Source organism: Thermobia domestica, chromosome 1, assembly GCF_964235325.1.
Source record: "Thermobia domestica chromosome 1, izTheDome1.hap1.1, whole genome shotgun sequence".
NCBI classification, from domain to species: Eukaryota; Metazoa; Arthropoda; class Insecta; order Zygentoma; family Lepismatidae; genus Thermobia; species Thermobia domestica.
The window spans coordinates 253,631,213-253,703,301 of record NC_137454.1 but is presented as its reverse complement, the minus strand read 5'-3'; the positions used below and the strand labels follow the sequence as shown (position 1 = coordinate 253,703,301).

Genomic DNA, 72,089 nt, shown 5'->3' with positions numbered 1-72,089 from the left:
GGGAGTTCCTTAAGTGACATGAATTCCCGCCTATATCTTTGTGCGTTGTGGATTACACGCACAACATTTATTGGATTTATCAAGAAATACTGAACCCACAGGTTCAGCACCCACATAACTGGATTACTTATGAACAAGGGCGCCCATCAAGGGGGCAAGGTGGGGCGCTCGCCCCCTAAGAGGAAATTGTACTGAGGAATACTGAAAACCCAATAGAATTTTTACATTACCTACAGCAAAATTTGAAACTATATTTGAAACGTCGGTTAATTTCCCCCCCTTGGAAACCACAACATGGGCGCCCTTGCTTATGAACTGCACACTAAGAAAAATCCGTTCTGCGGACAGCGGTATATTGTACAAATATACAAAGTCCTCTTGCTTACTACAGAAATCAGTATGGAGCATATGCTACATACGCACTGCCCTTAGATATTACATCATGCCATTGCAGGATGTCTGACATCTAACAGTTTTCTGTATATCACCTATGTTACATTCTGCTGCTATATTCTATTCTACTATGGACATTCTGCGTCGATATGTATGTGAGATCCTGACTGCCTATATTGTTTCATACGGAAAGTACGTATATATGGAACACTTATACGGAAAGTAAGTATTATAAAACATGCGTTTTCAGTTATGCGTTTGCTGTACGTTAAGTAAAAATACTACATGAATTACGCATGTAACCTACCGTTTTGAGTACGCTACCTACATTTTTTTTTCCAGTATGTGCTTTGAAAACTAGCCATATGTCGGATTACTGGGAGAAAGCATTTTTTGTTGAAAATCATTGCTGTTTCCTAAATGTTTTTGAGGTTAATCTACCTAAAGCCAAACATACCACTAACTAAAAAGTTTCAGACAGTATTGCTGAGCATGAGTAGTCGCTAATGCTCTCGCCTTTGGTCCTGGGCTCGATTTCCGGCAGGGTCAGTCGGTCGAAAAGGTGTAACAGCTTTTTCAGTCTAGCTATCCTAAATGAGGTTTTTCCTGGGATTTCCTCATTCCCACCAGGTAAATGCCGGGATGGTATCTAATTTACAGGCCTCAAGCCGCTTCTTTCCTTATCCGTTCCTTATATCCCTCCCCCGTACCGTGATTGTGTGCTCGCCGAGGGTGTCATCCCTCCAATGGCCATGACTTGTATCAATAATTAAATAAATAAATGTTGACGAGCGAGCGCTAGCAAGCGAAGTCGGGTTAGAACGCCGCAATGCACGTTATATTTGTCCATTCTAATTAATAGCAAATAGTAATTGCAAAATTTTCCATTCAGCACACGGCATTTCCAGTCTACTCAGTTCACAAATTACTCACATATCAATTATCTTTCCGCAACATGAACTCATTCCACCTATAAATATTGTGTTTTTATGTAGTTTTGGTCCTCCGTAATCCTACAGAACCCGAGAAATATATTATATACTTCTTTCGTAAATTTTGCAAATTCAAACTCATAAAATAGGACAGCACCATCGTTTTCTACATACAGTAAACGTTTTAACAAAAGAGACACTGACCAAAGCTTAAAACCCACTTTATTTTAAATTATAATTTGTAACATTTATGTATTTTCATTAATTTCGATAGTGTCTGAAGAAGGATATGCTAGATCTCCGAAACAGTTACAAATTATAATTTAAAATAAAGTGGGTTTTAAGCTTTGGTCAGTGTCTCTTTTGTTAAAACAATCAATCCAAAGCCATGAATAGTCTTACTACAGTAAACGTTATATAATTTTTAAAAATTAGTAGTACAGTCCTTTTTCACACACAGTCATTCATTTTAACCATAAATTACTGTTTTTATGTTTATGTATTCTACACCTGCATCCATTTATCCAGCGCCGTAACTTAAATTGTTTTCTTGGGAGGGGGTAAGCATTAATAATATTTGGTGCTTTTAGAAAAAAGTTGTTTCTTTAATCTTGGGCTCCCTCTTTCCATCTTTCTCTTACTCTTTATGGGCCCGGGTCGTTAGTTACACCTTTGATCCCGTTCCATACATGACAAATGAATTAAGGGGGCAATATTGACAAATATCTAAGCCATACAAATAAACATTACTTCTAGGGCCCCTAATAGAAACTTTTTATTGAAATGGGCCCACGACTCATTTTTGTTTTATTTACCTTTTATGTGTTGTTTTGTTTATGTAATATTGGACATATTCGATGCTTCATTTATAATTTCATGTTCGTATCGTATACGGAGTAAGAAAATGTTGCCTTAAAATGGGTCCCCTCGAACGGCGGGGAGCTTCCTTGGGGAAGCATTTGCCCTCTCCCTCCTCAAGTTACGGCCCTGTCACTTATCACATACTAGGCTGGTAGCCAGCCCAAAAATCTAGGGGAAGCTCGGTAGAAGTTTGGGAGGGAGTCCCGATCCAAACGTATTATAGTTAATCATCATATAATAGCTCAGCGTACAAATTTTCGACTAAAAATTTAGAGCTGGCGACCAGTGTTCAGTAGGAATGGTTTCTGCCTGAACTCACAGGGCAGCGCATTTTCTGTTTCGTAAGAAAATAATTGTCACTGAGTGAGAGGAAACACGGAATGTGAAGTCTTTCTTTGTCAAACCAAAGGCCGTTTGGGGGGACATCTCAATTTGTACGTGAGAGATACTGGCGACCATTATTTTTGGATTGGCGAGTGTGTCTGACTTTGAAATTTTGCACCCTGTTATAGTTCATTTGCAAGCGTACTGTGAAAATTTTAGGGGACCAGTACCGTAAAAATTTAGAGGGGCCCGTCCCCCTAGACCCCATGGATAAGGGCCTGTCACATATTAATATAATGTAGACCTATCATTAATTTTTATGTCAATTATATATTGTGGATCTCCAAATTTTTTGTGGTAACAAATCTTTCGAGGAGCACATAATCATATATCGGGTGTGGAAATGCTATGTTTTCATGCAAATATACAAATATCTCTTTAAGTATATTACTTCATTAACAGATAATCATTTTTAAACATATTTTCTTTACTGGTCTGTTAGTCTAGTATAAAATTAATAAGTTGACACCAATTCAGTTGCAAACACTGCTCAACTTACGATCACATTTAGTGACGTCATATTGTGTGGTGCTCTGGTCTTGTCAACTTAAGATCTCCCACCTAGGGATGGTATCGAGACGAGACGAGACGAGACTTTGTACAGTCTCGGTCTCGTCTCGGTTGATTAATAACGGTCTCGGTCTCGGTCTCGTCTCGAGTAAAAAATCACAGTCTCGGTCTCGGTCTCGTCTCGGTCGACAGATGCTTGTCTCGATCTCGGTCTCGGTCTCGAGTACTAAAGCTCGGTCTCGTCTCGAAAGTCTCGAAAGTCTCGAAATAAATAGTGTGAAATTAAAATAGTGAAAGTACTATTCTCGTACAGTCTGTCGTTTCCGCTTATTTTTTCCTTTCATTTTGACTTAGAATTATGATATGGTGTACCTCTTCATAGCTAATTTGCTAGTGCTAATGCTTTCCATGCGCGTATTCCAGGTTCAATGATCAGTGGGTATATCACCCTAAAACCCGAATAGAACCCATATTTCACTTTCAGCAATAGACGTTGTCTTATATAACCTCAGAACTGCCTATACAATTAAACTCTATTAAATTAACTCCAGTGCTATACAGTAGTTTATTTACTTCCTTTGAATCAGAATTGTTCAATACCTCCTAACGGATAACGCAACACATAGCAGCACGAATGTATTTAATCGTACCGAAATTGAAACTTTAGAATTTCTCATTATTCAATACATTCTTCTTTGACTGTAATTTTAAAAACAGAATATAAGGTTTATTATCTTAACAAATAGGGTAAAGTATTACTACAATATACGTATTTTGTTTGAAATTGATGAAATGCTTTATTACCGTTTCACATCTGTGTGTTTAATTGACACTTTATAACACGAACGTCCTGAACCTTGTGGTGGGAGCTACTACACTCATCTTTGTTATGTGAGGTTTCGAGTTGAATCACAAAACAAGTTAGATTCAAAGTCCGATGTTTCGCATAGTTCGCGTCTCATTTTAAGTGCATTCTGTTCTTATACTAGTTCATAAGGTCGTAATGCATTACGTAAGCACATATCCAGTGCCGTAACATAGATTAATCTTATTCTTGAGCTCTCAACGGTGCATGCAATCTTTATTTGAGAAAACTAATCTTGCGTTTATTACGTTGAAATTTTATAATATATACATATTATCTAAGTATATTAGTATACAGATAATTCGAGTTATCTGTATCTATTTTTTCTTACTCGCCAAAACAAGTGATTCTTAACTTTCTAGTTTTCTTTTCTATTAATTTTCGTAGTTTTGCTGCAACATGATGGATTGAATAGTCAAAAATACCTTTTTCGCTCTATGATTTTCATTAAATTTTGGATCCATTTTTACCCTACCTTACCTAGTAAAAGTTATATATTTAGTCTTAGTTGAGGATCCAGTGTTTCGCTTCTGTAAAATTACGAAATTATGACTTGGTTTAGTTTACCTCCGAGGTCCAGATATAATAAAATATCACCATCATCATAATCAACCATTATCAATCCATTGCTGAATGAAGGTCTTTCTAAGTCTTCTCCACAATTATCTAATGGGCAATTCTTTTCCAGGTTACTCCTCCAGTGGCTCTTGATTTCGTCACACCTTCTTGTATGCGGAGGTTTCCTAGGCTGTTTTTGTCTTGTGGTATCCAGTCTATAGAATTGTTGTCGTCCGTCGATCATAATTTCTTCTTGCAATACGTCCAGCACACTTTCCAGCTCATATTAAATTATTTCATTAACACCATTAGTATTCATTTCTATATATTTGGGCTACAAATAGTTCGAATTCGCTACTTTCGGAGTACAGACACAATACTATTTAATCATCGAATCTGACAACACTGACTGAATGATTTAAATCAACACAATGTGAGGACCCCCATTTGGTCTCGCAGCTAGAACTCTTAATTTCGGTTCGCGTGGTGCCGAGTTCGATTTCCGGTAGGGGTAAAGTTGATCGACCGAAGTGGTTCGGATTCCACTATAATCATTAGCTCCACGTCTCCTGTAGCCGCCCTAGCATAACTGTGGGACGTTAAACTAAAACAAAACAAAACAAAAGTGAACACTGTGTATTACTAACTGTAAGTTCTTGAATAATTGCATATAGCTATATGGTATGGATCGAGTATGAGGTGGTCGGTGGTCAAACTAAAGCAAGTGAAATGTAATTAGGGTGCAATTAGAACTTTTAATTAAGCACGATCTTAATCTAAAGTGTACACCAGGCCTAAGGCTTAAGGGGAACAACTAGTGTTACTGAAAATGTATCAGTTACATTTAATCTCAGTTACAATTTGCATTTACATGTATTGCTGGAACGAAGATTTAAACATTAACATTATAAGTAGCCCAAATACTATGAAAAACATCGTCTCTTGAAAGCATTCTTGCACCATAAAACAAATTACGAGTAATTTTAAAATATTTTGCAGTTTATCTACGTCATTTGCACATATTTAGAATAACATTTAGCTATCTATTTAAGTGGGCAACACTGCTTAAAATAATGTAACTGCAACTTGTTGTAATTAAAACCACCAAAAACTGTTGTAATGTTATAGAAGCAAAGGAAAGCAATAATCATTATAAAATTTTCATAAAAATGCGTCATTTTAAGCAGTATAGCAATCACTACCAATGTGTTTGGTATCTCTGAAACGATTTGAAATAACAATTGTTGTAAATGGCGTTATAAGCATTTAAGTCTTTTGGAAGCATCTGCATGATGTGACGTGATATACTGTGATCATATACTGTGTCCGCTGCTATATATATACAGGATGGCCCATTTTAATCTTTCCACGGGGATATCTCGAAAACGGTATATCGATTCCACCGTTCCATCGTATAATGAACCGAACAAAAACTCAAATAGGAAATGCCATGGGGCACACCGAATGGTGTTGTCGCGGCGCCTCCCGGGGCCCCCTTTCATGGGGTACCAGGGCCAAACTTTAAAATCTTAAATGGAAACATGGGGCGAGTAATACCTCGTTCCATAGATATTTAAAAAGTAAAAAGTGTTGTAGCAAAAGATTTTTCACATCTGTCACCGTTTTCAAAATGGCCGCCAAGACATAGAGCCTGTATCAGATAAAACGTCCAGTACCACTAGACCCCTAATATTAGTAGGGGAGCTTAGGGGAAATATCCTGCACTTTGTGTTAAAAAGGTGCCACTCGGATATATTGTTCCCCTGATCCAACTAAGCAGTAATCGAAGTGGCCCCACTCCGACAGGTGGCCAGAATCCAATATGGCGGCTATCAAAGATGGCCGCCTCTGAGAATTCATAGTGTTGGTTTTAGAGGCATATATCCCCTTAACTAATACTCCAATCTTCACGATTCAAAAACTAACCGACGTAGAAGATAACAGGGTCTAATAAATTAACAAAAGTTTTTACCTAACACTGAAATTAACACCTACAGAAATTATTTAATTTGGAACTTTACATTTCTTATGATGAAGTTTACTCATATTTTTAAAAATAACAAGTAAACGGCTGGGATTATCGAAAAAGACGTCGTATAACTTTTTAAAGAGTGTTAAATTATCTTTCGTTTGGTGTATATTTCATTAAGATTGGTTAATAAACAACGAAGTTATGACAATTTAAATATTCGCGTTAAATCGATTGATTTTCCCAAATGTCGAGCGAGAGTTCATTTACAGTAATAAAACATCACTGATAGATGCTGCATTGTACGAAACAAATCATTCTCTTATATGATGTATTCTTCATAAGTCGCACTTTCACCAGAAGCACAAAGTAGCCTGACCAGCAGGCCCGTATCCAGGGGGGTCTAGGGGGCCGGGCCCCTTCCTAAATTTTTGCTGGCCCCCTAAAATTTTCACGGTAGGCTTGCAAATGAACTATAATATGGCTGGATCGCCCCCTCCCCCTAAAATTTTGCTGGCTACGGGCCTACTGGGAAGCCCGGTTATGAATCCAATATGGCGGCCATTAATTATGGTTCATAAAAATTAGTTTCTTTCGAAGTATTGACCCGAGTATCTAGATTTGTAAACGAATATGGACAAAGTAATATCACCTCTTCTATTACTATTCATTTTTATACATAAATCAAGTTTAAGAATATCTTAAGAAATTACGTGTGTAGCGTCACGATAGAAAAGTTTTATTGTTTCTTCTGAATTGAAAGAGAACTGCACAGGAAGACTAAGAAGTAAATTCATGTCTTTAAACCATAGACATTGGCTTTATATGCTTTACAATATTATAAGGAAATTACATAAAGCAATATATGTTGTTATAAATTAGAAAGTAAATAATTTCTTTCGTATTGTAAGAACAGAAACACAACACAAACAATTGGTTCGATAATTTGAAATTCATAATAAATCTTTTGGATTTTCTATGTGTACAAACAGTTTTATGATTTCGACGAACAGTTAATATTACTTTTTGTACACGCTATTCTATAAAGAATCATACATTTAAGTTTATCTATTTATTGGTACGTTTCCAACGTGGTGTAAATTTACTGTTGATCAACTGAATTTTCAAAAATAATAAGTGCTACTACATGAAAGTTCTATTGGTCTAGATCTTCGTTTTCAGTTTCCATCACCTTTCCACATGTTCCCCTACACATAGAACAAAAATGCAACACGGGATGCTTGCACTTCTACAACGACATCTTGGGGCACATGTCTTGCAGGCACATTTCAAAAAGAGTTTCCTACACGTTTCGTATACAACTGGAAAGGAAGTCCATATTGGAGAAAGTTCACTTCCATTGTCAGTCCATCCCCAGTTTACTGGTGAAGGAATATGTGCTATCTTCTTTATTGCCTGGCTCCAGATTTGTCCAGCTTGGTGTGCTGCACGCTTGGTGTGAAGAAGCAAGGCATCAGAAGTTGGGGAAAGTGCAGTAAGAGGTCTGCCCTTTTCCAAAAAGAATTCTCGCCCGGCTTCATTAACTTTAAATTTTTGACTTGTTTTTGAATATAATAGGACAACATATCGTTGCAGTGAATTAAAACAATTTTTGCCTATGTTGATTACAGCGTGTGAAATAGTTAGGAAAGCTGTGGTCACCTCTGGATACGAAAGCCGTGTTTTCCATGCTTATAATTTTCCATGTCCGAGAAAGTATGACACTGTATCACATCCTGTAAACGCGTGGAGGCCTCGTAACGCAGTTGATTTTTTTTCTAATGCTTTTGAAATATGATGAACTGGGAAAAATCAATGATGTTTCTTGGTGCCGAAAGATATCCATAATTCTTCTAAACCGTGTCGCTCAAAGTCGTAGAAAAACGATACAGCAAGTATTACAACATCTGTGTCTACTGTGCGGATAACTATCTTCTTGCGTGCATTTAATGCTGCATCAAAGCAATGTAACATGATCCTACTATCAGCTTCTTCTAAATGATTTCCTGATGATTTGTTTGAAAATGCTGGAAGATTTCTTGAAGTTTCTATGTGATATCTATTGCTGGTTGCTACCTCAAAGTTACTTCCTTCCTTTTCACACTTAGACTTTCCCAGAAAAAGGAACAGTTCTTTATTTGCGTCATTACGAAGGAAATCGTTCCACTTGCTAGGAATTGGTGTAGTTGGTGTTACTTTTGTCCTTACTCCTACAACCCTGCTTTCTCTTGTGGAAGATTTTATGCTCTTTGAAGAGTATCTATCCCATATCAGATCCACTTGCTTTGCATGGAATGTGTCTGCTTCTCTTTGAACATATTTGAAGAAATTACACTGGAAATAACCACAAAATGTTTCTACTAATACTGGTTGCGAAATGTGAACAAAAATTGCTCCATCAAATAACAAAACATCACAAGAATTAGGAAAGTGTTCTTCTTTGATGTTGGCTTCACTCTCTAGAAGCATAACTAAGTCGGACTTTTTGTGGATTGTGAATTATGGCAGAGAGACTGGAATTGATTGACTCTCGTGCTGAAAGAATTCATCCAAGTCAAGTTGTCTTGTTTGACTGACGCGTAATAAGCGAGAGAATAGCTCAACGTCCATCTTAACTAATTTTATTTCATTGCTGTTTTTTTTTTTTTATTCTTTTGAAGGGAAGAATGAAGCAGTAGAGAAAATTTTTTCATGGGCGAAAAGAATGGCTTGGTACATTCTACTAATCTTTCTTGTACAAATTAGACCCTTTTTCTTCTGTTGAATATAGGGATTCAATTATATCACCGCTATACATGATTCTGGAAGCAACATTAACAAGTCCACTATTTTCTTCAAACGGATTTCCCAATTCGACGAAAACTTCTTTCATCTTTTCAACGGACGATTTAAATCTTTCTTGCATCGACGAGTAATCTTCATGGTGCTTCTTATTAGGATCATATTCATTATATGATATTTTGAATTCATTATTAGTTTACTAATTTCTGGTCCCGCTGTCATCCATTTGACAAGAGCATTGTCGTCGTGTAAGAGACCAATCGCTCCGCCATCCCCTTTTATAATTTTGTTATTCTGTTCGTGAGCCGATCTATAGCTATTGCAGAGAAAGATTTTGATGTCTTTCTTGTCACAAAGTTACCCATTTCAAAAGCATAATCTCAGGATGTGTTTCTTCCAACTTCTTCAAATCAAAAATGTGAACGGGAAGCCACCGAGCATAGTTAAGGTGGTCCATTGCGAAAAACAATTCTGCCATTAGTTTTAGTGTTTCAATGTAGAGCTTAAAATTTCCTTGACGTATGGCACATGTAAATTAAGAATAAAATCACGAGACGGAAATATATTATCCAAAACTTAAACGTTGGACACGAAGATTCCTCTTCAGTATACCAGTCACTGAAAGATTGCCCTGATGAAGAATTCTGATATGCATCACGCAGCAAATGATGTAAAACTGCCAGAGTAATCTGATGAGCAAAACAAGTTTTGGTAATGTGAGTTACTTTCAATATACTGTCAGCGGTTCCTGGTGTTGCTACATCTGACTTGTATAAAATTTCTACCCAACCACTTCCATCTAACCATTTGCCTATAAGATGCAGGAAGGCTTGTTCGATGTGCAATCCTCCCAGCATCAGAATTTGATGATCTTCGCCATATAACTCTGGCCAATTCTATTAAATTCGTTTCCCCAAGGCAAATAGTGGTTGATCCATTACAAGAACCGAAACTTGTCCTTTGTGGACTTTCTCTTTAAGTTCTCATAGAACATTCATTTCGTGCCGTATCATGGCAACAGATTTAGAGTCTTCCTTAAACAACGAAAGCAGTTGAGTTGAGTTGATTTTAGTTTAGCGTCCCGTTCAGCAGCGAGGCTATATGAGACGTGGACCTACTGATTAACGTGGAATCCGAACCACATGAGCTCCCGCCGGGAATCGAACCCGGGTCTCCCACGCCAAAGGCGCGTACGCTAACCGCTTAGCCACAGAGGAGCTCACAACGAAAGCAGGTAGCATATACTTTGCATTTGCAGAGTTTCAGTTTTCGAGACATGGTGTACAGACCAAGTGCAAATAATGTCATTTTCTAAGCATGCCTCAAACCAACACTCTCAGTTTTTTTCTTCTGTGAAAAATCCATTTCGCGGAAGAACTTTCTCTACAAACTGCGGATTCTGTTGAGGTAAAACTGGTTCCTTATTAGTGATATAAGCAGGAGATACTAGAGCAGGGATGCAAATAACCACTCGCCCACTCGCCCGGGACGAGTGGTACATCGGTGCGGGCGAGTATTTATCATAACCAAGGTGAGTAAATGATTTCTATTGTGGGATGTAGGCTAGTAGCTTTTTTCTTGGGTGAGTAAAATTTTGTTGCTTATTTGCATCTCTGTACTAGAGCATAATTATCGGGGAGAGCAGGAGCAGTTCTCATTTTTATATTCACTTATCCAGTGAGACATGGTCAAGTCGAATGCCAGGGTTATCTTTAGAAGGATGCTGGAAAATAGAAATGCTCGTACCATGAAAAGAATCCTCTGATGTTGTGCTAGAATGATTGTAGTCAATATTATCTAATGCTGCAACGGTTAAAATACCTCGACGAAGATTGGAAGGACAAACCCATTTCGTCACTTTGATTTATCAAGCACTGAGATAGACTTGAAGATATTTCCTGTACACGTGTAGACAAATTGCCTTGTGAATGCAGTTCATTTATGAGAGATTTTTTCACGAGTTTTAGCATACACGCTCAGCCCAACATAGAGGAAGAGGTGGCTCGCGATTGCTTTATGCCTTGCTGCTTCTGTTTCAATATCGCCTGCTTTCTGATAGAAGTTATAAAATATAAGTTTGCTTGCTATCAGGCGATGAACTTGAAGTTGCTTTACTTGCGTTGCTATCAGGGGTGACAGATGAATATGATGATAAGTAACATTTTAACAGCAGCTATTAGTGAAGGAGGAACAGAATCTTCATGGCAGTGATTCTCAAATTTTCCTGCAAAATGACTCTTGTGGTTTGCCATATCCTTTCGAAGCATCTTAACAACACGACGCAGTGCCATAGCATCTTCATTAATGTCTTTCTGCAGCTCACTTATGTCGGATCCTTCTGAAAGCAAAACATCTCTGCCGGACAGATGAGCTGTTAGCTCTGGCCTGTGACGAAGAATCCTTTCACGAAATCTTGTACTATGAACTTCTATTTCTTCTGATTCAGGCTTCTTCATAATCGTCATTAACCGTGTTTTGTACAATTTAAAAACATCGCTCATTTTGAATCGACTACTTCTTGGTAACACAAGAATTGTGGAGGCGCCTCAAACTTTTCCTTTTTGTGGGATTCCGAACTATTCCCGCCGAAACATTACACGGGATTTACGCCATTGTTACCTTCAATGGAAATACTTCGAGAATAGTGCAGTTGTTATTACTCCAAGTTTTTTAAACACTCAGTTCTATCCGATTCTTTTGACGTATTTCGAAACATGATTTTTATTCATTCCTTCCCATACTTACTCTGTGGGGCAGAAGGATGGGGGAGAGAAAAATGTTTGTTATTACTTTGTCGTACTTGTTTATAAATCTAGATACTTCAATAAATATTTCGAAAAAGACTTATGTTTATGGATGATAACTAATGGCCGCCATATTGGATTCATAAAAACCGGGCTCGGTCAGGCTGTCTTGTGCTCTGGTGAAAATGGGACTTATGAGAACACATCATAAGAGAATGATTTGTTTCGTACAATGCAGTATCCATCACTGATGTTTTATTACGGAAAATGAACTCTCGCTCGACATTTGGGAAAATCAATCGACTCAATGCGAATATTTAAATTGTCATAACTTCGTTGTTTATTAACCAATCTGAATGAAATATACACCAAACGAAAGATAATTTAACACTCTTTAAAAAGTTATACGACGTCTTTTTCGATAATCCCAGCCGTTTACTTGTTATTTTTTAAAATATGAGTAAACTCCATCATAAGAAATGTAAAGTTCCAACTTAAATAATTTTCTGTAGGTGTCAATTTCAGTGTTAGGTAAAAACTTTTGTTAATTTATTAGACCCTGTTATCTTCTACGTCGGTTAGTTTTTGAATCGTGAAGATTGGACTATTAGTTAAGGAGATATATGCCTCTAAAACCAACACTATGAATTCTCAGAGGCGGCCATCTTTGATAGCCGCCATATTGGATTCTGGCCACCTGTCGGAGTGGGCCCACTTCGATTCCTGCTTAGTTGGATCAGGGGAACAACATATCCGAGTGGCACCTTTTTAACACAAAGTGCAGGGTTTTGCCCTTTTTTTGCCTTAAGCTCCCCTACTATATGTAAATAGTTGGAGATAAATGAGTAGAATAAAACTCGTATAAGAAAGCACAGAGGGTATTTATCATTCCACGGCTCGAATACAATGCAACGGAGAAAAAGGTATAATTGACATGATGCAAAAGAGGAAATGATAGAAAATGATCTTTCCGACCTCTGTCTGTAAGTGAAGTGGGAATGAATGGTAAAATATCAAATGAGAACCTCACTTTTTATTTGCAATAGATACGGTTTGTCTGAAACACTTGTGTATACAAATGACTGGTATTATAATGAATAAAAATAAGGTGAAATTCAAGTTTAACAACATTTTACCCGCCCCTTCGCCTCTGATAATTTAACGCATTGCGTGCAAGATTTTTGGGACATATCTGCATCAGTATGTACAGTTTCGTTACTAAGGATCACAACTGAAATTACCGTTGAAAGTTATTCGGAATGTAACTGTGGACATCTCAGTGAAACTCATATTTTATCACATGCAAGAAGACATGGAAGGAAAAGAAGCGAACCAATATCATGCAGACGACTGTTGAACAAAATCAACGTTTGTAAACATTGTTCTAAAATTGCATTGTTCGACAAATTGGTTTTGCATTTCAGTTGATTCATTTTTGCATCAAACTATTGCCTGCAATCAAAATGGAAGGTACCATTTAACAAGAATTTTACATATTTTATCCCATTACAGATACATTTATCTCTTATAAAAACACATTTCAAATAACTATGTTTCGTAGATACAATTTGCAAAAACTAAGGCTCTCATTTGCAATTTCACTGATCCTTCGCGATACACTCACTTACGGAGCGAGGTTGGAGCGATTATTTTCTAGGAGTTAGATTTGTTTCTTTCCATTATGGCACTTTCACTCTAATCATCTATTCGACTGTTGCAACATTCCCGAGCTATAGAATGATAAATACCCTCTGTGGTTTCCTATTCGAATATTTGTTCTGGTGTTTTCATATTAGTGATACTCGACGTTTTACCTGATGCAGGTACCATGTCTTGGTGGTCATTTTGAAAACGGTGACCCATATGAACAATCTTTTGCAACAGCACTCTTTAGTTTTTAAAGATATGTCGAACGAGGTATCATTCACCCCATGTTTCCATTTACAATTTTGAAGTTTCGCCCTGGGCCTCCATGAAGGGTGGCCCTGGGAGTCTCCGCGACAATATCAATCGATGTGCCACATGGCATTTTCTGTTTGAGTTTCTGTTCGGTTCATTTATGTTCAACCGTTTTCATATTAGCGGTACTGCACGTTTTACTGTATCTGATAGAAGCGACATGTCTTGGCGGCCATTTTGAATACAATGCCCGATATGAAAGATCTTTTGCCACAATGCTTTTTAGTTTTTCAAGATCTATCGAACGAGGTACCACTCACTCCTTGCTTCCATTTAAAATTAAAGTTGGGCCCCGGGAACCCATGCAGGGCGGAGCTGGGTGGCACCGCGACCATATTATATATATGTATATATATATATATATATATATATATATATATATATATATATATATATATATAGAGAGAGAGAGAGAGAGAGAGAGAGAGAGAAAGAGAGAGAATTCTATTCGCATCAGCAGTAGGGATGCGCTCGAGACGAGTCGAAACAGAATTTTCCTGACAAAATTCGAGTCGAGACACAGCTCTTCCAATAGAAAAAATATATATTTTTCGAGTCGAGACATCACTTTTACAGCACATTTTCGAGACGAGACAGTCTCAAATCTTGTCTCGTGCGCACCTCTAATCAGCAGTGGATTTTGTTTCGGGAGAGGCTTGAGGAACGAGTGAGAAACATTTGCGCTGTACGTGCAATGCAAAAAATTATCACAAATTTATTTCGGGAGGGGTTTGAGCCCGATAACCACCCCCTGAATACGCCCATGTACATCAGTCAACCGTTCTTATATTATCTAACACAGCAACGAAACAAATTTTGAGTGAAGGAAATTTTAGTATTTATCTATATCAATATTCGAGACGAGACCGAGACTTTCGAGACTGACCTAAGACTCGTCTCGGTCTCGTCTCGATTTATAGAGGTCTGTCTCGGTCTTGGTCTCGTCTCGGTATTTAAAAGTCAGTCTCGGTCTCGGTCTCGTCTCGGTATATAAAAGTCCGTCTCGGTCTCGGTACCATCCCTACTCCCACCACATACGTGTCGTGTAATACGAGGAACGCACATAGAACATTTGTAATGATGTGTAAGAAACTTGAAAAGGTGCTTTTTCAGATGATGTATCAATCATTATTTTGTATGTAATACTTTGTGAAATACATTCATACAAAACCCGACCAATCATTTGTAATAACCGGGATTTAGGGGGGTGCAGAGGTGCACGTGCACCCCCCTCGTTTTAAATGTACCCTACCTAAAGTGAGAAGCTAGCAATGAAAACAAGAACACTTTCAGAAAATTTCTGCTGTCATGGTTCCGTTTGGGCTAAAAACAAAGGGAAGTTTTGCAAATCGATAGTTTAAGTCAATTTTCTAAAAGTTGAAAGAAAAGGATTCACCGAGAACAGACACTTAACATTTCCAGGACATTTCCTCATTCACACCACAGATGCCTAAAGGCATTTTAAAAATCCCAATTCAATTCAAATGTACTGGAAATTATTGATGCACCCCACTCAGAAAATCCTAGGTCCGACCCTGCACACACGCACACACGCACCCCCCATATATATATATATATATATATATATATATATATATATATATATATATATATATATATATATATAACTCTTACTCTAAATCTTTCAAACAATCACATTGATCCTTGGCATTACAGCTTAAGAATATAAATCATTTTCTCCTTATCCGGCCTATCAGAAATTCAATGAGGCAGTTTCAAATATTGACAGCCAGAAAAAGATAAAATATTGAAACTACTAAGAAGTAAATCGTACAGTGTTCGTGAAGAGCCATTAATTCCAGATTAGCTTGTTTAAGATTAACTTTATTATTATTATTATTTATTATATATAATAAAATCAACCATTCTCAATCCACTGCTGAATGTTTCTTTAACCATTTTCCTCAGCTAATTATCCTGGCCAACTATTCTTTTCCACGTTACTCCGCACTGCGCTTTGACTTTGTTACACTACTCTATATGAGGTAGTTCCCTAGGTTATTTCTTGACTCTTGGTGTCCAGTTAAAGATCGTCTTGGTCCACCAATCATTATTTCTTCTTGCAATATATCCGACCCACTATCATTTTAACGCCTTTATTTTCACGATAATATTCGTCGCACCTGTCATCTTTTTGATGCATATGATTCTTCATTAGATTTGCGGGTGATTCTTAACATACATCTCTCCATGTTTTGTTGTATAGTTTGCAGAGGGTGAATGTCTGATTTTGTTAATGTCGATATTTATTACCCATATATCAAAACATTCAGGATACATTCACTGAAAACCTCGAGCTTTAAATACATTTGCACTTTACATTTCAATATGAAGCTGTTTCTTCTGATTGCACTCCACTTTACTTAATGCATCTATTAATTTCTTCTTTAATGTTCCCATCCATGGACACTTTCTGTTTCAGATAGAGATAGATTTGACTCCAAGCCTTGATTTCCTGAACATCAATTTTGTCTTTTCCGTACTCATCTTCCACCCGACACCCTTAATCTCTTTTCTCATATCTTGGAAGTTCTATATTGTTATTTCGAGGACAGTGATATCGTGAACGAAACGAAGATATGCCAAGTGTTTTCCGTTCATTTCTATTCCTTTATTCTCGCAGTTCCAATACCGAAACACGTACTTAAGTACGTTTGTAAATAGTTTCAAAGCAATAGTGAAATTGGGGGCATCAAATAAAGTTATTTAAATGGTATTACCTAGCCCAACCTGTTTATTATCTTTGATTCCATTTGCTACTTTTCTGCTTACCTTCACGGTCCCCCTGAGGTATGTCGAGAACTGTTATAATCGTTTCACAGCCCGAATATTATATTCCAAATAAATATAATTATTATTATTTATATATTATTCTGTCGTTAGTAAATAAATTAAATAAGAATAAAATATTGAATATTTTGTACTACAAAATATTGGGGTAACGCGTCCTTCTCGTCCCCCTAAAGCGGAATCTTTTTTAATTCTAAGTACAAGGAGGCATGAAAAAAATTCAAATTATCCAAACATATTCGTTGTTAAATACAAAATCAATCGAATGAAACTATTATACGTAGATAAAAAATAAAAGTATACAGTAGATTTTAAAGGGAGTGTAATGCAAGGGAGTGTTAAGGAAGTAAACGTAATTTAGTCGCACATAAATTACGCCACACATATAATGGAAATCACAATTAAGCAATACCACATACCACATAGACTAGTAGCAATCTCAATTATCTGCTTTTAAAGATGTTTTTGATCTTTAGTTTGATTTGATTGTTATTAGAGGCCAACAAAATCTTAAAATTTATTTTGTAAAATACATTAATAGTAACATTTGGTTGACATTTAATAGACAATTTTCAACGATTTTGGAAGTTTCAGACGAGGTTAGCGCACACTATTTCTTTAGTTCATCAGGTAAGGTAGATTATGTTTTTGTGTCACTCTTCCCTATGGCTGCCTGTGGATAACCATTGAAATTGCGTTTTCAGTTAGTAAATCTGTCCAACACTAAAACGTCTTGTACTATCGGTATATTACTTCGAATTATTCAAACAAGAAGTTCAACAGTTCGATTTACACACGATTTTTACGATTGTTTTAACACAGTTTTCAAGAGAAATAGACTCTTGTTCGAATTATCGAATATTTCGGATTACACTGGTCGACATGGGTTTTGATGTCTGGAAACTAATTGCTATTTTGAACAACTATTTTGATACTGATCCCAAAACTATGTTTCTTTTGTTCCCATCACCCACAGTTTTTTTTATTTTTACCCGGTAGATGGCAGGGCGCATAATATTACAATAATGGCTAACTTAGACATTCAAAGTTTTGTTGTAAATTCTTAAAAGTAACAGAAAGAAATACGTAATTTTTTGCTGTTATAGCTAGTCTCATTAACTGATGTAATAAAGTGCAATTTTTTCATGTATCACATTTCTTAATGTAAGAAATCACGGTAAGTGTCACGTAAACAATTTATGTATACACAGCTCTAGGATACGCTGTTTTGATCAAGTTTCTCTGCGGTTTGTTGCTTTGAAACAGTGAAACAATGTCATCTAGAAAGTGTGTGAACTCTCCAGACATTTTTGGTTACATTTGCGGATGTTATGTAGTGAAGAGACAAAGACAACGTGTAACAAAATTTGTGAAGGATGCATACAATGCATATTTTGGAATGAAATTAGGTGACCAGGACAAAAAGTGGGCCCCACATACAGTTTGCAAGACTTGTGTGGAGGCTTTGCGATTGTGGACATGTGGCAAGAAGAAAGCCCTGCCGTTTGGAATCCCAATGGTGTGGCGTGAACCAAAAAATCATGTTGAAGACTGCTATTTCTGTGCTGTTAACGTTAGTGGTTTTAGTGCTAAGAAGAAAAGTAAGGTGAACTATCCAAACAACATACAATCAGCTATCAGACCTGTAGCTCATGGGCCAGATATACCTGTACCATGTGTACCTACTATTGTCGAAAGTTCTTCTAGTGACAGTGAAGTTGAGGTAGAATTAGAACAGCGTGATGATGATGCATTGTATCCTAGTACGAGTACTAGCACTCCAAAGCCACTTACACAACATGAACTTAATGATCTTGTGAGAGATTTAAATTTACCAAAAGAGAGTGCCCAACTTCTTGGTTCCCGGTTGAAGAAAAATTGTCTCTTGTCTCCTAAAATGGATTCATGGTACAGGCACCGAGAGAAAGAACTTCTACCATACTTCACTGAAGAAGAAAATTTAGTGCATTGCAACAACATAAGAAAAGTGATAGAATTCTATGGTATTGCATACAATGCAATAGAATGGAGATTCCTTATCGATGTATCGAAGGCCAGCTTGAAAGGTGTTTCGTTGAGCAACGGTAATGCATTACCATCGATTCCCATAGCATATTCTGTGTTCTTGAAGGAAACGTGTGAAACGTTAAGACTTATGCTCGTAAAAGTGAAATATGAAGAACATGGCTGGTCAGTATGTGGCGATTTTAAAGTGATAGGTCTCCAATCCGGGAACACAAAATTTCCCTGCTTTTTGTGTAAATGGAACAGTCGGGACAGGGAGAATCATTGGAAAGTGAAAATGTGGCCACGTAGAAAGTCTCTCTCTCCAGGAAAGAAGAAAGTGACAACAGCAATTGGTGTCATCGTCTAAAATACTACTCCTTCCATTGCACATTAAGTTAGGAATCATGAAACAGTTCTTTAAAGCATTAAACACGAATGGGGAATGTTTTAAATACATTGCAAGTAAATTTCGAGCAATCAATTATGGGAAACTGAAAGAAGGCATTTTTGTTGGCCCTCAAATAAGAAAGTTGATGCTTGACCATGAATTTGAGCAAATAAGGACAGAAACTGAAAGGGAGGCCTGGGTTAGTTTCAAACTGGTAGTTGCCTATTTTCTGGGAAATGAAAAACATAAGAACTATGAACATTACGTGAAAAACCTTTTGGAAAATTTATGTAAACTTGGAAGCAAAATGAGCCTAAAGTTACATTTCCTCAACTCCGATCTTGATTTCTTTCCATGTAATCTCGGAGACTACAGTGAGGAGCATGGGGAGAGATTTCATAAAGACATAGCAGAAATTGAAAGGAAATACCAGGGGAGATGGAACGTTAACATGATGGTTGATTATTGCTGGATGTTGAAAAGGGATGTTCCCGTGCCGAGCGTCAGCGATGTCAGGAAATCGAAGCGAATGAAGTTTGATGCTAAGTGACGTAATGTATTTGTGATTTTGTATGTAGGTGTAAATAGAAATGTACATTTACATTAACATTAACATTAATTTTACAATCTTGTGGCATGTCGCATACATTTAAGAACTGTACAAAAATTGTGAGAAATGTCTGAACTTAATATGTAATACGTTCCGTTAAGTGCCTTATAGGATTAGTAATAAAGCAATACACCTGCTGATGCTAATATGTTTTAACGATTTTTGAAAAAATGTGACGTGATAGAGAGAAACTGGTTTTATTTTTGAAATCAGCAATAAAAATCCATTCGAAGTTACCTATTCCTTTCAAAACATCGCTCAACTTTTGAAAAATTGTCGACCAGTGTTATCCAAGTTCGAATTAACGAAAATCCGCGTATATTATAACTATGTTATCTATAACTTTAATACAGGCTTCGACCCCACTTGGTTTAAGAACTTGAATACTCGTCGAAATATTCAACGCATCTATAGTCTACATTGAAAATAAAATGAAGTCATTAGTTTAACGTCTGACGATTATACTTTTTAGGCTAAAAGAGGCGGATGATTAACAGAAATGAATGGCTTAAAATAATTGGTGAAATAAAGATGTGAGAGGAAACAGGCGAATCCTGAAAAACCTTACGGACACGATGTTGCCCGCAATAAATTTACTTGTCCTAGAATCGATTCCTCTTACTGAAATTCATCAGTACAGCTTCTCTCCGGGAACCACTGCCATTACCTACAGCTGCTTGAATCCTACTTTTGGCACATCTCAGCGATTTGCCTCTGCCGTTAACCCTAGCTGATAGAATTCCACTTCGATCACATTGCAGCACTGACCAGAAACGTACCAGAACCTAGAAAGCTTCTTATTTATAATATAATGGTGGTTCGAATGTTGTTTAAGTAAGATATTTATCTTTTAATTTCCAAATTGGAACTATTTATACAATACTGAATCGGGCTTCTTTAGATATTTTAAGCATGAAATAAATACTTTAGGAAATAGAAGAATGCTATGTTTTAGAGAAATAACCTACTGCGTTTAAAAATACGAAGAAACTATTCGTAATTCTACCACAGGAAGGCTATAGTTATCTTCTCCAGCGAAAGAATGCAATGCAACACATTCATAATTAACCTATTTATATGAGCGGGTCGGGCGAACATTATGGTATGCCACATTTTTTAACTTTCTAGTAAACTGGAAAAGAAGATTGACCATTTCCATTCAATCCATACAAACTTCCCTGCCATCTGCAGGTGCATTTCGGAAATCAATCTACCTATTTACTCTTCTGTGGTTCGATCACAATCCATTCCACCAAATAACTCAATTTCATCATAAGTGAGCTTGCAATTCATAAAGTGAAAAAAAAAAACTTTTTCAGGTCAGCCGTCCTCAGTGAGGTTTCCCTGTTTTTTTTTTTTTTTTTTTTTTTTTTAGGCTCAGGCCCGTCTTTCAGAACCGGTATCTGAAAATTAAAACCGGCACGGGTTATCATCATTGCCTTTTATTTCTTTAATTTATTTTATTTTGCATTTTGAAATAGGTGAGGGAATTGGGGAGGGAAAGGAAACCACAAACAAGAAACAAGAGACAAGAAAACGAAACAAAAACGAAACAAAACAAAGAATGAACAAAGAATAAACTATGCAAAACTCAACAATTGACTGTTGTAATTTCCAAAGTGCTATAACCATTGAGCTTGACCCTAACATATTCTAATATTAAACTATGCAATACGCAACTATCTACTAATACTATTTCCAGGGTATTTGACCATTGATCTTGATACTAACATGTTCTGATACTAAATTGTTTGCTAATCAAATCAAGATTATCTAAACTCTTTCTGATCTGCGTTGTCATTTCCTACCTCTGTTTGGTATTTTTATTTATTTGATTTTGATCTTGTTAGTATTTGGTTAGTTACTTCTAACTGTTTAGCTACTTCTATTTTTGGTATATTTATGTCTGTACGTAATATTAGTATTATTATTATTATTACCATTCTTCTTCTTCTTCTTCTTCTTCTTCTTCTTATTATTATTATTATTATTATTATTATTATTATTATTATTATTATTATTATTATTGGAGTTATTTAAACTTTGTTTCTTTACTTAGCTTGGTTGAGTCCATATTTATTAACTATGATTATTATGTTTTATTTTTTTTAAATATGCTTTATTTATTTATTCTATTTCTTTTTAATTTAATTTAATATACTTTATTTTTGAATTTAATGTTTATTTAGTGTTTATTTTTTACTATGTTATTTCCTTTACTTTGATGGACTTCTTCTATCTTCAGGTTTCCCCTGTATGAGCTTGGTTTTCACCTGCTATTTCAAGTTTCTCTCCTGTGATCATATTTAATTCTTTCACTAATTATACACTGGTTTTTCCCTGTATATTTGGCCCGTTTCACACACTAAAAGCACTAAGAACACTAAGTTGACACATAAACCGCATTCACCAAAACACACTAAGCCACACTAGTCTTCACTAATCCATACCGCATTCCTCTTAATAGTCCCTTGAGTCTTCGTTTATTGAATGTTCTCGTGGTTGCAATAGATTTCCTCCCAATATCACAGGTTTGAGGTCCAGGGCCCACTCAGAGTACTTAGTGTGGATCCTGGTCCGAGGTATCCTTCCACCTGTGCCAATATAGGGATCAATCTCCATTAACATACCGTTATTGAGTCATTCACGAAGTAAACTTGTCTCCTATGAGGACATAGTCACAGCCAACACGCACACGGACACACAGATGGACCCGCCACCCGAAGGAAAGACACTTCCAAAAACACACTCTAGTGCGTCCGGAGTTCCGTTCCAAGTCACCTATGCCTGGAGACGCACTAGCACAACCACACTCATCCTCCCCGGCAGATACGGAGTTCCAGTATCTTCCACGAGACGTTCTGAGGTCTCCGGTCCTGAGGAGAAACTGGATTCCATTCATCCTTCCACGTTCATTCTTTCTTGTTTTTCTTATGTGTTTTTATCTATAGAATTGTTCTTTTTTTAGTTTCGAGTAAAGGTCTGTTATTTTCTTCAGGATATTGTAATCTTTCTCGCTTCTCATTATATCAGCTATCGTCTTCTGTCTTATGTCCACTCTTTCCTTAAATAACTCTTCGAGAAAGGGGCACCAGAGTATATGATGCTCTGGTGTCCCCGTTTCACCACATTCGCAAATTGAATTGTCTTTGACCTGTATTTTTTGTAGGTAGGTTTCATATGGACCATGTCCTGTTAGAAAATGAATGAGTCCTGGGGCTGGGTCAAGAAACTTTATTTGTTCTCTGATTTCTACCGTTGGTATAATATTTCTAAGTCTTTGTGACTTAGCAGAGTGCGTCCATTCAATATTCCACATTTTTTTGATTCTTTCTTCAATCTCTTGGGCGCTTTCAAAAACATCACCCAACAGTGCCCTTACCTCTTCTCTATTATTCCTTTTCATCCAATAATTTGCCGCTCTCTGTACTGCTATTAAGTTCAAAGGCTTGACATCAAGTAACAAACACAGGGCATTGTTGGGGGTGGTGCTATATGCACCACTTAATCTCATCAGAAGGTTTCTTTGTGGTCTGATAAAGTTTTCTTTTATTCTCTTGTTTTGAATCAGTCTGTGCACCCATATGCTAGATCCGTAAGTCATTGTAGCACATAGCAGGGTTTCGTGATACAATTTTAATATTTTGTTAGGCAATTTATATTTATTTTTACCTAGGGTTATCAATTTATTTGTCACCTTATTTCCTCTCGTAACGGTTTCTTGAATGTGTTTACCATAGTTCAGGTTTTCATCGATTGTTACCCCTAGGTATCTAAATTCTTTAACTCTGTCTATTTTATGATTGCCTAGTTTTATTTGTGGGCCTCTATTCAATTTTCTACCGAAAAGCATGTATTTTGTTTTTTTGACTGATAATTTTAGTTTATTTTCTTGACACCAATTGTTTAGGTCTTCAACTATTGCATTTGTTTTCATTTCTATTTCTCTTCTTGAATTGGCTGATAATATTATCGCAATATCATCTGCAAAGGCTATTATTTTGTCTATTAGATTGTTAGCATTTAATTTTTCTAGGCAGGGTTGTATCAAAATGTCCCACATTAAGGGTCCTAATATTGAGCCCTGTGGGCAGCCTTTTTCATTACGAATTTGCAACTCCTCTTGCTCTATTTGTACTGAGATCCATCTGTTCCGAAAATAGTGTTTAATGATATTTATCAAATAGGTTGGCATTTCTAGTTTAACTAATTTATCGACCAATGATGGGACCCATAGGTTGTCGAATGCTCCCTCTATGTCTACGTAGAGCGACAGGACATATTTACTTTCTGAATTACTCATTCGAATTTGTTCTATGTACTTATTCAGAGCGTCTTCTGTTGATCTGCCCGCTCTGAAGCCAAACTGTAGCGTATCTTCACTCATATTCCTATGTTTGTTGATCCTATTTGCTATAATCTTTTCGTATATTTTACGTATGTTTTTTAGCAGGCAAATTGGGCGATATGAGCTTACATCAGTTGGGTCCCTGTCTTCGTTTTTTAGCAGGATTATTAATTTTGACATTTTCCATGAGTCCGGAAATTCTTGCCGTTGTAGTAGTACATTGCAAAGTCTTGTCAGGTACGGGGTCCATATTTCTCTATTTTTCGTGAAGACTTCATTTGGTATTTCATCCAATCCTGGTGATTTTCCTGTTTTTAGTTTCCTAATGATGTTTTCGATTTCTTCATTTGTTGCCATGTCTTCCTTATTTACCGGTTCTACTTGTGTCGGCTCTTCGAATTTTCTTCTTATTCGTTTCTGATCTTCTGTTTCATCTTCCATTATATCCTTCGGGAAAAACTTTCGTGTTAAATTTTCAATGGTTTCCTTTCTAGTTACTGTATAAGATCCGTCATTTTTTCTTAACGTGCAAAGTATTAAGGGGTTTATTTTCTTCATTATTAATTTGTATGGAAATCCCCACTGATCAAGCTGTATGTTTTTGGTTAGGAATAGTTCCCAGCTTCTTTTCTTTGCTTCTATGATTTCTGTTTCATACTCTTCTTTGGCATTCCTATAAGCTAAGAGTCTTCTTTCTTTCAAATTTGGAATTGCTGTGGCTTGGTAACTTTTTCTTTTTGCTCGCACGATTTTTCTTAATCTTTCCAGTTTAGGTGACCAAAAATCGCCATATCCTACTCTCTGCGTGGTTTTAGGAGTGGATGCCTCTATTGCCAATTTAGTAGCCTGTTCAATTTTTTGTACTAATTCGTCACTGCTTTTGTCTACGTCCAATTGTGGTAAGGTAAGCTTCTTTTTAAAATTTTCCCAATTTATCTTTTTAATGTTTAACCTTTCTTTATTCTTACTTGGTGTATTTAATTCCATGTTAAATGTTATTATTTCGTGATCGCTTGTTGTTTCTCGATCCCATGTATGCCAATCTGTAATGTTATCAATTAAATTTGGTGTACAGAGTGTTATATCAATATAAGATTCTCCTCGAGAGCCCACAAACGTTGGTTTGTTTCCAGTATTTACGATTACTAATCCATTCTGGGCTATGAAATCTTCCATAATTTCTCCTCTTGTATCTGTAGAGGGTGATCCCCAAGCAGTACTCTTAGCATTCGAGTCTAGAACAAACAATATTTTCTTTTCAGGATTCTGCCAAATGATTTGTTGAAGTTTACCTATAAATATTTCAATGTCTTTGCTATACTGGAAATATGAATTGACTATCCAAAAGGTGTCTGTTCCTTTCGTTATTTCTATACAGATTATCCAATTGTCACAATATTGTGAAAGTTTTAAAGCTTCAATGTTCCTGTTCATTATTACTGTGGCTGCTTGGGGTTCTTCACCTCCGTATATGATTTTACTTGTTACAGGAAAAGTTGTTAACTTGTTGTTATGCAGATATGGCTCCTGTATGGCTAAGATATCTATGTTGTTTTTTTCTGTAAATCTTCGTAATTCCATTGTTGCTATTTTCGATTTGTGCGAATTGTTTTGTGCTATTCTAATTGTTGTTAACGTGTTATGCATATTTGGTATAAACATAGGCATCCATCCCCGTTTTACTGTAGTCGAAACAAATCCTACCATGCGCATTTACCAGTTGTTTATAGACATTCTCTAGATCCCAGTGGATGCCTCTTCTTTCGTATACCTCATCTATTAGATCTAGCAACTCCCATCCATTAGCTGGCAGATCAAACGTTCTTAGTTCCAATCTATCTATTTCTTCTAAGACCGGATATGTAATCGTTCTTCCTTTTTCGTGGATGTCTCTTACTAGTTGTCTAAATGCTACGTTCAGTATGTTTTTATCTTCAAGCTTGGCTAATCTGTATAGATGGTTCATATTGGGGTACAACATTTTGGGCTCATTAAATATTGTTTTCTCTTCTTCTTCAGTAGAGGTTATCGTGTTGTCTTGTATCCTTTTCTCTTTTGGTGGAAACAGATATTTCTGTTCTCCCGGTGTGAATGAGATTAATGTTTTCTTCTTTGTATTTCCTTTCTCAGTTGGTGTGATGTCTGTATTCTTTATTCTATTTTCAGGTTCCATTTCCATGTTAATCATCCTAATTGACCCTTTTAATTCTTTTTCTTCTTTTATGTCAGTTTGAATATATTTGTCCTTGGTTGAAATAGTTTGTTTTCTCTTTCTGTTTAAAAAATCTTCTAATCTTCGTTTATCCCTTTTTTTCTTACTGGGCGGTTTCTTGCGTTTCTTATTTTTTAGTTGTGCTCTTTTATCCATAATTTATCTTGCTTATTATCCGTTCTCGTGCCATCCTGTACGATACACATTCTTCTGTGTTGGGTGTTTGACATTCCTTATGTCTCAACCTGCACGGTACGCATATGTTTTTATTCCTATCTTCACACTCGTCGCTATTGTGTCTTTTTGAGCCACAGTATCTGCACACTTTTCCATCCTTAGCATCACAGTGCTTCATTACATGGCCAAAATCCTGACAAACGTAGCACTGTGGTACTACGATGAAATCTTTGACTTTGTGTGACTCGTAGTCCACGTATACTCTATCTTTGCTTATTAATACCTTCCTTATACCTGGCGTTACTTCAATCACCAGATGGCATTTCTTTTGTCCTTTCTTGCCTGCTCTAAATCTGGCTTTGATCTTCTTTGCCTCTTCCATTTCTTCCTCTTCAAAATTCTGTTCTATTATGGCAGCAACAATTTCCTCGTCTTTGACATCTGATCCCTGGGTTTATCGTCATTCACACAAAGCAAATGCCGGGATGGTATCTCACATTGGTCTTATGCCACTTCCTTCCTTCCCCATCCCTTTCTTCCTCCCCAGTTCCGCGGGGAGTGTGATCGCCGATAGATGTCATCCCTCATATATGACGGACTAACATGCCTAGAGATGGTATCGAGACGAGACGAGACGATACTTTGTACACTCTCGGTCGATAAATGACGGTCTTGGTCTCGTCTCGAGTCAAAAATCGCCGTTTCGGTCTCGTCTCGGTCAGCAGATGTTTGTCTCTATCTCGGTCTCGAGGACCAAATCTCGGTCTCGTATCGAAAAAGTAGTATGAAATTAAAATTGTGAAAGTAGGCTATTATTATCGTACAGTCTGTCGTTTCTTATTTTTCTGCCTTCATTTTTGACTTAGAATTATGGTATGGGGTACCTCTTCATAGCTAATTTGCTAGCGCTAATGCTTTCCATGCGTGTTCCAGGTTCAGTCGTCAGTGGGTATATCATACCTGGGATAAAAACCTAATAGTAACCCATATTTCACTTTCAGCAATAAACTTTGTCTCATATAACCTCAGTGCTGCCTACACAATTAAACTCTATTAAGTTAACTCCAGTACTATACAGTAGTTTATTTCCTTCCTTTGAATCGAGCTCCTCCGTAGCCTTTGGCGTGGGAGACCCGGGTTCGATTCCCGGCGGGAGCTCATGTGGTTCGGATTCCACGTTAATCAGTAGGTCCACGTCTCATATAGCCCCGCTGCTGAAAGGGACGCTAAACTAAAATCAACTCAACTCAACCTTCCTTTGAATCAGAATTGTTCAATACCTCCGAACTGATAATGCAACACATAGCAGCACGAATGTATTTAATCGTAGCAAAATTGAAATTTTACAATTTGTCATTTATTATCCAATATATTCTGCTTTGACTGTCATTTTAAAACAGAATATAACGTTCATTATCTTAACAAACAGGGTAAATTATTACCACAATATATTTTGTTTCAAATTGATCAAATGCTTTATTACCGTTTCACAAGTCCGTGTTTAATTGACACTTTATAACACGAACTTCCTAAATCTTGTGGTGGGAGCTACGACACTCATCTTTGCTATGTGTGATCTCGGGTTGACTCACCAAACAAGTTAGATTCAAAGTCCGATGTTTCCATAGTTCGCGTCTCACTGTAAGTACATTCTGTTTCTTGTACAAGTTTATAAGGTCGTAATGCATTACATAAGCACATATCAGTGCCGTGACATAGATTAAACTTATTCCTAAACTCTCAGCGGTGCATGTGATCTTTATTCGAGGAAACTAATCGTGCGTTCATTACGTTGAAATTTTATATTGATTGAAAATTATTTGCGAATAGGTCAAATGCAGGCACGTAGCCAAGGGGGGGGGTCCGGGTGGTCCGGATCCCCCCCTTCGAGACCAGAAATTAAAAAAAATTAGGGAAGGATGAAACAAAATGAAATGAGAAAAGGAAGGATTAACGTTAAAAATAAACTAGAGGAAGCTTTTGGTTACTATTTCTTATGAGGAAATTTGTATTACTTGCAATACATGGTTGCGAGGTGAGCGATATATCCTGGAAGAGTCAGGGAATTTGAAATTTCTAGAAAAGTTGCGGAATTCTCAGAATTTCTGCTACTAGTCAGGGATATTTCAAGCTTCCGAAAGCATAGTACCGTTGTGTAACAGCGTGGACATTTTTAATCATAATTTTTCGTCATTGCATCCTTGCAATATCAAACATGTTATTTCAAAAAAAAAAAAAAAAAATCTACTGCTCCTTTAACCTGTCATTTGGAACAGACAGTAGTTGACCTAATAATAAAAACAAAAAATTATGTGGAAAGAAAGTTCTGTTAACATTTGATTCAACAGATAAAGGAACACAGATATTGCAAAATATTTTACAAGACATTATTGAGTATGTACTTTTTATAATAATTGAGATCATAATGAAAGGAAAATTGTTATATTTAAATAAACAGAGGAAGGATGTAAATATTGTATAATCTTTTTCAATACGTTTTTTTTTTTATTATTTTACTCGAGATTTCTTCATAGTTTATTAAAATATTTACCAACATATCCTCACAAACCAATATATGTTGATAGTAAAGTGGTTTACATTGATCGAGCTCCTGGGCCTTCAGAATTTCTTGTTAATCCCCCCGTTACGAAATCCTGGCTAAACGAACCAATATATGTTCCAGTAAAATTGTTTAGAATGATCGAGCTCCTGGTGTGATGACCACAGTATTTCATGCCACGGATCCTCCCCCCCTCACGAAATTCTGGCTACGTGCCTGTCATATCTATTTTCTCTCTCGCACCAAAACAAGAGATTCTTAACTTTCTAGTTTTCTTTTGTATTAACTTTCGTAGTTTTGCTGTAACATGAAGGATGGAATAGTCATTTTTTTTTCGCTGTACGACTTCCGTTAAATTTTGGATCCATTTTTACCGTACCTCACCTAGTAAAAGTTTATATATATGTATACATATGAACTTTAGAGACAGACTATGCTAAATCACTTTTTCTTCGAAATTCAGTTAAGAATATTTTTCTTAATAGACTATGTTCTTTCTAGTGATATTAGTTTGTAACTACTTAGTATAGTTTGAAAAACAATACTTTAAGTTTTAGTTAAGGAACCGGTTTTCGCTTCTCCTGTAAAATTACGAAATAATGACTTGCTTTAATCTACCTCTGTGGCCCAGATATAATAAAATCATCACCCTCATCATAATTAATCATTATCAATCCAATGCTGGATGAAGGTCTTTCCAAGTCTTCTCCACAACTATCTATCTTGGGCAATTCTTTTCCAGGTTACTCCCCAGTGGTTCTCGATTTTGTCACATCTTCTTGTATGCGGACGTTTTCTAGGCTGATTTTGTCTCGTGGTATCCAGTTTAGAATTGTTTTCGTTCATCGCTCTTAATTACTTCTTGCAATACGTCCAGCATATTTTGCAGCTCATGTTAAAATTATTTCATTAGTACCGGTTATTAGTTGCCAAATAATTCATTTCTATATATTTGGGCTACAAATAGGTCAAATCCGCTGCTTTCGGACCACAGAAACTCTACTTTTTGATCTTCGGATCTTGCTACACTGACTGAATGATTTAAATCAACACAATGTAAGGACCCCCATGTAGTCTAGCGGCTAGCATACGTAACTTCGGTTCACGTGGTCCCGAGTTCGATTCCCGGTTGAACGACCGAAGTGGTTCGGATTCCACTATAATCAGTAGCTCTGCGTCTGCTTTAGCCGCCCTAGCATAACCATGGGACGTTAAACTAAAACAAACCAAACAAAAAATGAACACAATATGTATTACTTACTGTAAGTCGTTGAACAATTGCATATAGCTATATGGATCGAGTTTGAGGTGGTCGGTGGTCCAACTAAAGCAAGTGAAATGTAATTAGGGTGTAATTAGAACTTTTAATTAAGCACAATTTTACTCTAAAGTGTACACTAGGCCTAAGACTTAGGGGAAACAACTAGTGTTACTGAAAATTTATCAGTTACGTTTAATTTCAGTTACAATTTGCATTTACATGTATTGCTGGAACGAAAACTTTGACATTAACATTATACGGCTATGAAAAAGGTCATGTTTTGAAAACATTTTTGCATCATAAAACAAATTACAAGTAATTTTAAAATATTTTGCAGTTTAGCTACGTTATTTGCACTATATTTAGAATAATATTTAGCAATTTATTTAAGTGGGCAACTCTGGTTAAATAACGTAACTGCGACTTGTATTTAAAACCACCAAAAACTATTATGTGATGTTATAGAAGCAAAGTAAAGCAACAATCATTATAAAAAATTAACACAAATAGGTCATTTTAAGCAGTATAGCAATCACTACCCATGTGTTTTGTATCTCTGAAACGGTTTGAAATAACAATTGTTGTAAATGGCATTGTGATCATTTAGGTTAGTCTTAGGGAAGTATCTACATGATGAGACGTGATATGTCAGCAGGTTTCCGAAGTAAAGCCTTTAGAAAAATTTTAATTTTCCATTTCTTGTAACTTTGTTCCTTTATTCATTCGAAACCATGATCATAGTATTTGGCCTAAAATACAATTGATGCACATTGCACCGTCCACGCCATTTGAATTATAAGCAATCTCCAAAATGTTGATGTTACTGATACTCTATTGTCCTTTGTTACATTGAATAATGTATGTGGTTTTATTTAATATCTAAATTAGAAATATGTAATAAATTACCTAGTGCAATTTGACAGGGGCACTGTGGCTCAGTGGTAGAGCGTTCACCTCCGGTGCTTGGGGTCCCTGGTTCGATCCGAGCTCGTGCTGTGTGGTGGACAAACACCGTGCTCGTGGGTTTTCTCGGGTTTCTCCCGTTTCCTCCCACTTTCTGCATTCCACCATTTCACTCATCTCTCATCATCACCGTCTCCTTTAGCCTAACCGGCATAACCGTGGGACATAAAACTTAAAGATTTCATTTTTACAATTTGAGAAAATACAATTTTATGTTGTTTATCTAATGGTATTGCAGAGTATCTAGAACAATTTCCCTTTCAATATTTCACACAACTTTGTACAAAATTTCAGCATTTTAATATATATGATATATATCGGGGATCCAAGGGGAGCCCCCTTGACGCTCAGGTATACACTCGATAAAATGGGCTTCAACCCTACTTTCTTTACACTGGATAAAGTGGCAAACTATGGTTTAGCCCCTCCCTTGATCATATCCTGGATACGCGGCTGTGTATGTGTATCGGGTGAATGTGGAAGATTTGCACAAACTGGGGTAAGTGGTTCGTGACATCAAAACTAGTTAAATGTGGCTATGAACAAAAGCAAAATGGTACATTAGGCGATTGTGCAGAAATAAATAGTTTGTGCACATCTTTCTGTTCCATTCAAATTGTCAGGATTCGATTGTCGATTCCAAGTTGGCACCCCTGTCACTTGTACACGATGCAGAAATCGAAAACATCCAAGAGAAATTTTCTGCCTTTTGATGTCAGGAATCACTTCTCGGAGTTTATGCACACCATTCTCCACACACACACACACACACACATACATATATATATATATATATATATATATATATATAGATAGATAGATAGATAGATAGATAGATAGATAGATAGATAGATAGATACATACATACATACATACATACATACATACATACATACATACATACATACATAGAGGATTGGATCCAGTATTTTGTGAGAGGGGTGCACCATAACTACCAAAATAACCAGTCTTCTTGAAACTCTTCAAAGTGCCATGTGACAATATTCTTTACACCTGACAACGCTGATACATAGAACGGAAGAGTGGAGTATTTTAAAGAGAGTCGCTAGTGATATGCAGGAAAAATTGTTCTCCTCTCTTCCTGGTTTCTGTTTCTTCCATACTTGACAAATGTTATATTGCTTTGCTTGCTGAATCCTTTTCCTTGGACCTTAGGAAAATATACTTAAACTATTGCTTTTACAAAACTCCTCTTTCTTTTAAGCCCCAAACGGAAACATGTCAGGAGAAAGTTTCGGAAAGTATTGCTATTTCACTACTAGCTTCTCATTCATTTTAGGTAGTGTATATTTACAACGAAGGGGGGTGCAAGTGATCCTGCCCTATGTATATATATATATCGAAATTAATAATAATAAATGCTTTTTTACCATGAGCAAAAGGGTCTTAAATCACTTATCATTTTGAAAATTACTTTTCAGTATAGAAAGCATACTTTACACACATTGGAAAATGAGAATGCAAAATCATCTAAATTCTAGCCTTATACACGAGTCTTATAGTTCTAAGACATCGTAAAAGTTCTTTGTTACCTTACAATGTTATAAAAGGTAGACCATAAAAAGAGAATAGTGCATCATAAAAGAAATAATGTTTGTGTATTGGCAATAGATATCGCAAGGAATAGTCTGCGGTTAGTTAAAATGGAATAGAAGCACAGACCATTGCTAAAAGGAATGATTGGAGATTTAATAGAAGGGTCCAGTACGAAAAGGACCAATAATTGTATATCTAATACGATGATGGCATTATTATAACAAGACATACGTACATTCACTTTCGATTATTTTTTCTTTAACACAGAGTTTATTTTTCTTCTCTACATTAATATATATATATATATATATATATATATATATATATATATATATATATATATATATATTTATACTACTACTACTTTAATATTAATATATATTAAAGTAGTCTCACATATAAAATATTTTTATATTTTTGCTTCTTCGTTCTGATTCGAACTGTTCTGGAACTTCGGGAAAACGCTAGCGAATGTCAAATGTTATGCACAAAATTACAAGAAATTTTCTGTTGACGACCCGATGCGATAAAAGTAATTGATTTCTTCAGATACAGGATTAAGCAGTTAGGTAAATATCAATGAGATTTATTGATTTTTTTTTCCGAACCGACTTCGATTAATCTGAAGTAATTAATTTCTATTCTATTTTTTTTTTTTATTATTTCACCATAGTTACCGTGTCAATGAAAACAGTTTTTTTTATCAAATGAAATAATAAACATTAAATTATAGATCACAGTCTGTCTGACAGGGCTTCGAATACCGCTCAGAACGTGGTCATTACGAATTATCCTTTCACCATTCACTTCCTTATTCATGATAATCATCATTCATTATCCTTATTTCTCTAATCATCATCTTCAGACTAAAGGAGAGCCTACATTCCTTCTTTAGCCTACATTTTGTATAATTTACACTCCTTATTCAAACATTGTTATTATTATTATTATTATTATTATTATTATTATTATTATTATTATTATTATTATTATTATTATTATTATTATTGTTATTAATAATAATAATAATAATAATAGAAATAATTAGAAAACACGCCAAAATCTCGTACTTTACAGGAATTTAGTAAATTAGAATAAGAGGGTATACCTTATGAAAATGTTAGGACTACAGCACTGACTCGAAGACCTTAATTTAAGTCTCAGATGGAACAAGATTAGAGTTTTAATTTGGTTTGATTTGATTTTAGCGTTTCATTTAGCAGCAAGGCTATTGGGCCTATAGCTTAAAGTGGGATCCGAACCATATGAGCTACCGCCGGAAATCGAACCCTGGTCTTCCACGCAAAAGGCCCATACGCTACCCACATAGCTACGAGGGAACTCAGGAACAAGATTAGAGCAAAACTAGTAAGATAACGGTAGATTCGAAAATTGAGATATGGTTTCTACGGCTATAATATTATGTTCGTGGATTTTTGTTGTTTTTATTTAAAGTATTCATATCATGATTATGCATGCCTTCAATAACAAATTCTAATATATTGCTTTATTAAATATTTTTTATTGTGTATTTCATAGCCGGACTGTCGTCTTCTCAGGGAAGAAAAATCCGGAGAATCCCTGGTTGTATCCTTCGTTGTCTTTTAAATCTGTAGAAGCAAAAGCGACTATGAATAATAACGCAACATCAAAACCTGTGCTTTTTCATTGCGTTCACAGTGCAAGTGTTTGATGTTAACAACTTGACACACTTTCCATAAAACACCTGCTTTGCACGTCAGATACGAAAGCATGATTTGTTTCCAACACGTTATGTCATCACATTTACACGTCGCACGTACTTTTCACTTCGTCACGTTTGCATCCAGAAAAGAATATCAATTTTCCCTTTTGTTTCATAAAGTAACGAAATACTTATTTGCTAACTGGCATTTTTGCAAACTTTTAATAAACATGCGTTCCAACGACAAAAGAGCTATTGAAATGCAGTGACCGATTTTAAAACTCCATGTTAATTTCGGAATACAATCAAATGCTATTATCCAATAAGGTTGTCACCTTTCCAAAGCAAACTTAGGGAAACTTCATGCAATTATGGGGGAAGAAATGTATCAGCAGTTAGAAATAATGTAATATAAGAATTCTCGTGAAGGGAATCATATTTATCTAATTGATAGGAGAAAAGTAAGGCAAATCATAAGGGTTTTATAGTGAACAAAATAATATGGAAAATTTAAATAGTATGTAATCATATAGGCTTCATATCATGTGATATATAATAAAACTATGGCAAATTTAAAGAGTATGTGGTCTATGTACCTATGTAATAAGCTTAAATATATTAAGTACGGTACCTGCCTGCCTGCTTGCGAGGTCTCCTCTTATTTTGAAAGCTCTATACCATAATGTGGAAACTAAATCCGAATAATAATAATAATAATAATAATAATAATAATAATAATAATAATAATAATAATAATAATAATAATAATAATAATAATAATAATAATAATAATAATCCCTAACTTCATCAATAAACATGAAAGTCGAGCCATTTTAAAGTACAGGTAGCGCCAAGACGGGACGTAGGACATTTTCTAGAAAATCAGGACTGTCCCCACTAACTAAGGACAAATGGTAACCCTATTACTATCTAACGAAGTGTTTGAATTAAAAAATAAAAAATGATTTTCACTAAGCCTTTTTCATGTAGTTACACGTCTACATTATTTATTTTTAGAAGGTTTCAGGCTTTATAGACAAGAGCTTTAAAAAGAATACAGTGATAGGGCCTCCACTCCATGCATTGTTGACTCTCTATTTCTTGACCAATCAGTACCAGGGTCGATATGGGTATGTAGAGAACCAGTAGGCTATATAGACCACGAATACGTTGGTTTCGGTGTCACAAAGTGAGGTGTGTTCGAACAGGAGTCGTAAAACCGATCGACGGTCCCGACAGTGTTTAGTCCTTTCTCGGGTCACCTTGCACCACTGGAGAGGCTTCCGGTGGAGATCTTTGGGTCTATCATCATCTGACTCCGTTGCGTAATTCTATGCTGCACACTACCCATGAAACCACAGAGATCCAGCAGGATCTTCAGAAGAAGTGACGAGAACCGGCCCAGAATCACAGATTGTTTACTTGCAGGGGCGCGTATCTCCGGTGACCGACGGACCCTCGGGCATTTTGGGTATGGAGATAACGCAAAGACACGCTAGTTTCTAAATATGCGAATCCAGGTGTCACATTTGAAGTTACTCCAGTGTCAGAGCTCAAAACGACCGGACATTGCTGATTGCTCTCGGCTATTTCGACCCATGCCTCAACTGGCCTTGATTTGATTCCAGTTGGAATCCTTTTTTTTTTTTTTTTTTTTTTTTGGCTTAGTTGTGATATCCAGTAAGCCCGCAGCTAGGAGTATGTTATGGGGAAGGCACAGTTTAATTTCTTCCTTGACACACATACACACATATAAACCAAGCTCAGCTGACGCATGGGTCGAAATAGAAGAGAGCGATCAGCAGTGTCCCGTTGTTAGTTTGGTGTCTGAGATTAGCACGCGAATACGCAACTTTTGAGCCCTATTAGAATTCGATACTCGGAATTTGATCTTTTCGCTCCACCCTAATGGTCATCCATGAGCCCAGTAGTGCGTGTGGAAAGCACCATGGCGACTCCTAGCTATTCCAAGATCATTGTTGATTATATAAACCCATTCATGTTACCCATGTTTCCAGCTGACAATTTCATCTTTCAGCAGAACAAAGTATCTTGTCACAAGGCCAAGATTGTGCTCCAGTTGTTCGAGAAGCATAATGGTGAATTTGTAGTGACCCCCGAATTCACCCAATCTTAACCCAGTTGAACATGTTTGGTATATTATGGAACGTCAGATCTTAAACCATTGCTCTCATCCACAGAACTTACAGGAATTAAAGGCCTCATGTATCCTCCTGCCTCCAGCCATTTACCAAGGCCTCATTGCTTTCATACCAAACCGCATCTCTGCTGTGCGAGTCAAAGGTGATGTACGAGACATTGTAGGTGGTCATAATATTTTGGGAGATGATTATATATCATATCTACAATTGAAGCTTTATGGTACAACGGGGGACACTTCTAAATGGTACACCTTAGCCGTAAATCTCCATATGGCTGTACCATTTAGAAGTGTCCCCCGCTGTACAAAAGTGGACCCACAAGTACTAAATCTATCATCAGGAATTGTTCATTTATTGCAATGCTATATGGTAACCATCACGTCTTTATCTTTCTCGTGTCTATTTATTTATGTCAGAGTAGTAAATGTATTACAATATAAATATATTAATATTTAATCAAATATTACAATACACATTTTCTTCACATAAATTACGCATGTAGCACAATAATGAAAAATAAAAAATAAAATGGTTCAATATAGAAAAGTTTTATTGTTTCAGTGTTCTAAAGATATACTTGTCGTATGCTTAAACATTTATTACATAATTAAATTTAGAAAAATGGCTCTCTTATAGTAACATTTAATAAAAGAATTGATTGCTATTAACATATTCATGTCATGGAATCAACTATCTTCTCCTCGATCCATTTCCGATAGCAACTCACACACATATACACCCCTGGTTTATTGGGTCTTCCACAGCCATGGCCCCAGCTGGTAATTCCATACAAAGTAAATCTACCTACAATATAAAATTATTTTTTAAAAAACATTCATCCAATACAAAATGTATATTAATGATTGAGAGAGTTTAAGTTCACAGCATTACTAAAATTACTAATTATCTTCTATTAGCTTGGTGCAAATGAACTGTCTTCTTTGCTGTCTGGTGGGAACTAATTCACAAACTCAGTACAGGTCCAGCAAATTTCCTGAGATACCCAGACGGCCATGAGAAACTGGTCCGGAAAGTCCTAAAGAAACTATCTACTACATTTTGTCAAATTTGAATTGTTTTTCACGCAGGTTTACTGGATTATCATTTTGTTATCACATTAAATGTATGTGTAAGCTTGCAACACAGGGTTGGTTTTATCCATTTCATTTTCTGGTAAAGGGATGCACAGACCTGATGAAACAATCCATTAACAAATAAATCCGACTTATGAAAATCTATCCTCTCTAGCTGAGACTTTAGACTTAACCCTTTAATTGGCAACCATTGATAGCATTACCATTAAAATATTTAGTTTGCTTTTATGGTTGAACCGTGTCTTCCTGATCATAATTTTGTAATTTTAAAAGTATTTTTGTACTTTGGTTAGAAAATACAGGATGTTTATTTTAAAGCAACATTCCATAAAATAAGTCTTATGTGTAGCTACTGAGTAGCATTGCCCTATTATGGTCAAATATCATAAGAATATTCTCAATAATTAGCAGCAGTTTCCTTGAAATATTTTCCTATAGAGCAAGGAACTACAATTTTTTTTTTTAAAAAAAGTGAAAAAAGAACTTTCGCGGAACGTAGGAGATAGAGCTTCTACAATACTAAATTTGACTTTCCCCTGCTGACAAAGTTTAGAAATATCTAAACAAGCAATCCGCAAATCATGTATATGAATATTGTATGAAAACAATAATGCCAATTAAATGATCACTGATGTTATAATTTGTGCGGATAACGCAATAGAATGCGATGTTGCTTGAGAGCAACAGTGCCAAATAAAGGGTTAACTACGTCTTTGCGAAGTCAGTTTTAATTTTATTGACTGCTTTTATATTTTAAAATAACCTATATGTAGAAAAAGTCTTAATACATTCTTACTATGACTTAAGTCATTTTATATAATTCGCGAGTTGAGTTGGTTTTCAATTTAACGTCCCGTTCAGCAGCGAGGCTATATTAGACTTGGACCTACAGATTAACGTGGAATCCAAACCACATGAGTTCCCGCCGGGAATCAAAGGCGCGTGTGCCAACCGCTCAGCCACGAAGGAGCTCTTATATAATTCATACGTAACTGTAGAACATAATAATAATAATAATAATAATAATAATAATAATAATAATAATAATAATAATAATAATACTTTTAGTATTAAGCTGTTATCGTTGGAATTAACTATGCACACAACAGCACTGTGGTAAGTACTACATTGTCGCAGTTCTGTGTGGTGCTGGCGAATTTCAGAACTAAAGTAAGTGAATGGAACAATTGCAAGTCCTAAATGGCACAAATCCTAAACGGAATAAGTTCTGAACAGCATAAATCCTAAATGACGTAAGTTCCAGTCCTAAACTGCAGGAGACCTAGATGGTACTGTACAAGTCCTAAACTGCAGAAAAGTTAAAATTTAGGACTTGTGTCCATATTTTTAGGAGTTATGAACGTTGCTCTCTTGACTTGTTGTTTCCAAAATCTCACTGTTGAAAGAAATTAGCCAAATTAATATATAGATTTTTTTTGTTTGTGTGACAAATTCAATTAAGCAAGGGGAAAGGAGTATATGCCAATGGAGAGATAAGGTTAATGATTAAAAAAAAAAAAAAAAAAAAAAGCTTTTAAGCTAAGATGAAGATTTGATTTTCACCGAAAGTTTAAACAGCAAACTTGTAATTTTACTTGCAAACGAGTAGGTCTATGCATTTGTATATTTTTCAAAAATTTTCTTTCAATGTTGCGAATTTCCCCACCGTGATTAAGTTTCCACAATTCTGACTCTTTAAAAATTGTTTAACATGAGGGTTAAACAAGACAAAATAACACTCTCTTCCAGGGGGTAAAAGTGAGGGGGAACGCAGGGGAACGTCGTCCCACCGCTTCCACAAAATATCAGTGGCGTCCTCCCACTTTCTAAAGAAAGTTACAATGGGCAAAGATAGGCACGGGGATGGCATGGCGTCATGCGTCCCCCTACCTTTTTAGATCCACTTTTATCCCTGCACTTTTCTCAAACAAGTGGAATAAGCATCTCCTCCAATCAACTTGACAACTACTCATCATCACGCACTTACAATACACAAATGAATATAGAAGCCATATAGCTCGAAATGTGTTTCTTTTCAAGGGGGATGGGAGGGAATAAGTCAAAGAAATATGAAGAATACTTTCTATACACACTCACAGACATTATGAATTTCGTGTGACGTAAAATCGAAACTTTTTACCTTATGTTTTAATAACTACAAGCCGGTAATATATGATATATTATTCTCCTTTACAAAATAATTTTGAGGTAAAAGTCAAGTGACAATTGCCATTAAGTTGGACATCTTTATATCCCTTAACATGGAACGCTAAAATTTACAAGAACATGGACAAATTAGTAACGAAACATATTCAAACGAGATCGATCGCTTATAAAGACAAGCGAATTAAAAAATAAATTACATTGAAATATTCATAACCACATTAATAAATTACCACCTGTGCTTATAAATAAATATATCTGTTTAACATCATAAAACTTTAATCAAGGAATTTCTTGCCATCGCGATATCTCAACTAACATGATCTAAAAAGAAAAGGATTTGAAGGAGAAAATTTACAATTCACAAATGTTTGTCCGATTTTTATGTTGTGGGATTTATCTGGTTTCATGTAAAATGCACAAAAGTAGAGCAAAAGTCAGTCGCTTAGATTGATGGCTGATAGGTGGTTAATATTTCTTTGTGGTCAAATAGATATGGTTCGTCCTTACTTTCCGCGTGGTCTTTGCTTCATTCCTTCGTGAGGGCTCAAGGCCTCGGACTTAACCGAAATATTGTTTTGGATACTACTTAAAAGTTATAAACTTAATTTTCTCTCTGAAATTAAAAAAAAATGTTCTAATTACTAAAACTTTTAACCTCCTGTTTAGTGGAAGTAAGAGAGACTTTAAAACCTTTCTATACAGTTGAAAATAGGGGTCCCAGTAAGTAAGGATAGTTCATGGTTCACTTATATTGCATGACTTTTGTATCTCCATACTCCCGGGCATAAACAAAACATGATTTCGAGGTCCTTGTCACCCTCACCCTCACAGCATACAAAGTTTTTTTTTTTAAACTTATAGACAATTCCAAAATTTGCCATTCATTTAAATTTCTCAACTTATTTTCTACATAACTATAGACAAAATTTCTAAGATGTACTATAATAGTTCAGACAGGTTAAGTAATTCTTTCCAGACTTGTACTTCTATTCAAAACTGTGCAATGTTTATAGTTTCTAGCCTGTTGTGCGATTCGCCAAAATTACGTCTATTTTCTCGTGAATCATGATTGATTCCATTTTTCGTTTGTGATTCTTGACTTCGTTCAGTATTTCTGTTTGGGTATCTCAGTGTAAATTGATATTTTTGTGTTTCGGTATATTGATATTATTCGACCAAACCATACCGAGACTCGGTATGTAAATCTCAATACCGTACACTCCTAATAAGCTGTATACAGTGTAATGTGGTTTATGTAGAACACGAAATTCAGTTACGTGTATTCATTTTTTGTTATTTAAGGATACATTTAGAGCTCTTTTGCCGTAATGAATCACAAAGAGCCTAATCTTCTAATTCAGAAACATGGTAGCAGTTATTGAAGTTGTTACGCTGCGACATCTCAAATTTTCAGATTTCTTCCTTGTAGTTTTTTTTTTTTTTTTTTTTTCAGGAAACAGTACCTTTCTTTCCGCGTAATGCTACCGTGTTGTTAATATGTACCTTCTATTTATGTCGCCATGTGATAACATATATTTTGTTTGGAATGTCTTAAGTAGAAGTTATTTCAATTATAGCATAATCAATGACGCCTCTTTGAAGAATTTTCTAATTGAACATGACAACAACTGAAATATGTACAATTATTATTATTTATAGGTAATATTAATATTTACCCTTAACAAGGCACATGAGTGGTCCTCCAGAATCCCCTTTGCAGGCATCTTTTCCGCCTTGAAGATAACCAGCACAAAACATGTTTTCCTTAATTTTAGATCCATACACTTGCGGACTCTTACACACTTCTAACGGGATAAGTGGAATTCGAGTATACATCAAAAATGAAGAGAACACTGGAAAACAACAAGACTTAGTTATTTTGTCATTCATAGTTTCTTCATTAGTTTGATATTATATGTAGCAGTAAAAGTTCCGCATCAATTCTTAGATCCTATATTATACATTTTCCATAAATCATAATAACTATTGAAATATAATACAATATTCCCATGATTATGGAAACAGGGAATTAAATTGAAAATAATATTAGGATTCCACTATATACATGTTCGTGTATATTGATAGTTTGACTACAACCTTCGTTACTGAAAACTTCTTATGGCTATATCTATCTATCTATCTATCTATCTATCTATCTATCTATCTATCTATCTATCTATCTATCTATCTATCTATCTATCTATCTATCTATCTATCTATCTATCTATCTATCTATATCTATATCTATCTATCTATCTATATATATATATATATATATATATATATATATATATATATATATAAGGGTGTTAATGAACCATACCGACAAACTTTAAGAGCTGATTCCTCACATCAAAATAAGAGGAAAAGTTCATATAGACCTATAGCGAAAAGTGCATATTTTCAAAGCTAGGGCTGTCCAAAATCGCGAAAAAGCCCAATTTCGGGAGGCTTTATTTCGAATTCGAGAGTGTGGATGGTGGTCCCTATCAGCGTAAAGAAGTCACATATACGCAATCCAAAAATGCATATTTCATTAATGTTCAATGGATGTACGGATTGTTCCCTGCAGGGTGAAATTCCCAGACATGCCATCAAACAAATTTTGAGATATGCTCTGACTATGATAGGTCCAAAGTAGGCAAACGGTAAGCCTTGATATTAGAGAACACGGCATCCTTTTGCGCGATATCGGAAGTGTTAAGGATCGTCAGCAGCACAGTTTCTCGTACTCGGGAAAATTCACGGTGCGATGTTTTCTTTCACGCTTATAAGTGAAGAAAACATGAAATATACCGTGACGAAATACATCGCATCACATGTTGTTCCGAACACAAAGAAACATGGAGCTGCCGGTTCCTAACACTTCCGCCTTCCCTCCGAAGCATTGGATGCCCATTGTTGTCAAGGCTTATCTCCTGTCTATTTCGGACTCCTCTTGAAATCAAGGTATATCTGAAAATCAATTGACAGCATATCTGAGAATTACACCCTGTATGAAATACCCTCTACACTTATTGACAATTGACGAAATACTCACTTTTGGATTGCGTATGCGTGGCTTCCTTTACGCTGATAAGAATCAACATCCACAGTTTCTGGAATTTGAAATAGGTCCTTTTGAAAATTAACTTTTTCGCGATTTTGGACAGCCCTAGCTCTGAAACTATGCACTTTTCTCCACAGGTCCATATGAACTTTTTCTCTTATTTTGACGTGAGAAATCACATCTTACAGTTTGTCGGTATAGTTCATTAACACCTTACATATAACACTCTACACCCTATATATGTTCCAGGACAGGCATTAGCCGTCGATCGTCCGGAAACTATTAACAAGGTCATGCCTTTTGAAATTGTATTATTGCCTAGCAACCGCAGTGTAGCAAGAGTTTTGTAAAATTTCGTACATCTGCATCACATTCAGTTTAACTCTACGGAAAATTTTCTCTCCAAATGGATCTCTTGGTGAAACACATTACAATCAACAAAGATCTTTGAAAATATTCCCGAAGAAATCAAGGACGTCTGTTTTATTGTCGCTTCTGCAAACAAATTAAAATACGTGTATTACGAAAAACTTCCTGATGTAATAACATTAAAGCAATACATTTTTTGTACCAATTATAATAATTCATATTAATATGTATTTTTTTATATTCCACACAGAAACTAATAAGACATTTCTTAATTATGAACTTACCATCTCGTTTATCTTCAAGTGATCCCCACCCAGAAACAGTGCACTCAACTTGTTCATTATAGGACGCTGCTGAGCTGGGTAGACAAGCTGGTTGAACAAAACGATCAAATATGATCCCTGCTCCATTACGACGCTTTAGTTTCACTAAGGCAATATCGTTACGATATGTTTCCTTGTCATAATTTTCGTGAAAATAAATTTCATCAATTCGAAATTTCTGTCCTGTTCCTTCTTCTTCCTAAGTATATGTATTTAAAACAGTTAAAAATTGACAACATTAACTTACTGTTATACATCGCTAATCTACTGCTATAAATACTGTATATTAAGATATATTGCGTTCTTAGAATATATCAAGGGAGAAAAGAGTTTTTAAATTTAAGCTACCTTATAGACCAGCGTTTCCCAACCTTTTTCAACTTGCGGCACACTACGGGTGTAACTTGAATTCTCGCGGCACACTCATAGATATTATTATTAGTAGTAAGAGTAGTAAATAGAAAATACCGTCGTAATATTTTTCAGTGATTTGATTACTGACCTCCTTCTCACAGAGAAGAAAGCTCGATCACTGGTTTTCCCGCATCGTAAATCATTATACTTATTTTTCATTGTAATTCAAAAATAGAAAACAATTCCAATGAAATATAAGACTCAGGCTTTTAAAAATACACTTTCTTTTTGAATACTGTATCCAACCTTTCACTAAGGAAGATCACTAAATAACAAACGAACAAACAAATCTCTTGTACTTTTAAAACAGATGGAGGTAATTTGTATGAGTGTTTACTTTGTCGAAAGGGTAGAATGAGATTTTAAAATTTCAAGTTACGAAATAACCTATAACAATAAAGAAGCAATAATGGTCATAACAATGATAATAAATACTTTTTTTTGAACATTAAAAATGTCCAGACAAGTAACAGTGTGAAACTTATAATTTATTAACATGGTTAATATAGTCACAATTTTTAAATATTAATAAAATTCTGTTTTCGAAATACAATCTGTGTAGTACTAATGTATTTTTTTTCCATTGTAGAGGTTCATGGTAATGTGAAATACAAATACACATTTTTCCTGTCTTGTAATTTGGTTGCTATGTAATTAATAATTTTGTTTTTATTTCCTCGCGGCACACCAGCGGCCCATTCGCGGCACACAGGTTGAGAAACACTGTTATAGATAGTCGCGACTTCTCCATAGAACAGACGGAACAGCTTGTTTTCCCCTTTTGTATATCTTTAGGTAAGATTTAAATTATTATAAAACCTGCATTTTCTAGGGGAGGGTGAAATCCATTCGCTGCTTTACTGGAAGCAAGCTCCATGTCGTCTGCTCCGCTGCTGTCGGTGGAGAGAGGTATGTTTCCTTTCGAATGAAACCAAGTAGACACGAACATAGCCACGAAGCAGAGGAAGCTGTGCGTTTGACCTGTTCCTATCCTAGTACCAGTGAATTGGGCATAGCGGAATTTAGCGCATCATATAGTTCAGCTTATTTATGTAATTTTAATTTGCTAAAGAATAAAAGAATTTGTTCATCCTTTTGTATAACGACGTATATGATTCCTTTTTAATAACGTCGTGATATTGTATCATTATTTTTATAAAAATTGGGAAGACATGGTTTCCATATTGCTAATTAAACTTGTGCAAAAAGACAACAGAACAGATGAGTGATATTTGTTCCAGGTTCACTAATTCGAAAATTTCGTTTTGCACATAAATAAACCATCCAGTGTATGGGTAGATCAAGTGGTACTGGGTCTTTTTGGTTCACTGGATTTTATGATAATATATGGGTAATTTAAATGGCAGGCCTACTCCTCATCTTGCACAATTTAAAACGAAATTAAAATCTTACACTAAGTATTTTCTAAATAGTCACCATAATTCTACGAAACGATTAACTAGGTGTTCATCAAGTGATAACTTATCAAATTAATCATGTTTATTTTGTTACTGAAAAGGCATTTGGAATGACTCAGAATCCAGTAATCATTTTTGTGTAAATAGTGGATGTCGTGAATAGTCTCTATCCAAGTCCTGCTTAAAGACATTCAATTAGACGTGAATAGTCAACTAGATTATCAATATCACTATGAAATAGTTTAAACATAATGAAAACGAAAAAAAAAAACAGAAAAAAGAGAATGTCTGATTAGTTCCAGAAGTTTTCCTTAGCAAAGCAGGGATTGAAACATAGAAGATATGGAGAGGGTAGCAAGTCAGTGAGCAAGAGCAACTACATTGAATTGCTGAATTTGGTTGTAAGATATGATTAGAGAGTTGCAAACTATTTGTTGAATGTAACTACGTTGGCTACAACTTCAAATATTGTAGAATTCAAAGAGGCCTAAGCAACTCTAGGACGCGTTAAGTAGAGGAAATACTTAACGAAATGAGGCATGACATTTTTAGTTCTCTTTTTGTTGCAAATATTATTTGGCAAAACAACAGGTGTAGCAACTTTGAACACTGACACAGATGGAAAAATGATTTACATGATTCAGAGATGTTACCTGGAAATCAATCAGCAGCAATATTGACCGGGCATGTGGAAAAATGAAATGAAGCCTTTAATGTCCCACGATTAAGTCATTTAGGATAAAGAAGATGATATTTATTGAAGCATCCTTGGAATGACAATATCGGAAGAAACGGGAGAGCGTCAAGAAAACTCATGATGTTTTACTTGTTAAACGCATGCTAACGTTACCTTATGTGTTACAATGTCGAAGGATGTATTACTATTCATGAGCTGTTCTCCGATCGGCACCAGAACCGTTGCTTATAGATACAGTAAAATTTCCAAAGATAGACACTTCCTGTACTTCGGACATTCATCTATGCTATATATCTTCTAATGGAACCGAAGTAAAGCCTATACATACATGGTATTACGTAAATCCAAGCCCTTTGTCTAGGAAGTCTCTGCAAGTTGAACAGTTTCTAAATGAACCGAAGGTATCGAACATAAATGAGTCAACTATATTAAATATAAAATTACTACTGCTGTCATTGCTTTTTCGGTGTATTGATAAGAATATACTGCTTCTACTGTGTTAATGAGTGTATTCGGTGGTCTTTTCGTAGTGTCACCGATATCTTGGTAATTCATCGATAGCTTTATCCATAATTAAATCAGGAACAGCTCGTAACGTGCAATCTCGCTCATCACATCGCAAACTAGTTGGTTACTGATAACATCATTAAAAAATATACAATATGTTTAGAAATTAGGTGACCAAACTCTGTGAGTAAATCCTAATACCAAATGAAAGAAAAAAGTTCCAATGAACCTGAGTTGAATAATGCCTCCTTTTAGAGTCATAAACTGTCAAAAATGCGAAATATCAAATTTTAAAACAACCTGGTTTGAAAACTATGAGATCTATCGCAAATGGTTCAACGAATTACACAGGAACAAGTTTACGCTCTATCTGAATATCCATGTTTCAGAATCCTCTGGTACTGGCGATACGAGTGCTTAATTGGTACTTAAAACTGTATCTATGTACCCCAATTCCATTGTACAATTCGTTTCGAGTACGAATGCTCAATTAATATTCGTATACCAATTTCCTTTATATAGTTCGTTTCGCCAGTACCGGAAGATGATAAAACATGTGTTACGACCCACTTTTAACAGTAGGCCGTATCATTAAATAATATTCATAAAGTGGGCGTACGCATTGTTAAACTGTGCCCGCATAAACGATAATAAAAATTACTGTACATTTAATTATTCAGTTTTTATAGATAATTAGGCTGAAACAAGAAAAATACTGTTACTGTACACTAATTGGAGATGACAGAAAACTTGGATATAAATTAAAGTTTATACGGACATAGGGCAAGGTGCCCCTCAACCCCCCCCCCTTGTTTATGACAAAGTAACTATGGATAATTATATAGTATATTACTACTTAGGCAGAAATTAGGGATGGAATTGTGTACTGATGAGAACTCATGGATCATCTTATAAAAAAAAAAAAACACTTATTGTATTAATTTCCTTTCATATGTATATAGGAGTATACACATGTATATTTCCATATGAAATATAGCTTTTGGTACAAATAAAGGGTATAATTCTTATAAAATTCAGTTTTATAGAGCATTTTACATAAATTTTAACAATATTTACTGGTTGGATGAAGTATAATCGTTCAAGTTAAAATTTCGATATATTATTTGTAATTATGGTTTACATTTATTGATTAGGAAGGACGACATGATTGAATCTTAGCGGAAGTCAGCCCGGAAGTTATTACTAGCCAATGGGTGTGCGAGAAATCATTAAATTATGTAATCGGGAAATGATAATAACCAATTAGGTGTAAGAACGTGTGTTTGTGTTGCAAGAAGAGGCGATATGAATGTTAATACTCTAAAATTAATCTATGTCAGATATTAATTTCAGAACAGTAGCTAATAAATGGATAATTCACGAATCGTCGAGCATAGAATTTCACCAGACGATCAGGTAAAGATAGTTATTTACTCCTAAGTGATCCATGTGAAAGCTAAAGATTGATACAAATTGAATATACTATTAAAGTATTAACATTTTTCAATAAGACATGAACTAATTCTTTTGCAAGTACGTTTTGGAAGATAGATCATGGGAATACAAGTTGTTTATTTTGGTTATAGAGAGGTTATGATGTGTTGTCATTAAACCTTGTCGCTGATCGCACACACCAGAATGGAAAAGAGAAAAAGGGGGATATCTTATTAATTTGGCTTCCATAATAAATAAATAGCTAAATTCAGTGTAAACCTCTTATGTTACCTTCTTATTCTAACTTGTCCTTTATGTCCCTAGATAAATAGTTTAGCAGTGGTCTCGAGTTCGATACCTTTACAAATAAAAAAATCCATAATAATGATAATACGTTGAATAACAAAAATTGTTTGTCATGTTTACTATAATTTATATTCCACGTCATATATTACTTTAGTGCAGAACTAAGAAAGTCCATGAGTTCGATATTAGTCAACATATGATAATTTTTCCTTAAGTTTAAATTCACACCTGTACGTCGTATTACTTTCTAAATTCCAAATCTAGATTTTACATTTACTAACGTCTCAAGCTATGAAGTCGCTAAACCGGGAATCTTTTTACGTAGTTCTAGTATTGTATTTCCATATCCTGTTCGTATTCTTGTTTATATTAATTTCCAAGATGTAATATCAGTTGAAGTCTGGAGGACAGTAGTTAAGAACTATTTAACTTCCAACTGCCTTATAACAATTTTTTTTAAACGAGACTGTCCTTTTCTCGGCCTCTACCTCAATTAGTTTCATTCTTCAAACCGTGTGAATGTGATGAAGGATATGAAAGTTATCTATCAGCTGGGTTCCAAACCCGAACGTATTTTCTCAATCGTTTCGAATCAAAGCAAATGTGGCAGAGGTTCTTGTCTATAGATGTACGGTATATTGTAATCTTGAGAAGGCTTGCACTGTTGTGGATTTGTTTCTACTTTCTTATCATCCTCATCTCATGGCTAGGTGTAGATTAGCTTAGAGGGGGCCATCATATTTCACTGTCTTTATTATTCTTTTTCTTTAGTATAAGATATTCATATAGATATTTAGTAATAATGAGTTGTTAAGAGAAAATATGTACGTTATTAATATGAAAGATGTGTATATCGATGTAAGTAAATGTCGGAAATGATTAATTAAGAGGTCGACCAATATGGTGATTATGAATTTACAATTGAAATGTTTAATGCAAGCGCCGAAATTAGCATAATATATGAACCCTGCCTGACTGTTTAATAACTAATTGTACTGGAATAAAATCACACTTGAGGCCGTATGAGGCGTAGATAAAATAAGTCAGTTATGGAATTATCTCTTGGATACATTGGATTTTTTTTCTTGCGCTTATGTTACATGTTTGTTTATGTTAAATGATTTATGGAAGGAGTCTGTTGACTGAATTAAACAATAAACTGTCAAAACATCGGAATATAGTATTTAATTGTATTAAATATATATATATATATCAAATATGTTAATTTCGATTCGAATCTCTCGCGTGGAGTGACTTCACCACAAGTTCCTGGATTATTTGTTGATTTTTTTACGGTTTTATTTTTTTACTGAGAAGATCCGTTGCGCATGTATAAATCTCATTTTCATTAAAAAAATTGGAATTAAACACCGATTTTTTTTAAAAAAAAGATTTTTGAAGCATAAAATTATATAATAGCTAAAATAAAATAGCAATACAAAAATTGGCGACTCCAGATTTTCAGGATTAGAAGTATACAACTTCTATAGTGGGCTGCTTATTTCCGCGGAGAGATTAAATGTTTATTAAGTAATATATATCACTCCACGTAATATTACCCCTTTTTCCTAACTTTTCAGTTTGGGTGTGTGCGATAAGCGATTAATCTGTAAAAAAAATGTTAATTAATTTCAACGTAATGGACGTCGAGCCACAGGCTCATGTATGTTGTGGTGCTAAACGTATTTCAAACAGTGGCGAATCTGTTTGTTGTGATAAATGTAGCCTATATTATCACGTGACATGTATTAAGCTATCTGAATTAGAACTCGAAACAATTAAGCAAAAGAATGGCGATTGGTTGTGTCAGAAGTGCGTATTAATGGAAGACGTGTTAGCTACTGAAACTAGTTTGCCAGAAGAGAGTGGTGTCTCTGGTCAGGATGAACTTACCTTAGGTTTTGATGCTAATGCTCCTGAAAGTATTCAGAGTAGTTCTAGAGTTTTACGAAAAGCTAAACGGGCGACTAGAAAATCCGTTCCCGAAGTGGAAATTGGAGGTGAAAAGTTATTGGAAACTCTTAAAAATATGATGGAAGGATTTCAGCAAAGCATATCGAGAGATATGAATACGGTTAAAACTGAACTTAAGTCAGTCAGTACTGAGGTGAACTCTGTTAAAACTAATATGAGTTTTGAAATTGCATCCGTTAAAACTGAAATCATGTCGGTGAAGACTGAAATGAGCTCTGAAATGATTTTGAATATTGACTCTATGAAATCAGATTTTAAACTCGTACAATCAGACATTAGTTCTATGAAATCTTCTATCTTAGACTTAGATGCTAAAGTGTCAAATGAGTTGTCGATCGTAAAGTCAGATATTCAGTTGGTAAAAACTCAGTTTACTGAAAACTTAAATGAAGTTAGATTGAAATGTACGGAAGATTTAGACAATATCGTGGCAGATGTAGGAAAGTTGAAAGAAAACTTAGTAAATGTAGAAAAGGAACTAAATGACAGCATTGTGACCGTAATTGAAAATGTAGATAGTAGATTAGGTACTGTAACTGAAAATATGTCTAGATTAAGAATAGAGGTGGATACTTTTAAGGAAAATTGTAGCTCTAATCTGAATTTGACGAAAGAAAATTGTAAAATTATGAAGGAAACGAATGAGAAAATGCTTGAGCGAATAGAGGGTTTTGAACGGGACACAGCTGTTACTATTCGTAGAAATTCTGAAAAGTGTAATGAAAAATTCTGTCAGTTAGGTGAACGGATTAACAAACTTACAAACCGCCTAGACAGACACGAAAGGTGTAATGGGGAAGGGAGGATGAAGTTAGGTTCCTCTCCGAGAAACCCGAAGCCATGGAGACATTCGAGCGGAAGTGAGAATGAAACTCAACTAAAGTCTTTACTAACTGAAAGGGAACATAGTGACAGTGTTGCCACTATGTCTGTATCTGACCAAAAAGAAGCAAACAATAATAACCATAATAATAGTTCAAATCGTAAACGCCGATTTCGGTGTAGGCGAGGTAGAGCGCGAAGAGTAAATCGTTGCCCGGCTGAAAGCGAAAGAATTCGAGAAAGTAGTACAGAGGGAAATACATCGTCTGACAGTGATACGGAAAGAAAATCGAGAGAATATCTAAGGAATTTACATCATTTTCCCAAATTCGATGGGAAAACTACAAAATCAGCTAGAATCTTTCTAGAAGATTTATTACAAACCATGGGTATGTATCGTCTTAGGGAAAAGGATAAAAGGTATATTATTAATAACTGCTTAGAACTTTCTGCTAAAACTTGGTATAGAAGTGTAGAAAATCAAATTGGAACATTCAGAGATTTTGTCAGACTTTTCAAACTCCAATATATATCTCCGCAAGTGGAGAGAGCGCAGAAGCGCCGCCTTTATTCCTTGAGGTATGACAAATCAAAATTCTCTACATTATCTGAGTTCGTATGGTTCCGAATCGACAACTATCATTCCGTGGTCAGTTCTCCATCAGATCAGGAGCTCAAGGATTTGATTCTCGATTGTTTACCTGCTGAAGAAGCAAAGATCTTCAAGTTAGGAGCCGTGAATAGTGTTCAAGAACTAACCATGAGACTTGAAGACATGGAGGGACACCCTTCAAATCTGGAAAGGCAAAATTTTAATCTATTAAAACCGTCAATAAAACGACCTACAGTTAGGCAGGTAGGCGTTGATAGAAACAAGCGTACTAAGACAGATAATGCTGTCCAAACTGACCCTATCAAAACAAGTAGGAATGATGAAAGAAGGAGTTTTAGTGGTGGTTATAATAGAAATAATAGACAAAATATTAAATTCAATCGAAATTATAATGGGAACCGTAACAGCAGGAACTGGAATGAGCAGAGACGGTTTAGTTCTCCACAACTAAGTTGGGGTCCTGGTCCGCATGGTGGATCTATTCCAGTGTCATTAGCGGGATGTGTTAATGTACCACCACCATATTTATCTCCTAATATTTATGGGATGAAACCAAACTTCAGTTCGCAACCTGCGGTTACTCTGTTTAACTCGCCAATGCCCATACCCGTAATTACTTCTGTGACTTCGTCTTTACATCCTCCATATTCAGCCGCGGCGATGTATTCGAATAATTCTAATTATTTGTCGGCTGGAAATAATCAATCCTCGGAAAACATCTCGAGCAGCCGCCCTTAAGGGGAGACGGCGTCTGCTCATCGGAACTCCTCTCCCCGTTACAACAGGACGATTTAGATTCCGATATACCAGCAGAGATAACTCCTCTAAAATTTCTTACTAGATTTGTTATTAAGGAAGAAGAGGAAAATAATATAAAGAATTTAGAAGTTTCTCCGTCTCCAACTGTGAATTGTGAGGTAGGGGGAATAAATTTAAATTGTATTTTGGATACTGGATCGGAGGTAAGTCTCCTAAATTATAATGTTTGGCAAACCATACAAAATTCTTTTCGATCGGCCAAATTAAGACCAGTGTCCAGAATACAATTAAGTGCATTTGCTGGGAAGGACAGCTTTACAATAAAAGGATCTATAGAATTAACTTTAAGTATACAGGATAATTTGTTTAATGTGTCGGTATTTGTTGTAAAGGATATGAAAGCAGATTTGTTACTAGGAGCACCATTTTTCAGGAAATTTAATGTTATTTTAGATACCGGAAATCAAAAATTGATTTTGCAAAATAATAATCAAGAGTTTGTGGAGTTAGACATTGCCTATCCAAAAGTGTTATTGGTTCAGTTAAGTCAAAATATATACAGTAAACATTCGATAGAACGAACTACTACATTTACTGAAAAGAACGATTATGGTGAAATTTCGGAGCAGGAGCTAAAAGATTATATTAAAGAGCGTGATGATTTAGACGAGGAAACAAAATCTAAATTAATGAGTTTATTGTTAAAATATAAACACCTTTTCTGTGAGTATCCGAAGCCGATCAAATGTGAACCGTACAGAATTGAATTGACAGATGATGAACCGGTTGTTGGTAAAATTTATCCTGTTCCTCAATCTATGCAAACTGAATTCGCGGCAGAGATTCAGAAATGGATAAAACTAGGCATCGCTAAGGAAAGTCCTAGCAGTTACCGGAACCCCATACATTGTGTACGAAAGTCTTCAGGGGGCGTTAGGCCGGTAATTGATTTAAGGCTTCTAAACGTAAAAGTTATTACTCCGAGGTCACAAGTAGAACCCATTAATGAGATCATTACAAGGATTGCGGGAGCTAACATCTTTAGCTCCATGGATGCAACAATGGGTTACTATGGGGTACAACTTCATCCGGATTCATATAAATGTACTAGCTTCGTATATTTAGGCCGTCAATATGTTCTGTGCGTCCTCCCAATGGGTCTGAAGTCAAGCCCTAGTGTTTTTCAAAATGTGATGAATTCGTACTTTGGGCTTGACACAAGAAATTTTATAATAGTATATCTCGATGACATTTTGTGTTACTCAAAAAGTCTTTCAGATCATTTCACCCATTTAGAACAGGTATTCAAAATTTTCACTTTTGGTAACTTCGCTTTGAATTTCAAAAAATGTAAATTTTTCCAAAAAGAAATTCTATTTTTAGGTCATGTCGTGAACGGAGAAGAAGTGAAAGTTAATCCGAAACAGAATGAAGCTATTAAAAACTTCCCTATTCCAACAACCAAAAAGAAGTTACGATCTTTTCTTGGACTCCTGTCATGGAGAAGAAGATTTATTCCTGATTTTGCTTCTTTAACGGCCCCTTTATTTGATCTGTTAAAGAAAGATAGAAAATATAGTTTAACTCCAGAACAAATTGAATTGTTTAAACAACTGCGAACTCTTATTAGTGAACCGCCAGCGCTTAGCCAACCAGATTTTACAAAGCCATTTCACTTGTTCTGCGACGCTAGCATCGAAAATTTGGCTGGATATTTGGCCCAATACGATGAAACAGGGGAGATCCTCGTGATCGAGTACGCCAGTCGGAAGCTGAAGCTACATGAAGTTTCTTACTCCATCTTCCAACTGGAATTATTAGCCGTTCTTTTCTTATGTGAACGCTTTTATTATTATATTTTAGGACGAAAAGTCACGGTTCATTGCGATAATAGTGCAGTCACTTATGCCTTCACCCTCCAAAACCTAGATACTAGGACTACAAAGATGCTCTTGAAGCTACAGCGTTTTGATTTAACTTTTGAGCATATCAAGGGGACCGACAACAAAATTGCTGATATATTGAGTAGGAATACTCCTGATTCGTCGGATAGTCTGGAACAGTACCGGGTAAATTTTATAACTTATGACTCGGACACTTGGTTCGATTACCAGGAAATCTCAGATAGTCAGACTAATGATCCTTATTGCCAGCAGTTAAAAGGAAAATTGCAGAATTCGCCGATGTGTGAGAACATAAAAGTAGAAAAGAACTTAGTTTTTGTACGAAAGGCTAAATCTACATCTTGGTTATTACTAATTCCAAATTCGTTAATCAATCGAGTCGTAGAATGTATACATAATACGGGGCATTTTGGAGTCAACAAATGCACAAAACTAGCGAAGACCTTATTCTTTTGGAAGAAACAAAGACAAACGTTTACTAGATATATTAAAAATTGTGAACTATGTGCTAAAACTAAGTTCTCCAATCAAGTTTTAGCAAGAGAGGATTTGCATATTGAAGCCACTAAACCACACCAGAAGGTATGTGTGGATCTGGTTGGGAAACTTCCATGTAGTTATGGATACTACTTTATCTTATCAGTAGTAGATGTCTACTCTAGATTCGTTTGTTATATTCCTTTACGAACTTCCAAAGTTACCGAAATTATTCGTGCGTTAGAAAAAGAATATTTCAATGTTATTCCATACCCTAACCAATTAATCTCAGACAAAGGCCCCCAGTTCCTCTCAGACAGGTGGAAAAGTTATTGTTCAAAACACAAAATTAAACATATTTTAACAACTCCATACAACGCAAAAAGTAATGGCATCGTAGAGCGTTCGCATCGTGAACTCAATCGGATAATTAGACTAATGTGCCAGGAGAACCATGCTAAGTGGAAAGAGGTGGTAAAACCAGCACAGGACCTACTAAACTATTCTTATAACAGTACAACTGATTGCACGCCAGCGGAGATTTTTCTGTCGTTCTCAGCTAGTCATAAATTCAAAGAAAACTTCCCATGGCCGGTAGAACTGCAGCAAGACAAAATTACACATAAGTTTATACAAGTGGTTCCTCGAATGTTTACTAAAAGAGTTAGAAAACTATGTTCAAAATCGATAAAACCCGTACAAATCTGTGAGGGAAATTTGGTAATGGTAAAAACCCATTTCCAATCAGATGCATATAAAAAAATAACACATAAGTATATGCCGGTATATAATGGTCCTTTTGTTGTGACGAAAGTGAGTAGAAACTTTGTTTGTTTAAAAGATTTAAAAGGGAGAGAAGTATCCAGTCAGAATTTATCTAATATAAAGCTATTTGACTGTTCCGATGAGAAAAGACAAGAATTATTAAAGGAATTCAAATAAAAAAAACTTTCTATGAAAGATTTTTTTTCTTTCAGCCGCCGGGAAAAATGTTACGACCCACTTTTAACAGTAGGCCGTATCATTAAATAATATTCATAAAGTGGGCGTACGCATTGTTAAACTGTGCCCGCATAAACGATAATAAAAATTACTGTACATTTAATTATTCAGTTTTTATAGATAATTAGGCTGAAACAAGAAAAATACTGTTACTGTACACTAATTGGAGATGACAGAAAACTTGGATATAAATTAAAGTTTATACGGACATAGGGCAAGGTGCCCCTCAACCCCCCCCCCTTGTTTATGACAAAGTAACTATGGATAATTATATAGTATATTACTACTTAGGCAGAAATTAGGGATGGAATTGTGTACTGATGAGAACTCATGGATCATCTTATAAAAAAAAAAAAACACTTATTGTATTAATTTCCTTTCATATGTATATAGGAGTATACACATGTATATTTCCATATGAAATATAGCTTTTGGTACAAATAAAGGGTATAATTCTTATAAAATTCAGTTTTATAGAGCATTTTACATAAATTTTAACAATATTTACTGGTTGGATGAAGTATAATCGTTCAAGTTAAAATTTCGATATATTATTTGTAATTATGGTTTACATTTATTGATTAGGAAGGACGACATGATTGAATCTTAGCGGAAGTCAGCCCGGAAGTTATTACTAGCCAATGGGTGTGCGAGAAATCATTAAATTATGTAATCGGGAAATGATAATAACCAATTAGGTGTAAGAACGTGTGTTTGTGTTGCAAGAAGAGGCGATATGAATGTTAATACTCTAAAATTAATCTATGTCAGATATTAATTTCAGAACAGTAGCTAATAAATGGATAATTCACGAATCGTCGAGCATAGAATTTCACCAGACGATCAGGTAAAGATAGTTATTTACTCCTAAGTGATCCATGTGAAAGCTAAAGATTGATACAAATTGAATATACTATTAAAGTATTAACATTTTTCAATAAGACATGAACTAATTCTTTTGCAAGTACGTTTTGGAAGATAGATCATGGGAATACAAGTTGTTTATTTTGGTTATAGAGAGGTTATGATGTGTTGTCATTAAACCTTGTCGCTGATCGCACACACCAGAATGGAAAAGAGAAAAAGGGGGATATCTTATTAATTTGGCTTCCATAATAAATAAATAGCTAAATTCAGTGTAAACCTCTTATGTTACCTTCTTATTCTAACTTGTCCTTTATGTCCCTAGATAAATAGTTTAGCAGTGGTCTCGAGTTCGATACCTTTACAAATAAAAAAATCCATAATAATGATAATACGTTGAATAACAAAAATTGTTTGTCATGTTTACTATAATTTATATTCCACGTCATATATTACTTTAGTGCAGAACTAAGAAAGTCCATGAGTTCGATATTAGTCAACATATGATAATTTTTCCTTAAGTTTAAATTCACACCTGTACGTCGTATTACTTTCTAAATTCCAAATCTAGATTTTACATTTACTAACGTCTCAAGCTATGAAGTCGCTAAACCGGGAATCTTTTTACGTAGTTCTAGTATTGTATTTCCATATCCTGTTCGTATTCTTGTTTATATTAATTTCCAAGATGTAATATCAGTTGAAGTCTGGAGGACAGTAGTTAAGAACTATTTAACTTCCAACTGCCTTATAACAATTTTTTTTTAAACGAGACTGTCCTTTTCTCGGCCTCTACCTCAATTAGTTTCATTCTTCAAACCATGTGAATGTGATGAAGGATATGAAAGTTATCTATCAGCTGGGTTCCAAACCCGAACGTATTTTCTCAATCGTTTCGAATCAAAGCAAATGTGGCAGAGGTTCTTGTCTATAGATGTACGGTATATTGTAATCTTGAGAAGGCTTGCACTGTTGTGGATTTGTTTCTACTTTCTTATCATCCTCATCTCATGGCTAGGTGTAGATTAGCTTAGAGGGGGCCATCATATTTCACTGTCTTTATTATTCTTTTTCTTTAGTATAAGATATTCATATAGATATTTAGTAATAATGAGTTGTTAAGAGAAAATATGTACGTTATTAATATGAAAGATGTGTATATCGATGTAAGTAAATGTCGGAAATGATTAATTAAGAGGTCGACCAATATGGTGATTATGAATTTACAATTGAAATGTTTAATGCAAGCGCCGAAATTAGCATAATATATGAACCCTGCCTGACTGTTTAATAACTAATTGTACTGGAATAAAATCACACTTGAGGCCGTATGAGGCGTAGATAAAATAAGTCAGTTATGGAATTATCTCTTGGATACATTGGATTTTTTTTCTTGCGCTTATGTTACATGTTTGTTTATGTTAAATGATTTATGGAAGGAGTCTGTTGACTGAATTAAACAATAAACTGTCAAAACATCGGAATATAGTATTTAATTGTATTAATTATATATATATATATATATATATATATATATATATATATATATATATATATATCAAATATGTTAATTTCGATTCGAATCTCTCGCGTGGAGTGACTTCACCACAAGTTCCTGGATTATTTGTTGATTTTTTTACGGTTTTATTTTTTTACTGAGAAGATCCGTTGCGCATGTATAAATCTCATTTTCATTTAAAAAATTGGAATTAAACACCGATTTTTTAAAAAAAAAAGATTTTTGAAGCATAAAATTATATAATAGCTAAAATAAAATAGCAATACACATGGATATTTATGATAGATAAAAGAGCATATTAGTTCCTGTGTAATTCTTTGAATCACTTGTAATAAGTCTCATAGTTTTTAAGTCAGAGTATTTTAAAACGTAATGTTTCGTGTTTTTGGCAGTTTGTAATTGAAAGTTTTTTTTTTTTTTTACCCACGCTTATTAAAATTTCTTTTCTTTCATTTGAAAAAAAAATATCACCTCCCGGAATTTGAAAATTGATTTTCTAAATATATTGTATATTAAGCACATTTGTTTTCTTGTGTTTTAATGAAGCTAAAATATACATGTAATCTAAGCATGACTAACTCGGAACTTGTTTAATCATGAAATTGTATTTTTCTACGACGTAATTTAATGAGTGATGGCACTGTTTGCTTAATTCAAGCAAACTTCAACTGCAAAGCCCTGATGATCGTATTGTAAATTTGCTGAAACCCTAACCCCATAATAGAAATCCTTATACTGACTTGCTTTTCTTATGGAATATTGTTTGCTACCAGTGACGTACGCAGAATTTCATCTAGAAGAGATTCAAGCACTTCATCTTATATTTTTTCAGGACACACGATATATATCTTTTCAGGATATATATATATATATATATCTTAGTATAGTAAATGCTTATTTTCCCTAATATCTTGTTCAAGGGGGAGGTTAAAATACCGAACCTCCCGAACCAGTGTTTGCCATGCAATATATTTCAAATTGCCATTTTCCTCAACAACTAGTTCGGAGAAACGAAAATTCAATCTCTCGTCAGCATCCTGACTTTACATCAATCAATAACTGAATATTCTGCTTTCTAATTAATGAAAAAGTAAGTACAAATCTATAGTCAAAATTGTGCTATTTAATGTAAATAATTATAGCTACTGTATAAACCATTTTCATATATGTTTCTTTCTTATTTAGATCACAACATCAAATAGTTGAAATAGGGTGTATCAGTCTACATGTTGTATTAATATTAAACACTAACATACGGCGTGTGTATTAACTTGAATATACATCTACCGACATCATTTCTAAACATTATGCTGACCGTTTTCTATTTTTTCTTTTCTTTTCCTTTTTTCTTTTTTCTTTTTTTTTATACTTACTGTTCACATTTTAATCCTTGCAATTCCAGTTATATACAAGATACTGAATATTTATGAAACACATGAATTATGGTTCAAAATTTGATTTTCTTCCTCAGAAAACTTCATATTTTGGATTTTGATTTCTTTTTTGTAACATTCAAGTAAATTGATATGACTTTTGTGCCAAGTGAATCAACTTGTTGTAATAAATAAATAAAGTCATGCAGTACAGGGTATACGTACTTCAATATTGCTGTAGCCAACATATATCATATATGCTGCCTTGTTATATTGCCGCAAGCAATGTTGGGCTGTGAGCACATGAACATCAGTAATTACTACACCTCCACAGAAATGGGCATATTTTCTTTCCTTCTGACGTAAGCGTATGCTGACCTTGAGGTTTGAAAAAAAAAGGTTATGAGAAAATTGAAATCTAGTGTAATTTAATAGTTGAAATTAGCTGCTAATGAATTAGTAATAATAAAGGAAAAATAATACAAGTAATTTATACTAATATACCTTTTCTTATTTTTTTCTTACTGGATTCCTTAGATAATCTTCAAAGAAATAAACATGCATTGTTTTTCTAACAGTTTTCAAGGCAACCTATCTACTGTGCATTTCCGAACATATACTTTAAAAAGATCATCCACTTATACCAATAAAGAACTGTATGTAATTTTTCATATTCATAAGTACCCGGTTTCTTGAGGTGATCGCAAAGCGTATTTATTGCGCATGCGTACGCTTGGAATACGCGGACCATGTATTTAAATGTAGGTGGCTAATCTCAAACGCGAAAGTAATAAAAACGCGGAGAAAACGTCAGCTCGAGCGTATTTGGTGCGTTTCGGAACAAAAGACCCCCTGGTGTTTAAAAGATTTCAAAAGGAATGACAAAAAGGAAAGATGTGTTGCCAGGCAAGGGGATTGTAGCAAGAAACAGCTGCTTGGAAGATGGTTTGTGCAGAGTATTGGAACTCTGCTAGTATAGACCTGAATCTGGCAAAAAGACTCGGAAACACTGACTGGCTCACAGTATGATTTACAACTCTGGCAAAAGTAAAATTACTGAATAGCCACCTTGGCCGCGTTCCCTACAGGGGGTAACGCATCAAAAACGCTTTCTCAAATAGCCACTCTGTAAAGGTGGTACACAAGCAATTAAGTAACAAATGTCTTACATTATACACCGTGTTTCAAAAAGAATGACCTGATTTTGGACAATAATAATTACGGAACATGGAATGTGCCGGCAAGGAAATGAGTGTTGTTTGAACGGGCGTGACCAAGAGTTTCAGAAAATCGCCGTTAGATGTCAGTCACAGCGTCTTCTCAGTTTGCAGTCAGTCAGAAGTAAGATGGCGTCCGTTCAATAGAAGGCGTTTTGTCTGCTACAGTTTGCAAAGACTGAGTCAGTGATTTCGGTTCAGCGTGCTTTTCATCGGCGTTTTGGCATTGATTCGCCTGCACCCAAAATTTTCGTCGTTGGTATCGCCAGTTTGAAGAGAAAGGATGCTTGTGCAAAGGTAAGAGTCCAGGTCGGCCTCGTACTTCCGATGAAATGGTGGAAACAATTCGGCAAACATTTGAGCGGAGTGCTCCTGCTCGTGGACACAGAGCATTTGTAATAGTGTAACTAAAACTTGAAGATATTGCAATTTATCTCATTTTTGTAGTATGTTTTTATCAATACATATGGACTTTTAAAATCAGGTCATTCTTTTTGAAACGCCCTGTATTATAGGGAAAGATTGCTCCTTAGTAAATAATTTATTGGGATCAATAGAAAGCTGAGGTAATCCACAAATTCCTACTTTATTCGGATCGCTCCAAATTTGAATATATCAAAGAACCTTATGTTCAACGAGGATTAAATATTCCATCGTAATTAAACATAAACAATTAGAATTAAGTAACAAAATGCACTTGGGAAATAATCGTAAAACAATACTATCTTGACGACTAAGACCATTCTTTGATCCTAAAATAATGCACTTGTCTGCCAAAGTAGTATTACTTATATACCAAAGCATTACGAGTACTCAGGGGTGTAGCCAGCAGGTTTGTGTAGGGGGGCCCGTCGTTTTTGAGGGGGGCAGCTACAATGTACAAAGCCAAAAAAAATGTGTTGCTGCTAGTGTTTTTGAGGTCTGAAAGAAAGGAAAATTTTGGTTTCGTTCTGGAAGACTAAAAGCACTATTTTAGCTTCTTCTTCTTCTTCTTCTTCTTCTTCTTCTTCTTATTATTATTATTATTATTATTATTATTATTATTATTAATAATGATAATAATAATAATAATAATAATAATAATAATAATAATAATAATAATAATAATAATAATAATAATAATAATAATAATAATAATAAATCCATAAATTATATTCAAGATAGCCGGGACCAAACGCTATACTTTTGTGCATAACTATAAAGGTAACCAAGAAAGTTCTGTCCCTTTTCGTGGAGGTCTGTGTTCAATTGGACCTCACACTGTGAGTTGAATGCGAGTGGAGATAAGGCGAACGTCAGTTGTTGGTGTGGGTATATCCAACATACTACCTGGTTGTGGCAATTCAGACACACCGTGAACTTGCGTAAAGACAGAGGGAACATGGGACATCCACAGAGCGTCATAAGGGCATGTATGCTGAACGAGTTCAAATTAGAAACCTGCACGGGACGAATTTTTCGGCCCGAGCCCAATCCGGCCCGAACGTAACTAGGCCCGGCCCAGCCCGGGCCCGAAAAGTTTTGCAGGTTTTCGGCCCGAGCCCGGCCCGGCCCGATAAGTTTTTTAAAATTCTTGGCCCAAGCCCGGCCCGGGCCCGATAAATTTTAAAAGTTTTTGGCCCGACCCCGGCCCGATAATTTTTTAAAAAAATTAGCTCGAGTCCCAATCCTTCTCAAAATTTAGTACTAAATTTGACCTAACCCTCAGAAACATTTTCTAAACTCTGGTTCAGAATCTGACGCTTGCCTCCCGAATGGTACAATTGCCTCCTAGAACTTTGCCTGCCATCGAGAGAACAAAAACTCCATTCCCTGTAACAAAAATCTAACTTAATTGATTTTTAACATAAAGTGAAGATGGCAATATTGTTTAGCGACAGACAAAACATTCCCACCCCTTCTTGTTATATTTGAGTTCAGTGAAGGTCAAGGTCAGAGCTCAATTTACCGCATAATGCCTGCAATCCTCTATAGTGAAACTGGAGCCGCTAAGCAACACAAACTGTAAATAGCTATTGCATCCTTTGTAACATTTTTTCACGGACACACTTCTTCAACATTTGGCTTTATTCCAATTATCGTTTAACGAAAGTCAATAATTATTAAAGAATTACAATTCATCGGCCCCAGCTAGGGCCGACCTGAAGAGAAATCAGTGTCGCCCAGCCCAAGCCCGGCCCGGCCCAAAGAAATAACAGTGTCGGCCCGCCCAAGCCCAGCCCGGCCCAAAGAAATAGCAAAGTCGGCCCGCCCAAGCCCGGCCCACGGGCTGGGCCGGGCTTCGGGCCTCAGGCCAGGCCCGGCCCGTGCAGGTCTCTAGTTCAAATGGAGGCCAAACGCCGCTGTAGCGGGACAGAAGATATGCCAGGCCTTTGGTGAGGGTGTCGTGACGACGCGGACATTGCAGCGATGGTTTAACAAGTTCAAGAACGATGACGAAACACCCGAAAACACCACGTGCCAGAAGACCAACACATGTACAAAGAGGAACTGGGACTACAAGTCAGTGTGTGGAGAAACCATTCGGCAGCACATCCATCAACTTGGGAAGCACTACAAGTTTGGTCGATGGGTCTCATATGTTTTGACTCCGGGCCAGAAGGCAACTCGGCACTCGTCTGTATTTATTTACTATTTCGGAGCCATTTCTGGACAGGGTGTGGACATGTGATAAAAAGTGGGTCCTATACGAAGTTCCATGGCGCCGTCATCATTGGTTATCATCCCATGAAGCTATTCCAAAACAGCAGAAACCAGCACTGTACCAGAAGAAGGCCCTTCTGTGTGTTTGGTGCATCATGCATCGGAAACTGCTACCAGCTGGTCAGTATCAATGCAACTGTGTACTGTCAGCAGTTGAGCTGTGCTCAAGAAAAACGCAAAACTCTGGAGCCATCACTTCTGAATTGCAAATGGGTCCTCGTTTACGGGACAACGCTAAGTCCCACGTGGCTAGAATGACTCGGGACACCATTTTCCGCCTTGGATGGGAAACAATATTGCAACCACTATATTCCCCGGGTATTGCACCGTCCGATGATCACCTGTTCCATTCTTTGGACAATCACCTTAGAGGACGCCAGTTCAAATCCCTAGTAAAAGTCCAAAATGCACCTAATACTTTCTTCGTTTCACGGCCCACCAAGTTCTACCGCGATGGATTGCATGGCCTTCCAGAATGTTTTCAGAAGGACGTCGATGCTGATGGGGACTATTTTTGATCTTCCAGGTTAGGTGACATATCGATGTTCGAAGGTGGTGGTTGAAAAAGCAAGAAAACTTTTCTTGGTGACCTTTATATTTAAATTTAAGACCCTGTATACAAAACCTATCTACACAAGATTGATTTTCTTTGAAATTTCACTTAATTTCTTTGTGGTTTCCTAACAAAAATATTTATTTATTATTCGTGACTTAAAAAAAAAAACGTAATTATTTTATTACACTGAGTAGAAATAAAAGAGAGCGAATGAAATCCAAATTGAATAAAAGCATTGTTTCTCACCAAATTTTCCATTCTCTATGTCTTTTAAAACACTTGTTAAAGCATATAAAATATACTGTACTTACAAATCAGTTTAGTACCTTTGTTTTATGGCTGTATTTGTAGTACCTTGTTAAAACGTTTGTCTTCAAACTGTCAAATATAAATTGCAGTAAATTGTGTAATCTGCTGTCACAAAAAAGTATCCTATTTTTCGATCGGTAGAAGGAAGAGATACTATACTATTTTTCGATCGGTATGGAAAAACAATATTTCTCCATAATATTTTACCATAAATTAATAATTGTCAATAAACTTTGTTACTTTTAAATGAATGAAGCGAGATAATTTTACTACGATGTTTTAAAAGCTGGTCATTTGGGGGACCAGGAAAACATTTTGGGGACCTGGCCCCGATGGGCCCCCCCTTGGCTACACCACTGCGAGTACTTGATCCTGTCGTACTAAGATGCTACTTTATGTCATGGATACTTCATTTAATAATACTTTATTTATTAAAGTTCTGAATCAGTTTAATAAATATATACCAATCTGGCTCATCCGGATCTGTATTCCGATCATGTAATATTTTAAAGATCGAGCAAGCTCAGGCTTTGTACGCATACTATTAAGCTTCTGTGCCTAAATAAAATCTTAATCCAACATCGAGGTCGTAATTTCCCTTGTTGATAAGATCTCGGAAATAAAGTCATGTTGTTATTCATGAGATAATTTAATTTATAAATCATTATTAATGAATCGCCAAAATACAAGAGTTTCACGCCTGCTCAAGGAAAATAATTTGCAAAACCGACCAGAACTGCAGCAGTTTCATGGAATAGACATTTAGAGTCGAGTGTCATGAACGAATCTACTTTTCATCGCAACAGATAATAGTTGCACGTCTTCAATGGATTCAAGAGTACATATATTGGACTATAGCAGACTGAGTTGAGTTGAGTTGATTTTGAGTTTAACGTCCCGTTCAGCAGCGAGGCTATATGAGACGTGGACTTACTGATTAACGTGGAATCCGAACCACATGAGCTCCCGCCGGGAATCGAACCCGGGCCTCCCACGCCAAAGGCGCGTACGCTAACCGCTTAGCCACGGAGGAGCTCTATAGCAGACTGAAAACATATAGTGTGGTAGGACGAGTCGCGTTTTTGTTTGTATTTCAATTATGCAAAGCATTGAGTGCACCTATGGTATTTTCACACTATGACACGGCTCGGGTCGATTTTCAGCTTCAAGGAAAATTCACCAGTGAGCATAAAAATCCTCTAAAATGCATTTAATCTACACATAAAATTTGGAGAAATATCTATTGTTTCCAGATTTCCTATTGAAGTTCTTCATTCATCTTCATTCTTCCTTCAACTTCTTTATCTTATCCCGGTATTGCGCTGGCATCTTCTCAATATTTTGTGCCCACAAAACGTCTAAAATAACGCTAAACATTTTCTAGTTTTGGACGTAATTGTTTAATATATCTTGGTTGTTCCTTCCTCAAACCTTTATTGAAGATTTTGCTTTACTATCATACCTTTGACATGCCATTATATATTTGTTATTTAGCAAACAAACAATTTTGCTGTATGCTTTATCAGTGTAATTAATGAAAAGTCCCTACCAAATCATTACAGCAGCAACAAATCGATTTTCATACATCGAACACACAAAATTTAACATGACACTACTGCGATATTTACGGTACAGGGCGTGCTGACTCGAATCAACCGGGGCTAGGATCTCTTAAGTCCAATGAAGCATTTCACCTAAATTGCGGAGGGTGTGAACACCTGGAGATGGTTCTGTAATAGTGTGATGGTGTTTTTCGTTTCATGACTTGGACCTCTTCATACTGATGGATGTAAATTTGAACCAGTATTTATGTTTATTTAGTCGTTCTTAGTGACCAAGTACCAAGTATTCATTTCTCCAGTACCTTCGTGATGGATTTACAGTGAACCCTTTCGTCTTCCAAGATAATATCTACCCTGTACACAATTTTTAAAACATTTTAGGTGGTTTGAGGAATATTCAGGTATCCTGCTGTACCTCTGGCCTGCGAGATCACAGATTGAAATACAATTAAAATCTGGGGGATTATTGAAGTAGCGGGTGAAACACAGAAATAGACATCCTCATAAGCTGCTGAAACTACAGGATTAACTGGTGAGCGACTAGATTCACATCAATGTAGCATACCTGCAACACCACCTGGAGTCACTTATAAATAAAATACAAATCGTTGTCCAGACCAGAGGCAAAGTAACCCTATATAAAAGTGTTCTCCGAAGGTGATTTTTTTTTGTCTAGTCCGGGTGTGTTTATTCATTAGCTTATAGTTTATCTAAGCTTATAAACAAAAATAAGCAATAGTTTTAGGTGGCTAATGCTGTTTGTTAGCTTATACTTTACGTCGAAAATTGTCACCAACACTATACAATATATATATATATATATATATATATATATATATATATATATATATATATATATATATATATATATATATATATATATATATATATATATATATATATATATATATTAAATTTTATTAAAATAACTTAATCTTATTTTAGTTAGAAGGGTGTGCAAACACAAAATTATATTAAGCCTCCAGAAAATTAATATAATTATTAATTCTTTAAAGAAATCACTGTGAAACATATTCTTAAGGTGGATTAATTCTCTTGTCTCAATGAACCAAGCTCGAACGATAGACCCCATTGAGAAACCTCAATTAAAGAGTTTGGCAACATTGGCTACTGTTTAAGCTTAACTTTTAGGATTGTATAATAATTAAATAGAATATATTCATTGGAAAAGTTCATATTTCATTATCTAATTTTTTTTCATGTCATAAATGTGTAATTTCAAAATTAATTCTAACGCAAAAATTCAGTGGGTGCTGAGCTAGGGTTACCATATGTCAGCATTTATGCGGACATGTCCGCATTTTGAGAGTGAAAGTTTCCATCCACATACATTATCTGAAAGTCTTGGATTTGTCTCCCTTTTCTAAGCACAAATGTATCGTCAATTCATGTCAGACATTTCAGACGTACGGTTTGGCTATTTATATTCAAAGAAGGGATTATGTATTAAAAAATAAATAAAAAACTGAAAAATTTGAATAGGCAAAGTCAACATGAAGCTGTGTAAGTACTCTTATTTAATTACTTTCCAATTATTTCAATATATTTTAATAATATTTTAAAAGCAAACTTTAGATTCTTGTGTTGAAAGTTTATGTCTATACAACGAGTTAGCCAGATGGAAGTGTGTCTGCATTTTGTCACTTCAGAATATCGTAACCTTATACTAAGCACCCATTAAAAATCTCCAATGGGTGCTTTAGCCCAGCCGGAGTCAATGATTCTGCTCTTCAACCTTGAAAGATTTAGCCCCGCCAGATAGGTGAAATCATCTCTTGTTTCTGAATGATGCAAATCTTAAGCAACAGGCTTTATTGTGGAGCCTCGAGGAAAAGCTGATCCATAATAAAGTATAATAATTAGCAAAAGTAGTGTTACTTACTTGCCAAGGGTAGTCTTCTTGTTTAGCTATCACTCCACCAACCACTTTAGGAATAGGTTCTTCTATCCAGTCTCTTACAATTCTTTCTCCACATTTCCTAGGAAGATATTGAGAAGCGCTTCTTGTTCTATACATTAGAACTTTCTGGGGCTAAAACGTACAAAAGAAAATATATATTAAGATTCGAGTAGAAAATAAATTACGTAGTCTAACCATTGATTGTATTTTGGGAAATTTTAAAATTATTATTGTTTTCCTTTGCTTATATAACATTAGACCCATATTTTTGGGTAGTTGTAATTGCAACAAAATTCTTGCAACTAAATAATTTTAAGCAGTGTTACAAACTTACCAATTTTATCATATATCTGGAAAGGTTTGAAATATCTAATTAATGTAAACGGCATTATGCTCTTTACGTTTATTCAAATCATCTACATGATTAGATGTCATACTTGTTTAAGCAATATTTTGACTAATCTTTTGAAAAAAGTCAAATTTTCAATCCCTTGCAATTTGTTCCTATTTTTTCGACAAATGCTATATCATGACTATAGTATTAGGAACTAAGGTCCTTTGGGTGTGTATTGTTCCCGTCCGACCTACTTGTGTGATTACTGTTCTAGTGGCCTCTAAAATTTGGATGCCTGTCATACAGTAGCGTCCTTAGTTTACAACACTGAATAATAAAAATAGTGTTTAATATGTAGATTTGAAACATGTAATAATATTACGTAGTACCATTTGAAAAACTACAATTTCATATTGGGTTGACAATATGGTAGATCTGGTAACATTGGATATGTCAAACAATGATATCCTGTTTTATATTTGCTTCATACAAAAGTTTGGCGTTTTTAATGTATTAATTTGAAAGTTACAAGGGTATTTTAAGATAAATGGTCCATCATATACATGTTGTAAAAATAACATTTAGAAAGCTTGAGAATGAATCTGTGTGAAAACAACCCAGAAAGTCCACGTACAAAAGTGCTGCAGAGTGCGTTCTTTCTGAGTAATGAGCGCCGAAATTTCAGAAAAATGAACTTTGGGGAGCCATAACACAAATACCAACGATGCCAAAGAAAGCGGTGTGGTGAAATTTCAGATTATGATATTTTTAGTTTTCAAAAGTACCAAAAGCAAGATGAGTGCAAACGTGGGCGTACGTTCATTTTTTACCTACTTTTTCGTTCAGGATTTTCGGGAATCCTTTTCTTCCTGTGGGCAATTTCTTGTACACGTTCCCACTCATCTTGGTTTTGGCATTTTTGAAAAATTAAGGTACGACGTTCTGGCTTGTTTTCATGCATAGATCCACTCCTCACGCGTTACAAACAGTATTTTGCAACATTATATATATATATAAATAAATTACTGTCAACTCTACTAGGATTAGTTTATCATCTTCTCAAGTGATTAACAAAGAACACACTTATATGGGATAGAAGGATTAAATATGTTCTTTCGCCGCTAACTGTATATCCACATAAAAAAGAATGTTATTTCTACTTCTGTTGGCTTACAATTGGCAGTAGAACAGTTTAATATTTGAATTTGTCGTGACAGATTACGTCTATCAACAGTTAAAAGAACACATTATTAGGGGCAGAAGTTTTTCGCATTTGAAATTAAAACTTTCGTATTTTGTCGCATTTTGAGATATACAATTTTTCATTTTGTCGCTAAGTAAATTATTTTACAAGCTCCAATATACAAACTCTAATATAAATTATACAAACTCTAATATAATATAAGTAATAAACAATAATACTACTTAGGACAATGAATTTATTCTTCATGTAGTTACTAACGACATATTATTTCTTTCCTCTTTTACAAGTCCAAAAACTTAAAATACACTAACACAGTATCTTTACGATTGCCACCACAAAACACTATACATTGTATTAGCTATACACCAAAACACATACATATGCAAAAAAGGGAAAAACATATATACAATACGTTAGCGCAGTACCTTCCTGTATATCTCGTCTGCAAATTACTATTCTGATAAAAAGTGCAGCATGTTGCACGTTTCTACATCTTCTTCTTTCATTTGTAGCTTTCTATCATTTATTATCATACTTTTTTAAAAAAGAAAAAAATCTTTTCACAATCAGTATTCGTTATTGGAAGAAATATTGCAGACAGGAATAAGTTGCTGCAATTTAAATTTTCCTCCCCTTCGGTTCTCTGTACAAGTAAAATATCCATCACATTGACATTAATATCTTGACTCTGCATCACAACTTCCTTCAAACTCTTATAGTAATCAGCATACATAGGCTCATCAGTTTTCTTTGAAAACCCTAGTATGTGAACAAAAAGCTTGCACAAAGACTATATCAGGATTTGAGAGGCATCCAGCAAATAAGGAATCAAATAAATATTCCAAGGCTTTCGTACATTTCATTCAATTCCTGCTTTTCTTTCTTCAAGGTATGTAACTTTAAGAGGGATTTTCCCCCGCATCTTTTAAACAATATCACATTTTTCTTCTTGTACAGATTGGTAAACTTTTTCTATGGGTATGTTGCATTTCAGCTTTTCTATGCCTATATTGCAAAAGGAAAACGTTGCTTGGAAAATTGTACTTTTTATTTCTGTACTTTAACAATTGAAATTGACGTTTTAAAAAATTCGCAATTTGTCGCGTTTTGCGGCATTTTTTGCTCAAAACGTCAGTTATCGCATTTTTTCGCGTCTTCAAACTACCTATTTCCTTACTCAATCTGATGTATTTCGCTGAAAAGCCAACTCTAGGCTTTGTTGGAAAACTTTCGCGATTTCGCAATTTGCGAAAAACTCCTGCTGCTATACATTATTTTTGAAAGAAATATGGGTGACATCCAATTGTGAATATGACTTTGTATGACTCAGGAAGAGTTGGGTTTAGAAATAAATACTTTAAATATTTGTAATTAGATTGCATTGACCCTCATACTTCTTTCTTTGGAAGAAATAAACTAAATTTTGAAAACCTTTCGGTCATTTGGTCTATGGCTTTGTTTTGGGTCAACATTGCTTTGCAGTTTTGAGACCAAGAATAATATTGATTTTTTGTATAAACTAATTTCCCATTACTTCTTAAATCTACAACTAAAAATAAAAATTTTAAAAATAAAATTAAAAAAAGAACTTGCAATAAATCGATATTAAATCAAGATATGTATATTTCATTCCTTCACCGCCTTCCTTTTTTCCTAAATTGATTAAAAATATGCCCTAACATACAGTGAAAGTGCTACACTTAAGGAAAATAAATCAATTAACTTAAGAAGATCCTTACTTTTGGATTGGAACATTGTAAGAATACATCTTCTTCATGGTTACAATTATGAATTCCCCATGGAGATCTATCACAGTCTTCAATACTGCTTTCAGTCCCATCACAACGCATTTCATCAAGCCATATTTGACCTTTTCCTCGCTTGTAACTTTTTCCATCTATCATTTTGGATGATCCACGATAACCTAACATTCTACAGACAACCTGCAAAACATAGATAGTTGTCGATTTCTATTACCAACTGAACTTGCTATATTTAAATGCCTTAAATCGTCTTTATAGAACACATAAAATCTTTTGAAAAAAATAGAAGTAGGTACAATCTTGTTAATAAATAAATAAATAAATAGAATCTATCCGCCTATCTCTATTTGAAAAGTTCTGTATTATCATATATAGATGAAACTGAAGAAAAGAATACGAATCTTTTTCTGAACAATTGGTCTTAATTTTAGGTTAAAGTTTTAAAACTCTTTACGTGTGATTGTGAGAAAACCTGAATATTTAAAGAAAGGTGGGTGGTCAGGGCTTTTGAACAACATTGTGCATTCTCCATTTTCTACTTAATTCAGATATTGATTTGGGTCACGTTAAAACAAACATCTAATATCACATATAATCATCGCGTTTAAAGATAAATAAAAATAGCACACTATGTGGAAGAAGTACAATAGACGTCTCATCTTTATGAGATCAATTCTACAACAGGTTTATAAGTGTTACCTCCTTGAATATTCAAATCTACATAGGAATATAGTACATAA

General features: G+C 35.3%; 1 protein-coding gene across 1 annotated transcript; it reads right to left on the bottom strand.

Moving 5' to 3' along the window:
• Positions 1-37,228: 37,228 nt before the first annotated feature.
• LOC145667513 (prostasin-like) lies at positions 37,229-71,456 on the bottom strand. Its single transcript, XM_081734989.1, has 6 exons — positions 71,326-71,456; positions 68,031-68,180; positions 60,006-60,158; positions 43,659-43,896; positions 41,633-41,809; positions 37,229-37,500 (listed from the first exon to the last, which is right to left on the bottom strand). The coding sequence occupies exons 1-6, from the start codon at positions 71,434-71,436 to the stop codon at positions 37,370-37,372; spliced, it is 960 nt and encodes a 319-aa protein (XP_081591115.1). The 5' UTR covers positions 71,437-71,456; the 3' UTR covers positions 37,229-37,369.
• Positions 71,457-72,089: the final 633 nt, after the last annotated feature.

Coding starts and splice junctions, on each gene's coding strand:
- LOC145667513 (XM_081734989.1), bottom strand. CDS start 71,436: ATGCGTTGTGATGGGACTGAAAGCAGTATTGAAGACTGTGATAGATCT. Junction 60,159..68,030: donor AAGAAGACTACCCTTGGCAA/GTAAGTAACACT, acceptor TCAAACCTCAAG/GTCAGCATACGCTTACGTCA. Junction 43,897..60,005: donor TTGGCTACAGCAATATTGAA/GTACGTATACCC, acceptor ACATATACTTAG/GAAGAAGAAGGAACAGGACA.